Source organism: Mustela lutreola, chromosome 12, assembly GCF_030435805.1.
Source record: "Mustela lutreola isolate mMusLut2 chromosome 12, mMusLut2.pri, whole genome shotgun sequence".
Lineage (NCBI taxonomy): Eukaryota > Metazoa > Chordata > Mammalia > Carnivora > Mustelidae > Mustela > Mustela lutreola.
Genome location: NC_081301.1, coordinates 41051305 through 41118386, shown reverse-complemented (window position 1 = coordinate 41118386; position 67082 = coordinate 41051305). Strand labels below are relative to the sequence as shown.

At 36.3% G+C, this 67082-nt stretch overlaps 1 pseudogene; it reads right to left on the bottom strand.

Annotated features, from left to right (window-relative positions):
* Positions 1-8054: 8054 nt before the first annotated feature.
* LOC131812126 (14-3-3 protein zeta/delta-like) lies at positions 8055-34217 on the bottom strand (annotated as a pseudogene).
* Between the last annotated feature and the right edge of the window lie 32865 nt (positions 34218-67082).

The window sequence follows — 67082 nt, the reverse complement described above, 5'->3', positions numbered from 1 at the left end:
TTCTTCCATCATGGGAGTAGGAGATATTGTTTTTGTGTGTCTCTGTCTATGGAGGGTCATGTACAATGAGACAGGATACTTCTTCAGGCTCAGAAGTTTGAGAGCAGGATGGCAAATATCACCTTCCCATCTGGGGCACCTAGTTAGATGGCAGAGTCTCAAATTTTCCTGGCTAAGGCCCTGAGTCTGGCATAAGAGACTGGCTTTGAGCTGGCATTTAATTCTCTTTGCAGTTAAGTCACTCAGACAATTAAATCATGGGCCTGCTCCTCAACTTCCTCTGCCCTTCTGCTATAGAAGATGAGAGCTTTTGAAGAAAATTTTATTTTATTTATATATTTGAGAGAGAGAGAACGAGCATGAGAAGAGGGAGGGTCAGAGGGAGAAGCAGACTCCCCGCCAAGCAGGGAGCTCGATGCAGGACTCGATCCCAGGACTCCAGGATCATGATCCAAGCCAAAGGCAGTCACTAGACCAACTGAGCCACCCAGATGCCCAAGATGAGAACTTTTGAATGAAACCAGGTAAATCATCTGGCTTATACACTTATTTTTCAATTGCCTGTTACTCATCTTCAGCTCTTCTTTATACTTCTGTAATGCATCAGTGACCTTTAGAAATAATCATCCAATACTCAAACTCATTATTGTGTCCCCTTCAACCAGTGTACCATCCTACTTCATTTTTTTTAAAGATTTGATTTATTTACTTGACAGAGAGAGAGATCACAAGTAGGCAGAGAGACAGACAGAGAGAGAGGGGGGAAGCAGGCTCCCTGCTGAGCAGAGAGCTCGATATGGGACTCGATCTTCAGACGCTGGGATCATGACCTGAGCCAAAGGCAGAGGCTTAACCCACTGAGCCACCCAGGTGCCCCATCCTACTTCATACTAACAACTGGACTTCCACCTGGTGTCAAGGGCAATTTGTGTCCTCCTGCCCTCCCCGCCACCCTGACCCCCCAACAGTGATGGAGTCCTCACATAAAAGGGTAGTAAATAACCCACGAGTCCATTTTATTGCCACAGTCTTGATTTGTACTGCCCAAGTTTAAATTCCTCTGAGGTGGATTCTAAGATAATGCAAGGTGTAAGTTTATTGCTGATTAATGTTTATGAAAGGAAGGAGGTAAGAAGTGTGTTGGACAGAGGGAGGAATCGTGATGAGTGTGCCCACCAAGGCTTGGCTAACCCAGTGGGGAGCTTTGGAGTGGGTAGAGCCTACCTTATTCCACATCAAGCTGAAGTAGATCCTGAAGGAGCTGAGAGTTGGAAGCCATCTGCTAACTGTGCTTTGTGTCTAGGTAACATGACCTTGAAAGGGGATCTAGGTGGTGCAATTTCATGTCTACCATAGTGGTAGAAAAAACTTTTAAGGAAATACTACCTTTATTCTTTGATATTTATGTAAAGCCAGACAGATGAGAAACTATCTTAATTCCAAGGGACCTTAATAAAGGAAATTCTAAAACCTCCTTTTTATTTCAAAAATGTGCTGGCTAAAACTATGCTAGGCAGAAGAGACCAACTTTTTAAAAGAAGCCATTCTGAAAACACTTATTTTTCCTCCCTGATGATGCAGAGTTATATGGCTGAATACACTATGAGTATAATTCACAAAACTTTATTAGGTCAACCATCTTGGCAAGCCAAGCCCTGGGAATGCTTACAGATAATCTTTCTTTTAAAAACACCATGAAGGGACGCCTGGGTGGCTCAGTTGGTTAAGCAGCTGCCTTCGGCTCAGGTCATGATCCCAGCGTCCCGGGATCGAGTCCCACATCGGGCTCCTTGCTCGGCAGGGAGCCTGCTTCTCCTTCTGCCTCTAGCCTGCCACTCTCTCTGCCTGTGCTCACTCTCTCTCTCTCTAACAAATAAATAAAATCTTAAAAAAAAAAAAAAACAAAAAACAAAAAATAAAAACACCATGAAGTTTCTGACCTAAAGATAGTTAACAGTCCTACCAAATGGAACATAGTTTTTGCAGAGAAAATGTCAAAGAACCAAAAATAAATTGATTTAAAATGGTGGACCTTATGAATTTCCATGTGGTTTCCTATCTTTCTATTTTAGACTTTAGTCTCAGATACTGTGTATTAGTATCTTAACAGTCCCAACCCATTCTGTCCTTATGGAGGATATAGGAGTTAAGAAATTTTTACATTGAGTTTTATAAATACAATTTCATTGACTGGATGGCATTTTGTAAAACAAAAGTATTTGTGATTTTTAACTCTACAAAATTCAATAGCATATGAGACAACCTTTGTTTTGTTCAGTTCAGCCTGTATTTTAATGTCATTTCTGTGTGGCAAGCATTATATTGGCAGCTGGGGTTACACAGATAGGTAAGACATGAGGATAACACGTTGTTAATTGCTCATGGGAATGTGATGTTTGAAGTTAAACTGGGCTTTTAGCATCAAGAGGGTATAAATGAGACTCTCATTAGGACACTTATATGGAAGCAACAAAACCTCATTATCTAAACTCTTTATATCCTATACTGATCTGGGTGCATAATCTTGGTGTACTTAATCAAACATGATTTCCTATTGTCTTTGTAAAGACTGGTTCTCCTAAGGCTCAAGCTATGACATATTAAAGGATGTGATCAGAAGAGGACATGGGAGTGTTTGTAGTCAAATCCCCCCGATCTCCTTGAAAGAGCAGGTACACACAGTATCCTTTGAACCAGAACCTCTCTCAAAACCAAACATAAATGTTAATAGTATCACACAAATCCATTATATCTTTTATTTTTTTATGTATTATGACTTAGCACATCGATTCGTAGGAGGTTTTGAGTCATTGATGTTACTGAGTTTTCTATTTGGAGCTACCCACAGATATGAAGATATGGGAAGGAAGTCATTCATGCACTCTTTTTCTGGGATCAATAATCTGAGTCTGACTGATTAGTGTCTTCAAATGCTGTCACAGTTGATTACAGGAACCTGAGAATAAAGATGTAGGTGGTGCAGGAAAGATTATTGTTCTCACTGTGAACTCTGATTTTTTTCTTTCAGGTTACAGAAGGAAGAGCCTAAAGGAAAATGTAGGTCAAATGCTTTTATCCCCTGCAACTTTCAGAAGAGCAATCACAAAATTATGGTAACTGGTCTTGATTTCTAATGATGGAAAGAGAAGGGCAAAAGGTGAAAAAGAACTGGGCAGGTGTTTTTAACTGATGTTTTTAAATATGAGACAGCATAAATCAGGTTTTTTTTTTAAAAAACAAATTATGGATATATTTGATTGATTTAGCCTGATTTGACTTTGGTTATCAGACTGTGCTTTTTTATGTGACTGCTCCTGGTGATTATCATATTAACGTGGCAAAGTGAAAAAAAGAGAAATTAAAATGTATGCTTATAAGGCACCATGTTTAATGTGCTCTTTAATCTTTCATTACTACACAGCCCTTCACAAAACAATTATTTCCTAAACATGTGGATGTTTAAGAGGGTAGAGATGCTTTGTTCATTAGTGTAATTGTTGTAAAATCAGATCCACTTAATTTCTTGTTTATAGATATATTAATTAAAAAAACAATTTATAAGCATTTGGAGTACTTTCTGTGATCTCAAAATCAGATATATTTGTTTTCTAAATGAAATTTCTCATATTTCAAGAACAATATTATTTTAATCGGGGCAGTATCAATTTAATTAATATGATTAAATATATAATGAAACTTCCTATTTTATTTGAATTGGCTATGCTGAATCTGTTGTGGTAATGTATCATGTTAGAAAAGTGAGTACAATTAGAAAACAAATGCAAAAATCTCTGCTTCAGTAAATACTTTTGCACTGCTTTTAATTTTGAGCAGGGCCTGGATATTAATGTGAAATTTTAGAATACAGCGTGTGACAAAAGTATTCTAGTTTAAGGAAATGATATTACAAGACAAAATTAACAATATGTGAAGCCCTTGAAGGCAATCTGATGGGAAATGTTGTCAGAGGTTGAGGGACAAAGGTCACTTGTAGAGAGGGAAAAGCAAAAGAGACAGGAGCTTATGGAGAGGGGAGACGGTTTGTATTTATATTTTCTTTTATCTGTGTCTTATTGTTTTGTCTCTGTCCCAGGGACATATCTGGATACTCCTCTTAGTAATTTGGAATTCAATAAAGGGGTGGATAGACAATACAGAATCAATGAAGCAATCTTAGGAAAATCACTCCCTCTGAGGCTCCTAATTAACTCATAAGAAAATGAAGGTGTTGGATTTTCATGATTTTAATGAGTTTTATGTGCAGAGCATATCATAAGCTGCTATGAAATGTATCATAAGAAATGTACTTCCTTGATAGTGGGATAAATTTTTGAAATAGTATAAGATTTTCCCCTCAACAATATTTTTTCTCTGCCACAATGACTGGTCTTTGAATCTTAGGACTTGCCTCAGCATTGGGAAGACCAAATACTACTAAGATAGGAAAGGATTAGACTTAAGGGTAATTTCTGCTGGATAAAAAGGGGAAATAGAATGCTCTTTTTGTGTTGGGAGAAGAAATTGGAGGAGAGAATGAGAGAGAGAGAGTCAAGTGGTTAGACTAAATATTTTAGCTAATTGATCTCTTACCCTTCTTTGAAGTTAAATTTTGAGGAAGAAGGGTAGAAATAACCTTATAAGTTTGGGAGTAATATCTTGCTTCTCAGGTATAGCCTGGTAACACTGTACCAAGACTCAACACTCAACCTGTCCCTGTTCCTACATCTTGAAAGTCTGAATTTATTTCAGGAGGAAAAAAAAAGATGAGAAAAAGGGAGATAGAAATCCAGAGTTAATTTACACTAAAACAAGTTGCTATAGATCAGGGTTTTTATATCCGTGTCTTTTAAACGCTGGTCATAATGTATCAGTGTATCTTGAAATCAGTTTGTGGTTAAAATAGTGTAAAATAGAAAAATGGAAGTCTATCCCCCATAGTGGTAGGTGTTTTTTGGTGAAATCTAGGTTCAATTTTATTATCAATAGCTAAATGTCTCTATCTCTGAATACATCTATATCTATATATATCTATATTATATCTGCATCTATATCTATCTATACACGCACCCACACACATAGTCACACTTCTGTTGTACTGTAGCATAATAAGAAAAAAAAAGTATTTCTCACTGTGAGTGGATTAAAGTGAAAACATGTTTAAATACAACTGTGATGTGTTTCAAACTGGAAGAAGTTAAGTTACCTTGAATGGAAATTTAAGTTTTCTTCTTCACTACCAAATGCGAATGGGAGCTCCAGACTAAAGATGAAACAGGTAGTGAAGATAAACAATTTTTTTGATGTCCGAATTTTTGTGTGTAAACTATGACCTGATCACACTAAAAATAATTAAACAACTGAGTTTGCGTGTGACTTACTTTTTAGGAATACAGTTGGGTCAAGATTATCTCTTTAAAAACTTTATTTTTGGGGTGCCTGGGTGGCTCAGTTGGTTGGGCAACTGCCTTCAGCTCGGGTCATGATCCCAGCGTCCTGGGATCGAACCCTATGTCTGTTTCCCAGCTCAGTGCGGAGTCTGCTTCTCCCTCTCCCTCTGCCCTACCTTCTCCCACTTGTACTCTCTCTCTCACTCTCTCAAATAAATAAAATCTTAGAAAAAATCCATCCCTCCCAAACTTTCTTTTTCTTGTATTCTGATAAGCCTTGATTGAGGAGAAATAGGCAAGTTGCAAACAATTTATTGGGAATTGTTCCTACTCCAGAAAGTCCCCACAGTTTTCTGTATTACACTCTGTGTCATTTGCCATTAGAGACATAGTGAAAAATCTTTAATTCCTCCTGCATTAGGAATCTCTTAAATGTCCTTCAGCTGTAGCCCATTTGTCTTTCAAATTCTGGGGAGGGAAGGAAACATGGGTAAGATAAAATAAGGAAAGGGTCCTTAGAATTCTGCTGGTGCTTCTCCCATTAGTTGTCTTGAGACAATCAATGCCCACTCCCTCACCTGGTGACACATTGGCTGGTTTAGACATCTGGAGGAGTAAACAAAGAGCTGAGAAAAATAGGTAGAGATTAATTAGCATCAGAAAGTTCCTTTCCCATTTCCCCCCAACTAAATCCCCATGGCTGGTGAATTACAACCTAAGAATAATTCTTCCTAAGGCTGCTTCTCCTGGGTAGTGAGGGTAAAGCCTCGAACTGAAATTTTTTTTTGTGGGGACTCTGTTGTTTCAGCATCTTCAGCCTAGGGTGCATCCATCTCTGAACTTATTCATAAGGCTTTATACACACTAGGATCTGGCCCTGCTAGCCAGATCATTTTTTCCTTACAAAGTGGTACCTCTCCCTGGGGAACATGAGTGCTCAGGTTATGCTTGGCACATTGCTTTTCCAAACTAAATGTTGGAATAAATATTATCAAGTTCTCTGAAAAAAAAAAAAAAACAAAAAACAACCAAACAACCAAACAAATTTTTATTGAAGTTGCACTGAATCTTACAGATTTGTCTTTCTATAGTGAATATGGTATAACTTTTGATTTTTGTAAACTCTTCTTTGATATTTCTTAACAAATCTGTATATTTTTCACAGTAAAATGGCTGCCTGGCTTTTCTAAAAATATCTCTAAGGTATTAGATATTTTTTAATACTATTGTAAAAAGCCTTAATTATATATCCCACTTATTTGGTAAAGGTATATGGAAATGCAATTGGCTTGTACATCATCAACTTATCTTGACAAAACTTTCCTGCCTTCTAATAATTGTAGATTATTTTGAGTTTTCTGTGTAACAGTAACACCATCTGTAAAGAAACAGAATGGTATTCTCCTTTCTTCTCCCCATCTCTAATTATTCATTTATATTACACAGACTCCTATATAAAGTAAAAGTGAATATAGGGATGACAGTACGCCATCCTTTCCCGTTTTAAGAGTCCAGTCATAAAACTTTTATTCCACTTGCATCATCTTAATCTACATGTTCCTCACAATTATGCTTGAGTTGTCATTGAAAGTTTCATGAAAAATTAAACAAAACTGTCCATCATAAATTATTTCTCTGTTAACTATCTTTACAGTCATGCATGTACAGCTCAAAAATGAAAAACCCTAAAATAAGTTAAACACATTTTTTTTGTTTTACTAGTGATTGATGTATATGAAATAATAGATATTAGGAAATTTGATTTTACAGCACCTTTTCTTGTAGATTTGTTCTCAGGTTGCCCAAGACATTTAGATACAAAAAACCATAGCAAAAATAATCGAAGTACACAACAGGTAACTTTACAAAGTGTAAAATATGAACCATTTCTGCCCTTTCCTAGAGCCAAATAGGTCACAATTTTCTGTAAAGAAAACATTTCTGTAGCTGTAGTCAAAAGTGTGGCCATTGAAAAAAGGTACAGCAGGGGGAATATAGTCAGTGGTATTGTGATAGAGTTGTATGGTGACAGATAGAAGATCCAGTTGTGGTGAACACAAAATAACGTCTAGAGTTGTCCAATCAGTATGTCGTCTACCTGACACAGATGTAATATTGCGCATCAGCTATACTCAAAGTGTGCACACTGAGATTGTGTATTCCACAAATACACTTCACTTAACATGTGATAGCCACTGAGATATAGTCACAGTGTACCTGTAGCCACAGTACTGTGTCAAACATAAGTTGTATAAAAGTTCCATATTCCTATATGGAGCTCCTCAAAAGCAGACAGATCCCAAGGAGTGCTCTTGTTCTGTTGAGCACAGGATGATGTATGGAAGTGTTGAATCGGTAGATGGTACACCTGAAACTAATATAACACTCTGTTAACTATAATGGAACTAAAATAAAAACTTAATTAACAACAAATAAATAAATAAATAAATGTAGGTACGTCAAAAAAGAAAGACAACTCTCTACATGTTAATTAGCTTTACTCCTCTAATATTAAACATAAAAGTCACAAAAGGAAGATAAAAATTCAAACAGAAGTAACAAAAACCTATCACAATCACAAACAAAAACCTATTTGGGTTAGTTTGGTCAGACCAAACGGTCTACTCTCTGTAAATTTTTAGAATAAGGCAGACAAAATTTGAAAGGCTAGTGAATTTTCCCTCCTTCAGCTTTGTTTCTTTGCTCCAAGGTCAAGTTGCCTCTCAGTTGCTGCATTATTAGCCTGCTGTCCTTGTATGTCTCTTCACTCAGTGTATCAAGTTCAGCAATGGTCCCCTCAAAAGCTGTCTATGCAAGACGGCAGGCTTGCTCAGAGGAGTTCAGACCTCATAGTAGAGTACAGAAAAGTTGAGGATGAGACCCAATCTGATAGGATGTGTCCATTGGCTCTTCGTTTCTGCTGACTTCAAACTTGTTGGTATGGGGACGCCTGGGTGGTTCAGTTGGTTAAGCCACTGCCTTCAGCTCAGGTCATGATCCCAGAGTCCTGGGATCGAGTCCCGCATCGGGCTCCTTGCTCAGTGGGGAGCCTGCTTCTCTCTCTGCCTCTGCCTGCCGCTCTGCCTCCTTGTGCGCTCTCTCTCTCTCTCTGACAAATAAATAAATAAAATCTAAAAAAAAAAACAGAAAAAAAAAAAAAACCCACAACTTGATGGTATGCTTGTGGTGACTGATCCACAATCCCTTTCCTCTCAGCACCAGAAGCAACCCAGACACGTAACAGTAAGACTCATCTTTCACTTACAAATAGAAGATTTTGCTCTCTGCTTGTGGAGCAGCGTGATCAAGAACTTCTCCAGAAGTGATAGTATATCATTGTAGATGTACTCTAAGCTTTGTCACAGTTTTCTCTCTGTAATCATGAATAATCCTCCCCCCCCCCACTTTAGCATCTCCTATCTTTAGCTTGGTACTTGAGATAACTCTTTAAAATGACCTATGGCTTTTTTTTTTTTAGACTTTAATTTTTTATTTTTTATAAACATATATTTTTATCCCCAGGGGTACAGGTCTGTGAATCACCAGGTTTACACACTTCACAGCACTCACCAAATCACATACCCTCCCCAATGTCCATAATCCCACCCCCTTCTCCCAAACCCCCTCCCCCCGGCAACCCTCAGTTTGTTTTGTGAGATTAAGAGTCACTTATGGTTTGTCTCCCTCCCAATCCCATCTTGTTTCATTTATTCTTCTTCTACCCACTTAAGCCTCCATGTTGTACCACCACTTCCTCATATCAGGGAGATCATATGATAGTTGTCTTTCTCTGCTTGACTTATTTCGCTAAGCATGATACGCTCTAGTTCCATCCAGACCTATGGCTTTTTACAACATTTTTCACAAGTAACTGAGAAAAAGATGCTTTCCTCATTGGAGATAATTCAGCTCCTTATTTGGTTACGGACAGGATGCAGACTGCCATGTCTTCATATTGTTTAGCCTGCTTGATCAGTTTTGCTTCTGTTCCAGCTTAACTTTCCCTTTTTGTGTCTGAAGTCGTTGGTAGAAGACGATAGGTCTCAGGAATTTCTGCCTTTTCGTTTTCAAAAGATATTTTATCAGATTAATGGTGTCCTCATCTATTTCTGAATTACTAAGAGTTATTTTTTATTTTAAAAGATTATTTATTTATTTATTTGACAGAGAGAGAAAGAAATCACAAGTAGGCAGAGAGGCAGGCGGAGAGAGAGGAGGAAGCAGGCTCTCTGCTGAGCATAGAGCCCGATGAGGAACTTGATCCCAGGACCCCGGGATCATGACCCTAGCAGAAGGCAGAGGCCCAACCCACTGAGCCACCCAGGAGTCCAAGAGTTGTTTTTTTAAATTAGGAATTTAGTTTGAATTTTATCTAATGTTTTTCCTAAACCTATTTGAAAGAGTCATGTTGTTTTTCTCTTTTAATACCATAATGTGGTGAATTGTATTTGCAGATTTTCTAATATAAGCCTGAAGAAGAGCAGTCTTACACATTTTCTTTTTGTAAATTTCTTTTAATTGTCTTATTTTCCAATAAAAAGGCATATTTTTCAGTTTTTAACTTTATTAAAAAGTATATGATGCTACATGTAATAATTTAGGGCTCTTCCTCCTATAGTATAATATATTGTTAATGTTCTTACTTATTATTATATTTAGCTAAAATTCATTCATTTTGACTGTTGCTTCATATTTGATTTTGAAAATAAATAATTTATCATATGCTTGGGCATATTAATTATGGGACTTTTTATAAGTCATAATAATAAAGACAGTATGTAACTGGCACAGGGGTAGAAAATTGGCCGATGGGATGGAACAGAGAGCTAAGAACTAGACTCAGGCATCCACTGGAATTTAGGTACATCAGAGGTGGCCTCTCTCAACAGTAAGGAAAGGTGAGAGAATTCAGTAAATGAAACTGGATGATTGGTTACCCAGAAAAATAAAATCATCATCAGATAGATTAAGGATTTTAATATTTAAAAAACCTGTGAATGTCTCAGTAGAACATATTGGTGAACATATTTTCAGGCACAAAAACGTTAACAATATTTGACAATATAAAAATTTAAAAACTTAGTTCGTCAAAAAATAATCCTAAGTGAAAACACGAGTTACAACTGGGAAAACGTCATCAGCAACAAACAGAGTCAAAAGGAAATTTTATCAAGACGAGTTAACAAACTCTTGTAAAATTAGTGTGTAAAGCATCAGCAACTAAGAGAAAACAAGGGGCAAAGCACATGAAAAAGCATTTCACAACAGAACACGTACAAATGGCTAGCAAATACATTAGAAGATGACTGACCTCATTGTCAGGGCAATGTAAAGCAAAACTGACAGAACTTTTAGAACGTCTGATTGCACCCAGTGTGGGAACCTTCTATACCTTATACATTGCAACGAGGGTGGGAGTGGGTGTGTGAAATCTGAAACCACTGATCTCCGCATCAGTGTGATTGTCTCTTTAAAAAATTGGGGTGAAAAAAGTACATACTGTATGATTCCATTTACATGACAGTCCTAAGCTACAATGAGAGAAGCAGAGAAGTAGGATCCCGGGCTGGAGGTGAGGGCAATATACTAACTTGCGGAGGAGCTCTAAGAACTTCTCAGGATTGTGTTTGTGTTCCATTTCTAGATTGTGGAGGTAGTTACCCAAGACCAGATATTTGTCAAAATTCATTGAATTGTATGTTTGGAATGGATATGCTTTATTTCCTATAAATTATACCTCAATACAATTGACAAAAATTTAAAAAAATAGGGTTTTCCTTTTGGTGGTGTATCCACAAATCTATTACATTGAACATACAATCCAGTCACATAAATTTAGATAATACACAATAGAAGGCCACAGGTGGAACAGTTGGATGATGCACTATTTAAGTCTGAGCCCTTTAAAATCATTTAAAATTTCAAAAGTAACATGTCTGCCCATGCTATTTATCTAGGCCACTTAGAAAAATCTAAATAAAGATTAATTGGCATGTCTTAATACCGGTATATGTTTGCAATATTTTCAATAAAGACACATATTTATTATTTCCCTGATATTTGAAAGTTGATCAGAAATAGAGATTTACATGATTCTTCATCTGCTATTTATTGTTAATACATACTGAGAAAATAACAGATAATCTGAAATTTTCAGGATGTCCGTGGGATGTTTGCAGATATGGGTAATGTCTGATTCTAGTACCCTGGGGATCTTTACTTTGTTTTTTTAAGATTTTATTTATTTATTTGACAGACAGAGATCACAAGTAGGCAGAGAGGCAGGCAGGGAGAGAGGAGGAGACAGGCTGCCTGCTGAGCAGAGAGCCCAATGTAGGACTCGATCCCAGGACCCTGGGATCATGACCTGAGCCAAAGGCAGAGACTTTAACCCACTGAGCCACCCAGGTGCTCCTTCCATAACGGTCTAAGGCAGACTCAGGGATGGAGGAAGAGACATGCAGGGAAGGAACAGATATTTCTGTAGAGATTGCTTAAAAATAGAATCTTAAAAAAAAAAATCACTTGCTTCTCTGAAAATGACTGAACTTTATACAATTATATAGACATCATTTCCTAAGAATGACACATAGTAATCACTATAATTTCTTTGATAGAACTGATTAATAAAGATACCTGTACTACGGCTCTAATACATGAACTAACTGTCAGATATTGTCCAGACTATTTTCTTGTACTGAAATCCATTGCTTGAGCAGTAGTAGAAAGGGTGTAATTGTAGGAATCAGGTAGGCTGGGGTTCACGTTCTATCTCTCTGTTCTCTTCATTCCCTCAACAGATTAGATGATGCCCATCTACATTGGTGAGGACAATCTATTTCACTGTGTTCACAAATTCAAGTGCTAATCACTTCCAGAAATACCATCACAGACATCTAGAAATGTTTATCCAAATATCTGAGCACCTCAAAATCCAGCCAAATTGACACATAAAATAAACCATCACAAGAAACACATACTCATTTTAACAGTGATATTACTACCAAAAGGGCCAAGAACTAAAATTAGTCTAATGCTGGTCTTCTCATTGAGAATCAAGAGCATGTTTACAATTATTTACACAAAAAGCAAAATGTTTCTTCTCTTATTGTCTGAAACCCACGTTTTCCAAACTGAAAGTGACCTAGAAATTATCTAATCCAATCCTTCGTTTGTAAATATGAAAGTATTGATGCCTCAAATGTTCATGTTTTCAGTTAATGAATTCCAGAGCTGGAATTGGAATCTAATCTCCTAACATACAATTTATGTTCATCTCAGAATATGACACTGAAGATCTTAACAAAAGATAAAAAAAAAGTTACACTTAGTAGCTATTTCGTGTTGAACAAGTAACCTAAATTTTCTATATATTGGCTTCCTCTTCTATAATTCGAAGATAATGATAATAACAGTACATATTTTAAATGTTTTAGTATGTTTACAATATTAAATGAAATAATAAAAACAAGGCACTTACCACAGAGTAAGGACTTAACAATAGGAGAATTATAAAGAGTCTATTGAGAGATAATTTTTTTCCAATTAAGTGTTTCTATCATGACATTTTGTGATATAGTTTTGTCCTGTGCTTTGGAAGACGAATTTTCTACCTGAGAGGGATGGATTCAAAATTCTTCTCACCCTAGAAAATAACCTGTAGAAACAGGTTCTCAGTGGACTTGTGTTGGGAAACCTATACATCAAACTGAAAATGATTAACTGAGGAAAGAAAGAACAAGTTGATTTTTATCTCTTGAAGAGGTATCAACAACCCTGAGTGTAACTGATCCTTTTCACTAATACTCTGTCTATTCCTGTCAAAGCCCAAGAAAATCTGCTAGGCTGTGTCTGTGGCTGGTGATCTCATCTCATCCCTCCACTGACATCTCATCCCTCCACTGACAGGCTCTTCTTACCATCTCTCTGGGTTTTTTTCCCTTCCTGTGCTTTTTTTGAACAACATCTATATATTTTCCTTCTCTTCAGTTGGAAACAAACAAAAGTAAACTAAACTAACTAAAAATAACAATGCAAACATTCCTCTGTGAAACAAAACCACCTTGGAATATATATATTTTGTATCATGATAGAACAAGAAGCTTTTCCTCCATACCAGTATTTATAATTCTAAAGAAGAATAGCATTGACCAAAAGTTAGGAAACATTATAAAAATGTTACGAAGATGTAGGAACTTTCCAGGAAATGTTAATTATTATCATCACTAAACTGGAATAATTTATTAGCCAGATTTGGATTGTCCTACCCTTCTAAATGACCCACTAAGTCATTTATCAACTTAGTTAACATTTTTTTTTTTTGGTATGAGAACCAATTTATGGAAAAAAAATATAGTTAGTGACGTTTAACTTTTTGACCTTTAGTAACAAGTTTAAAAAATATGTATCTTTAAAAAGATGATAAATGGTTATTTTAAAACATCAAATAGTAAAATAAAATAAAATAAAATATGACTAACATCAAGCAAAGTGTGTTATTTAACAGGTAACAAAACACATTCATCCTATTTTACTTTACTGAATCCCAAGGGAACAGGGTATATTTATACAAATTAGACTGCCTATTTATCGTAAAAAATCATTCCAATGAGAAGATAATTTTGCTTTATATCTCAGAGAAGTAGCAAGATAAAGGTAGCTTTCTAGAAAGCTCTTATCCTGGGGTGACTTAGTGGTTCAGTGTGTTAAGTGTCTAACTCTTGATTTTGGCTCAGGTCATGATCTCAGGGTGGTAAGGTCAAGCCCCTCCTTGGGCTCTGTGCTAAGCCTGCTTAAGATTCTCTCTCACAGTCTCCCTCTGCCCCTAGTGCTCCTGCTTGCATTTCTCTCAATACATACATACATACATACATACATAAAGCTCTCATCCTGAAATTAAATTGGAGGCTACATTCTGAATCTGTATGATCTCTATTTGATCACGAGTTGGTCACTGCTGGTACATAAGTGTAGATTACACCAATTACCTTCTGAGGTCTTGTTTTCACTTCTACTTCTTTGTTTAATTAGTTGAATCTCATTGCCAGTCAGGAGTAGAAGCCTCAAGGTTTATCCTTCTTCTTAGATCTTTTTAGATCTTCTCTTTCTAGATCTTTAAGTGTTCTTACCACACACACACACACACACACACACACATAGAGGTAACTAAGCAGGGTGATGAATATGTTAATAAGCTTGATTGTGGTAATTATTTCTCAATGTACACATATATTAACATGTCACATTGTTCACCTTCAATATGTATGATTTTTATTTGTCAATCTTATCTCAATAAAGTTGGAAACTCACAATTATGGAAGGATATAGGAAAAAGGAAAAAGCTATAGCCATTTCTCTACGGAAGTTTCTGTTTAAAGGAGAATGCACAAAGTCTTTAAATATTTAAGACATCTCTAAAAGGCGGAAGTGGAGAGACACAAATCACAACTATAAAACCCTTCAGCTGATTAGGTCAGAGCTGAGGAACCATTTTATTTTCTTTCTCAAGTCCTAATCTTTTTCTCTTAATTTTATTCTCTTACAGCAATGTGCGTCAGAAGCCAGATCACCTAAATTCTGGTTCACTAATCTTGTCTACCATTTTTCAATCACTCTTCTCTCATATCTCCTCTGTGATATCCTGGCTCCATACCAAACCCCCTCTGCCCCCGTCTTAGAAGTGTGATAGAAACCCAGATTTCTATTACAGAAGGACATGCATACAGGTTAAACTAACCAACCAAACATATATACGATGCAGTTTGTTCTGCTCTAAATGTAGAGATTAACAGGGTTTAATGGTGTGTCATATATTGAAAACAAATAAAAAAACTATGAACAAGGCTGCAGTTTTATTATAATCTGCCACCTACTGAATTCATGATTTTGAACAATTCTTTCACGTTTCTGAACTTGAGTTGTTATGTCAGTAAAATGAGAAAAAATAGAAGATATCTACTCAGCAGGTTATATGTAGTCATTTTGCATATAATATATGCAAAAACATCTCTATATGGTAGGTATTCAAAAAGCCTCCATTTCCAGTATTTTCTATGATGAAACTAATTTATATTTTCATAAATTGCCATTTTAGCTTTTGACTAAAAATGATTGAATCCTAATTTCAGGGAAAGTGTCTTGAATCCAATTCCAGTACCTTGATTGCCAAAGCGAAAAGCGAGTGCTAAAACTGTCAAGTGACGGCAAGTGATTCAACCTTCTTTTTTGCTGGATTGTTTTCTGGTTAAGTTAACACACATTTCAAAACTCACCCAGAATCGTTGCCTTTTGGCTTCGACTCTGAACTTAAAGTGATGATATTTCAAGGAAAACCGAAATGCAAAGGGATGTTATGTTGCATTTACTTTAGGGTTCATTCACTATGACTTTTACATGACTTGTTAGACATTAGCCTCCCTGTTTTGAAAAGGCCAGGAACATCAGGGTCTGTGCAGAGGGTGAAAACCATTAGTCTGCACTTTATCACTGTCATCCAGCTGCAGAATGGCTGTATTTTACATTCCACAGGTAATGGAGGATGTCAGAGCTGTTTCAACTCTTACACAGGTCAAAACTTCACAAAGACTCAGGTTTTCTGATTTTAGGCGAGGAGCACTTCTCTGCCCCAGTTCCTCAAATAGCCTTCACCCACTCTGCAAGGAGACTGTAGTGATTATTGTCTGTGAGTGTGCTTTGTAACCTATTAATGAACTTTGGGGTAGAATTGATTCCTAACTTATAGTTCAAATATCTAAGTCATTAGAAGGCAGAGCCAAACTTTGCTTCAACTTTCTTCCTTGAAGTGGATTTTAACCAAGATTAGGTATCACAATAACATCGTGTTGTCATATCAGTCTTCACATCAACTCGTAGATGTGTGGGATTTCAGAGACTGACATGACAGCATGTTCACTCGATACAGCCCTGATCTCACGTGTGCCCACCTGAGCACAGCCCAGCTGGCTGAGGCCCCCAAACAGTGACTTTATGTTTCTTTGGGCACCGAGCAGAGATTCTATTGCATTCCATTACATCTTATCGCACTTTTCATTTTTTTTTTTTTTTTTTTTTTTTTAAAGATTTTATTTATTTATTTGACAGAGAGAAATCACAAGTAGGCAGAGAGGCAGGCAGAGAGAGAGAGAGGAGGAAGCAGACTCCCTGCTGAGCAGTGAGCCCGATGCGGGACTCGATCCCAGGACCCTGAGATCATGACCTGAGCCGAAGGCAGCGGCTTAACCACTGAGCCACCCAGGCGCCCCGCACTTTTCATTTTTAATTCCATTATGGCAAGTTCATCTTCCCCGCATTCGGGTAGAGGCTACTGATAGGTAATAAATATCAGCATCACATCTACTCAAAAGGGGAGAAATCTAACGAGTAGAGAAGGAAGTAGACCATAGCTGCTGCTTCTTTTCATACTCACAGATTTTCTGCAACTTTAGGGGATTTGTTAAGATCCTCAGTGTAATATTCTGGGATGAACATAAATTGTATGTTAGGAGATTGGATTCTAATTCCAGCTCTGGAATTCATCAACTGAAAACACAAGCATTTGGGGCATCAATATTTTCATATTTACAAACGAAGGATTGGACTAGATAATTTCTAGGTCACTTTCAGCTTGGAAAACATGTTTTTCCAACAATAAGAGAAGAAACATTTTACTTTTTGTGTAAGTAATTGTAAACATGCTCTTTATTCTCCAGGAGAAGACCAGCATTATACTTTTTAGTTTTTGGCCTTTTTGGTAGTGATATCACTGTTAAAATGAGTATGTGTTTCTTATGATGGTTAATTTTATGAGGTGCTCAGATATTTGGATAAATATTTCTAGATGTGTCTGCGATGGTATTTTTGAAAGTGATTAGCACTTGAATTTGTGAACAGAGTGAAGTAGATTGTCCTCACCAATGTAAATGGGCATCATCTAATCTGTTGAGGCAATGAAGAGAACAGAGAGGTGGAGGAAGGGAGAATTCTTTTTGCCTGACTGTTGAGGGGACACATTGATCTTTTCCTGCCCTTGAACTGGGACTTAACACCATTGGTTCTACTGGTTCTCAGGCCTTCAGACTTGGACTAGAATTACCCCACTGGCTTTCATGGGTATCTAGCTTGAAGAAGACTGTGGGAATCCCCAGTCTCCATAATCATGTGAGTCAATCACTTATTTTACATATATATCTCATGGGTTCTGTTTTTCTAGAGAACGCTGAGTAATATACTTTTCTTTGCAAAAACTGGAGTTTTCAAAATTATTGACGAATTAATAATTCTTACTTCTGACTATACATGTTCACATGACCTTCAAAACACTTTCGTACATATTACCTTGTTTTTTCCCTTTTCCTTTTGTTAGAAAATATGAATTGCTTCATACCACTGGACAGGTATTACCACCCCCATTCTAAGGACAATGAAGTCAAGATGAGGAATACTTAGGTAGCTTAACAAAGAATTTGTGGTTAGTTAACAGCAGGAGATGTAATACAATTTAAGTCAGCTAAATGTTAATCATATATATGCTTATTTTATTTTTAAAATCAACATCTTATTATGAAATATAACATACAGAAACATACATAATACTTAGTTTAACAATAGCTGTAATGAGAACACCTGTGTAATGATCACAGCCGTGAAGTATTAGAACATTACGGGCATCACAGAAGGCCCTCTCTCTCCTCTGTGCCAGTTATCAGCTGATTGCTTCTCGCCTTGAAACCCCCCACCCCCAAATCTCTTCCGCAACAACAGAGCTTTAAGCATCCCCTCCACCCCACCCCCGACCCCCGCCGCCTTTGGTGCCCGTGTGATATTAAGCGTCATCGGTAGAGGGAGCTAGAGGGACTTTGAAAGAGGAAGGGGTTTCCCTTCCGGGGCGTGCAGTCTTTGGCCCGTGTGGCCTCTAGGCCTGGGCCACGTGGCCGACACAGGATTCCCAACCGGGTGACGTCGCAGCTCCCTCTGTGTCTACCACAGCACCTTGACCCGTCTGGACCCCAGAGGGATGGTTCCGGCGTCCCCGTGACTGTGAATCACTTCCGCCTCGATAAAGCCGTGACCTTCGCCGTGCTGTGGGCTACCGCTGCCACCCTTGCTTAACAAGGCGTGAACCCCAGTCTGGAGGAAGGACACCCCTCCCACGTTGGTGCTTCCGTGTGTACCTCCCTCAGCCGTAAGGGGTTTTTCAGAATTGTACTTACAGGTTTATAATCCCCCCCCTTTTTTTTTTTTTAAAGATTTTATTTATTTATCTGACAGAGACACGGCGAGGCAGGGAACACAAGCAGGGGGAGTTGAGAGGGAGAAGCAGGCTTCCCTCCAAGCAAGGAGCCCAGTGCGGGGCTCGATCCCAGCATCCTTGGTTCATGAGCCGAAGACAGACGCTTAACGCCTGAGCCCACCCCGGGGGCCCCTCATTTCTCCTCTGTTACAGTTGTTTGGGATCCTGACGGGTAAGTCTCACAAATCACAGATTCCCTCATTTCCACCCAGAAGCAGCTACTCTCCTAACTCATTTGAAATGATTTGCTGGAGCTCCTTTATAAGTTTCCTACTCATGTATACTTTTTTTTTTTTTTTTTTTTTTTTTTTTTAATGGTGAACAAGTTTGAAAAATTCCCTGCCAGTGCAGGTTGGTGGTGGTGGTGGGGGGGGTGTATGTGCAATGCTGGCAGTGGCCGACCATATTACATATGAGTATTACACGTATTACATACGAGTGGACGCCTGCAGGACCAGAGGGCAGCTGAGCATGCCTGTTCTTCACACTTAGGGGTGCGCGTGTATCATGACTGTGGAGGTAAGAGTACTATGAGTGTGTTTTAACTGTGCACACATGTGTGCGAATGTGTGTGTGTGCACGCAGGTGTGGGACTGGATGGAAGCAAGGAGGCTGTCTGCCCAGGGAGCTCCAGCTCCTAACCTGTAAAGACCCCCACTTGTGAGTTCAGCTGAAGTCTGGTGAAGTGAGGAGTTTCTCTTGGTGTGAAGGGCTGGGTGTTGGGTTTCATCACATTTTTTAAACATAGTTTCATTTTTTCTTTTTTTTAGAATTTAATGGTAACACAGTGTCTATAAACTTTTGTTACTTGCTCTCTTTTGTTCAAAATGATGTTTTTTAAAGACACTAATGTGGCTGTGCTCATGGTCTGCTTTATTTATGTATCCACAGTTTGTTTTCCATTCTAAAGTTGTGTGCATTTGGATTGCTTCCAATGTTTGACAATTAGGAACAACTGTGCTTTCAACATTCTTGTACCTGTTGCAAATAAGCACGTTTATCTCTGTAGACTATACACAGGGGTGAAATTTCTGAATTAAAGGGACTACCTCTTCCACCTTTCTAGATTATGATATATTGTTTACCAAAGAGGTAAACAAAGAGCTTTATCAAAGAGGTACCAATTTATAGTCCTTCCAGCCGTGTAGAAATCTAGTAGCTCTATATGCTTGTTAATATGTATTAGTATGAAGTAAAATATTATTTTGCATTTTCCTGACTTCAGAAGTTTAGTGCCTTTAGTGTATGTCTATTAGTAATTTGATTTCCTCTTTTATGAAGTGTTCTTTTAAGTCTTTTACCTGTTTTACTCTCTGGTTGTCTGATTTTTTAGAGTTTTCTTTTTTATCATAAATAATCTGGATAAAAATCCCTTTGTCAGCTATGTGTTGCAGATACCTTTTTCCATTCCATGGTTCTTTGCTTTTTAAAAATGGTATCTTTTGAAGAAGACAAAATTATGATCATAAGTTTAATGTAGTTGACCTTATTAATCTTTTTCTTCATGGCTACTGCTTTTTGTGTTTTAAGATACCAAAGATAATATATTCTTCCATATTCTAAAAGCTTTATGGTTTTGCCTTTCACATTTAGGTTTTTAATTTACCTGGAATTGATTTTTTAATATGGCATGAATGCTTTTGCTATTATGCTATAATTTCTAAGAATCAAATGTGCACAAGGTCACTGTTACTGTTTAGTTTATGCATGCACAATTTTGGGAGAGCTAGCCTCATAGAGAAGGGTGCTTAACTGGGTGGGTGGGGGTGGAGACTTTTTAAGAAACCCATAATTAAGCTCTTATTGATGGGAAGTACTTTACTTCCATAACTTCAGAAGTGCTAATTTTATAGCACTTCAGGGTTGGAGAGTTCAGGGTTGGAGAGTTGAAGGAGGTTGGCCAAGGTCACACAGTAATAATCAAGTTGAGCAAGGATTCAAATTTTTACCATTGGACTCAAAAGCTTCTGCTATTTTGTCTCTCTAGTGAAGGTGTGTGTGTGTGTGTGTGTGTGTGTGTGTGTGTGTTCCCTTCTTATTTTCTTTGCTTTTCCATACTTTTAATTTGACATTTGGATTTTCCAGGGATAACAGACTATCTCTGATTCCCATTCTGAGTTTTGCTTATGCCCAAAGTTACCTCACTTTGCTTATAAGCGTTTTCTTACATTTTTAAAATAGTCCCATATGCAATTATGCTTCTCTTTCTGTTTGTTACATTGTCTTTCAGTAAAAAGTTTTCACTCAATATAGAAATTTGACTATTTCCTAGAGTTTGAATTCTTATTCTATATGCAAGGGCCCCAGAACCTGCTCTGGTTGCCTAGCTATGTTCCCTGGAGCTCTGGGGGCTCTGACAAATTCCCACATTGGAAGTTGCTGGGCTAAGCACTCCAGGTTTTCCTTCCCTCCTCTCACACAAACTTCAGCCAGAGAAACTCTGATTTATTTGTTGTATTTGTTTGGACTCCCAGTTAAAATTTCATTTGAATAAAGGTTTTTGCCACTAAAAATGTCTGAAAACAACTGGACAATCATTGTGAGTAATTTTAGGATGCGACAGGGTGCTTTCAGTTATCTGGTTATAAGAGTATTAAAAAAATTTGCTGGAGAAAATTAAATTTACAAGGTTTTTAATTCTATAGTTAATAAGTAAATTTAGTAAGATCAACCCAAAAAGTCAATATTATTTACATGTTAATAACAAACAATTGGAAGATGAAATAAAAAATATAAGACCAGAATAAAGCCCAAAATACTTAGGAAGATATTTTTAAAAAGACATGAAAGACTTCTCTCTGAAAACAACAAATAATTGCTACCAGATTTCAAAACGTGTTAATAATTTGGAGTTGTATTATGTTCATGGGGTGAAAAATTCAGTATTGTTAAGGTATATGTTCTCACCAAATTTACATCAACACTATCATAATAAAAACCTTACTCTCTTTGGTCTTCCATCTGCCCCTGGATCTTGCTCTAATAATTCCTTATTACTTTGTTATTTCTTCAATGCCATCAAGCTATGTATATGTATAAGTATATGCATACTTAACATCCTCTGGCTGAGCTAAAATAGAGTACCCAGTCTATGTTTTCTCCACTTTGGTACCATTGACTCAGGGGGCTGGATAATTCTTTGTTATTGGAGGCTGTTTTGTGTGTTGAATATGCAGCAGCCTCCTTGTACTCTACCCATATGGTACTGTCCTCCCATTTGTGACAAACAAGAATGTCTAGTTACTGCTAAATGTCCCTTGTGAGGTGAAATTGCTCCTAGTTTAGAACCACTGACTTGACATATCATTTGTTGAAGCAAAAATCCCAACTTGTCAAATACTTTTTTCTTCCTGTCATTCCATTTATTGTTTTCCAACATTGTTTTTTATCCCAATTCTTGCCAACTGCTTTATTACAGATGGAAACATTTGTGATGTTTATATCCCTTTAAATCATCAATTTCTTTCCCATTAGTTATAGAATTAATTCCAAATCTTGTACCATGGCATGAAAGCCCCATCTACTTCTCTGTTTCTTGTCTGACCATACTGGGTTTTAGATGACTATTCTTCCTGCATTGCTTTAAAAAAAAAAAAAAATTATTGGCTTATAGCACTGTATGGTTTTTTATTATGTCTGTGCTACCTTTCTTCCCTTGATCTGTGAATCATATTTCTGATGTGTCTCTTCAAACCCTCTAGCACCCATTTATGACTTGAGACACTGTGTGTCAGTAGTTTTGTGGTGGCTTCAAGGAATTTGACACAAGTGTGGGCCTGTATGTGTATGTTTCATATCCTGCCATGGATTTCTCTGATGTTGTCATGTGAGATGCTAGTGGAAATTTGCCTCATAGTCATGAATGGGATGAATGGGTACAGGAGAAGTCAGTGCATGTGGGAGCCTTTTTTTTTTTTTCCACTTTAAAAATTTTTATTTCAATTCCAGTTAGTTAACATATAGTGTTAGTTTGAGTTGTAAAATAGAGTGATTCAACAGTTCCATATATCATCCAGTTCTCATCAAGACAAGTGCACTCATTAATCCCCATCACCTGTTTAATACATGTTCTCACATCCTCCCCTCTGGTAGTCATCAGTTCTCTATATTTAAGAGTCTGTTTCTTGGTTTTGTCTCTCTTTCTTTTTTTTTCTCATTTGTCTTGTATCTCAAATCCCACATATGATTGAAACATATTTGTTTTTCTGACTGATACACTGTGCTTAGCATTAGGCTCTCTAGCTCCGTCCATGTCATTGCAAATGGCAAGATTTCATTCTTCTTTAGGGCTGAATAATATTCCATTATTTATATAATCACACACACACACACACACTACATCTTTTGTATCCACTCGTGAATTATTGGATGCTTGGGTTGCTTCCATATCTTGGCTATTGTAAATAATGCAGCTGTACACATAGGGATATATGTATTCTTTTAAATTAGCATTTTTTTGTTCTTTGGGTAAATACCATTCTTGACCAATAGGAAATATAAATAAATGTTTCCTCCTTCACCCTCTAGGTGGTTGGTTTTGAAAATATTGTAAAAAGTTCCTGAGAAATTTCCACATAATCAAGCACCAGTCACTCGTCTTGGTATCCAACCCAATAACATATGCTTATATTGGTTTTTCCCACCTTCTTTGTTTTACTCCTGTTCTTATATGTGCTTCTTAGGATAAATTCTCAAACAGACTACCTGCATTTAAGCCTTAGTCTCAGGTTCTGCTTTTGGTTGGTCTAAAACTAAGGCAAGGGGTGCCTGGGTGGCTCAGTGGGTTAAAGCCTCTGCCTTCAACTCAGGTCATGATCCTGGGGTTTTGGGATCAAGCCCCGCATGAGGCTCTCTGCTCAGCGGGGAGCCTGCTTCCTCCTCTCTCTCTGCCTGCCTGACTACTTGTGATCTCTGTTTGTCAAATAAATAAATAAATAAATCTTTAAAAAGAATAAAATAAAACTAAGGCAACCTGGCTAACTTTTGCTCATCCTTTAAAATAGCTTCTTCATCTTCATCCTGTTAATTCTCTATTTGTTTTCTCAATCATCTTTTTTGTTCAGTCTAAGGCTGAGAACTAATTCATGTGAGGACATAAATTGAAAGAAAACATGTTTCCTCTGAGGCTAAAGAAAGTCCTGAAAAATACATGGAATCACATGTCAGAATTTGTGCAAATTAAATTACACTATCATATTAAATAGTCTTATTCTCCATCAGTCAGTAAGCAAGAGAGGACTTGAGGATACTGAAGACTTGTAAAGGAAGGAGAAACTGAACTAGATCTTCCATGAGGAATGATATGGAATCCACTAGAACTGAAGAAAGTAATCACCAGATAGTGTAAAGCATCCACAGAGGAATGGATGTATATATGACAGGGAATAATATATATATTGTGTATATATATATTTTTAATTAGTATACATATATAGTCCCCTCAATGCCCATCCCAGATTCTTGGGGTAAAAAGTTTTGTTTCCTGGATCAGCTGTCTACAGTCTCTTTTGTTACATAGAGTCAAGGTTATTTGCTGAGATAGAGAAAACTAAATGTACAACCAAGGAGAATGTGTTGATACTTGTCAGAAACATCTGGTAAGAAAGGCAGAGAGAACCTGGGATGATATTATCTCGTAACTGAGGGAACTGCTGCCATTCATGAAAATCTTGCAGAGATCCTTGGGAAGAAAATTTCTTTTCAATAAAAGAAGAGAGAGAAAAAAAAAAAAAACCCGAACAACTATGCAATGAAACTCAGCAGATAGAGAGGAAATCGAAGAGGAAATGCTACCAGCCTGGGAACTGGAACAGCAGACAAGACAAAGAGGTAGTATAATGCTGTGGGAGTCTACGAGAGTCCTTGAGAATGCTGAGTATGCCATAGAATCGGCAAAAACACTGACTCCTATGGTTAGCACTTTAGATGGCATTGCTAAGGTGGGTTGTTAAGGGAAGTCCATGAGTAGAGCAACTTTTAAGTATACAATACAATGCAACACTCTGCTGTATAATAGTTCTCCTGATTACTGAAACCCTGTACCTTCTGATCATTATCTCCCTCACCTTCACACCTTGCCCAAGCCCTGGGGAGCCACAATTGTACTGTTTCTTTTGGTTTGACTATTTTAGATTCCACAAAGAAGTGTGATCATAGAGGAGGTGTCTTTCTATGATTGACTCATTTCACTTAATATAATGTCTTTCAGGTCTGGCACAAATGGCAGGATTTCCTGAGCTTTTAGTATCATAGCCCCCCAATTAGAGGTATGCATTATACCTTTTATTTATTTATTTATTTATTATTGACATATAATGTATTATTTGTTTCAAGGGTACAGGTCTGTGATTCATCAGTCTTATACAATTCACTGAACTCACAATAGGACCACCATCCGTGGTGTTCATCACCTTGCATTACACTTTTTAAATTAAATTTCAGTGATATTAAGAGTTAAAGTGAGTACTTAGAATGTGGCAAGACTTGTGCTAAATGACTTATCAACATTATCTAAACAAATACTTAGAATAACCATTTGAAGGCTATTTATATGGTCAGAGAATGTAAATCTAGACAGGATAAGTGATTTACCTATGGGCACATATGTATGCTAACCCTAGAAATAGATACCCCTGGTCTACCTGACACAAAGTCCATGGTTGTAACTTGTAGAAAATATACAAAATATCACCAGATGGCCAGCTATGATCTAAAATAAGAAAGTCTAGGAAAAGTGAAGGAATACTCTGAGGATGGATAATTTTATATAATTTGGCATTATTGATGACAGCATTTAGAAAGCTAACATGCATCTGCATAAAAGGGCAGTGGGAGAGTATTAGGTGCAGGTCTGTAAATAGTATATGTGCCTACTAATTAAGATGGATAGCTGGTTATACTTCTGTTTTTGTTTATAAGGGATCATTTTCTAAATAAGGTTTGTTGAATGGCAGTTGTCATGATCAATGCTAATAGCAAATGAAATAAGTTAGTATCATTTCTTTTTGAAAAATAACATTCATTTGGATTGAAATGAACATTTAAAGCCATGAAAAGTGTAGAAAGAAACTGAGTATCATTGTAGCACTTTTGAGTAAGATCTGCATCTGTGTCTAAGGGCCATGATTATACTATTGAGAAGAGTATAAAGTGCAAAAGTTAATTACTTCCTTAATTCATTCAAAAAATTTTCATGGAAGAAATTCTGAATAAAAAATACTTTATTATTTTAATTAATATTCACAGAAAATACTATATGGTAGATATTAGTATCCTCCTCTTACAAACAAAGAAACAGACTTCACCCAACATACCTGTGGTCAATGGCTGCTGGGTGGCAGGTGTGGCTTTAATGGCAGGCTTGTCTGGTTCCAAAGTCTGTGCCGTATTTCCTAAAAAGGCAGATTGCACACAGTCTTGCAAACACAGACAAAACAATCCCTGGGTGCCATCACCACATTATCCTTCCTCCTCCTTCTAACAGCAACCTATGGGGGAAACCTCATGGATCACAGGCTTGGGCAGAATGTCACACTGTCTGGCAGAACGTCAGCTTAAAAGGTCAATAAACTTTGCAGTAGAGCATTCTAATCATCCACGGAAAATAAATTGCTCATATTTCTGCGGATTAAACAAAGTGAAGGCTAACTCGTTATGTTCATATTTTGGGTACATTTTCTCAGGGCCAAAAAGTTACTAGTGTGTAAATCATAGTCTGACTAGCTATTAACTTTTTTTTTTTTTTTAAGATTTTTTAAATTATCTTCCCCATGAATGGGAGCTTTAAGCATGATGGAAAACCACATACACTTGAACCCAATTGGAGGACATACAGAGAAGTCACACTAAGCTGATGAGGGTATGAAAGAGTTCTATGACAGAGGAAATACCTGAGACTACAGGTTGCTGCCGTAAATACCTACCGGATGAGTCAGGCTGCAGAAGTTAGAAAAAATCAATAATTACTAAGATGCAAGGAAGACAGAGCAGGAAGAAATTGAAGGAGAACCTTTAGAATGGATTCTTAGAAAAGAGTCCTCTGGCTATAAAAACCATGAGTTTTTAGAATAATCTATCTACCACAGGAAGCTGTGTGAGTGCCATCATTTAGGACATCCAGGGATTAGACAGACTCCCAGAACCATTAAAAGTATGTATTAGCAGAAACATTAGTGGGAAATGAAGACAGTAGCTTTTGCATTGTTTACTCCTGTCAGTACAACTCAGAGGAAGTCTTCTTTGTCCTTGAGTAACATTCCAGATGTTTGTTAAAATGTGCAGATTTTCATCCCGTTGACTGAGTTATGCTTTTTTTGACCTTCATGTTTCATTGGATTTGTTCAGTTCTCATGTATCATGAAGAGTCACCTGTGTGGAGCTTGTGACTGTGACAAAGAGATAGTTTGTTTTAACATAGTCACTGTGGAAAAATTAGAACATCCAGACATGCAGTTAAATTTCACCAATATCTTAAGTACTCAGTGATGAACATGTTAACATTTCTATGAAGAAACCCCCAATATTTTAAGTGTGTGTGTGTGTGTTTGTGTTTATATAGGCTTGTGTTCATAGAGATTATAATTATGCTATATAGACTATTCTGCAATTTCCTTACTAATTAAGCATAATATAATCATCCCCCATGAAATTAAATAATCCTCTAAGTATTATAATGCAGATTGCATCCACAGTATTGATTTATAGCTATTAAATATTCTCAATTGCTGGACCCTGGCTTGTTTCTGATTTCATACTATTATATAAAATGGGATGCTGTCTACTCTCATACATCAATTTTCATCAAAGCTTTAATCATTTCTTTGAGAGAAATTCTTGAATTGCTGAGGTAAGGGGTTTGCACATTTCACTAATTATGTCGGTACCCTTCAGTTAGAATGGAGTTTTCGGGAAAGTAGAATGCAGGCTCTGGATTCAGTCTGATTATGTGACCATAGGCTGATTCCATGTGGATGAGTTTCCTTATTTGTACAATGGGATTCCTAGAACTACTCCATGTGATGACTATGAAAATTTAATAGATAAAATAGGCAAAATAATCACTAGAGTACCTGCCAGAGAGGAAACTCATAGAAATGTTTAGTATTATTATTGTTGTGATTATTTCTAATTAATATTTCCATCAAAAGCTATTTTCCCTTACCCTAGATGACAATATTATCACAAATAATATTTGCAAATTTAATAAATAATGCTATATTATTGTTTTAATTTTCCTTTCTTTGATTTCGATAGGTAGGGTGTTTACTGTATGTGTATTGGTCATTTGTATTCTTTCTTTCGTGCCTTGCTTGGTCATGGAACTTTTTTGGCCTATTTACTGCTGTAATTTTTAATTTACTTACTGATTGGTATAAGAGCTGCTTCTTTCCTGTCTAATAGGACAACAACCTCTTGCATGCTTTTAGGCAAAATGTGTATGACATTAAACAATTTCCAAAACAAAAACAGCCATACATTTCCTCTTACATTTTCCGGAGTACTATTCTTAGAATGTGAATCTAGCAGGACATATTTTATACACTTTTATACACCATTCCGTAAAGATGTGTTTTCAACCTTTTAAATTCTCATTTCAATTTTAATGTCTTATATTTCTTTGACTTAATGAGTTCTTTTTTTTTTAATAAAGATTTTATTTATTTATTTGACAGAGATTACAAGTAGGCAGAGAGACAGGCAGAGAGAGAGGAGAAAGCAGTCTCCCTGCTGAGCAGAGAGCCCGATGGAGGGCTCGATCCCAGGACTCTGAGATCATGACCTGAGCCGAAGGCAGAGGCTTTAACCCACTGAGCCACCCAGGCACCCCTAATGAGTTCTTTTTAATAACTTATCTGTTTTGACTTCAGTCTGGCTCCAAAATATTGATTTTTTTGGCCTTCTATAACAAAAGCAATTTTCCAATTTTCATATAAAAAAGCTTCATGCTTAATATGCGTTTACTTCTCTGGGCTAAATAATGCCAAATATTTTGCTTTTTCCTCATTAAACTCTTTTTCCAAATCTTAAATGACACATAATATAGCATATCATTTATAGATATTCTCTTTAGAATCAGACATGTACTCAAATTCTCACTCAGTTCAGTAAATTTGTACAATCCGTATGTCTGAGCCTCATTTTTCTTACATGTAAAATGGAAAAAAATAATATCCATCTCAAAGAAGTAGTCTGAAGGTTAAATAAGATCAAGCAGGTGACAGTTTAGGTACTTAATAAATGGTAGTTACATTTTATCAATGAATTATTATCATTGTTATCCAATAAACCTTCCTCTAGTTATATGGTCATATAAATAGTGAATATCAACAGCAGTCATTCACCTAGTTTTAAAATTAGAAACATTGGAGTTATCCTCATATCCTTCTGCTCTTGCATTCCTTACATCTAATCTCTTGTCAAGTCCTACCAAGATAGCCCCTAGATTGGCTTCTCCTCCATCTACTCTATTCCATTCCCAATGCCAGTGCCTCCATCCAGAACCCTCATCATGTCTTGTCTTGGACCTCTATGAGGCTAGGCACCCTCAAAGTCTAACTTTAAACTCTTGCTCATGGACTGTTTCTAAATCATAAATATAAGTTTTGCACTGGTCCACTATAATACTTTCCCATTTCTTAGAAGGAAAGGTTAAAATTATTGAGTATGGCATTTGAAGTCTTTAACAGGATGACTTCATTTATTCATGTAGTATCATCCTCAGACTATTTTCCTATATCAAGACCCTTTTAAATTATTTTGAATCATAACCACAAACATTTTTGCTATTTCCAGGATGTTCTATGCATACTAATGGATTAGGGTCTTTACTCAAAAAAAAAAAAAAAATCCTACCTAAAATAACAAATATTCTTTACATCATTCAGGATTGATGGAAGGGAAATTAACATTTACTGAGCATTAAACAAATGCCATGCATATTTAAGACTTAAAATAATCCTGTGAAGTAACTATCATTAGTACCATGTTACAACAGATACAGTTAAGTATTTTGCCCAATTTCATCCATGTAAACAGCAGAACTGGGATTCCATATTCTTTCTACTTTTCCAAAATATATTAATTATATACCCACTCTGTGTCCTGTAATGGAATACTGTAGACATAAAGATGAATTAAATTAAATGAAAGTATGCTTACTCAAGGAAATTATGGTCTAATGGAAAACCGCTCAGAAATGTCTTATTTATGAGGACATCCATGTTTCCACCAGATGTGCTGGCGGCATAATCACATTCTGCAGTTTGAAAATCCATGGCTGCTCTGTTTCCAGCCATGACTTTTCTCTCCATTTCCTTATCTGGTTGCGCACTTTCAAAAAACGTAAGAACCTTAATTTACATAATAAATTAGCAACTTCACTGCTTTAAGCAGCTTAAGAAAAGACTTGAAAAAAAGTAGAGGATTGAAATGAGTGGCCAAATAGGACTTTGGGTTTGCTCTAATTTTCTTTATATATGTATGTATCATCATGGAGAATTCATGGAATGGCTGCTATTTTTGTGTTCCACACATGGAAAATTTGATGTAGATAAAAGGCAGACTATGTAAACAGGAGGAAGAGCAGAGATGGGAATTTGAATTTCCTGGATGCTTGGTCTGTTTTCTTTCAAACTACTTTGTGTCACCTATCATAAAATTATAAAGCAAATGTCAGGGGTAGATACATAGGTGAATAGGTAGATTTTTTTTAAATGATTTTTTTAAAAAAGTGTTAAAAAATTCCCATACTCACAACTGCAAAGATTGCTCCTACTAAGGATTATAAAATGTAAAAGTTAGAGTCCTGAGACCTCCACAGGGTCCTAAGCACATTGGTCGGAAACTACTAGCATAGCAGAAAGAAAACAGACAGAAGCTAGTTAAAACTATCTAATATGCCTGCATCATTTGGGTATTATCATTGGTTTTCTCATCTTAAAAGATAATAGTAACAATGTACTCATCTCACAAAGTCATTAGAGTAAAATAGATAAAGCATATAAAAATTTTAAAATCAATGAAGCACTATCAGAGTTTCTGGTATCGTTATTATGGTACTACTTATATAACCAGAGTCCTATAAATTATAGAATTAAATATCAGAATGAGAATTTAGAACAGGAAAGAACTCTACTTTCTCATTCTATAAATTAGGACACTGAAGTTCAGAATAGCTAAATGACCTGCCTAATGTCTTATAGGTATTGCTTAAAATGCCACACAAGCATACGTTCTATTTAGTTATAAACACTGCTGGTTATTTAACCCAACTAATCTTATTAATGTCTGCACCTTAATGAAGAAAAATGGACACTGTTGAGGACAGGGACATGGGTATAATCATATATGGGTACTGGTATGTATTTTATAAGATACCTTGAATCACCTCTCTCTATATTCTCTACATATCAGAATCTTTGCCCTTAAATAAAATACATTGATCAAAGATATATGACAGCAGTAAATGGGTTTGCAGAGATAGAGACATAAATTTAGGTATCTAGATTAAGATATATAACTAGACCCATTAAAACTTTTTCATATACCGAGAAAGAGGAACACAGACAGTTTAAGTAATTTTCCTAGAATAAATCACACAGATAATAGATGACAGAGTCAGGACTTGAGAGTGAATTTTACTAACTCCAAAGACCTTCCTTTTGTCCCTATAGTACATAGTTACTATATGCCAATGCAATATTACGTATTAGTTTCAGTATAATATTAAATAATTAACAGGCAGTTTGGAGAACATTCTACTACAACTTAAGTAGGAGAAATTACTTAAAATTTGAAGAAAGAGGCTGCAATTTCAGTTACTCCAAGAATGAGTGGAACACCATAAGATGGCCAGAGAATGCAAGGGCAATCAAGTAAGGGAAAATTTCAGAGGCAAAGGCACGATGCCTGAAAGATCAAGACATTGTTCGAGGTAGAATGGTCCATGTGGGTACAGTGGAAGTGGGTAACTTTAAAAGATCTATGGGGGAAAGTACTGTGTTTATTATTTCTAATCTTATAATCTTGGTGCCTAATAGTTTGACATAGATAAACAAATTGGTGAATCGGTGAATAAATGAGTGAATGGATACAATCGAGAGAAGGAAAAGGAGAGCTTCATTATTAAAAGTCTGGAATTCCATACTAAAGATTTCAGAAATTGTCTTTATATTTTGATGGAAAATTGAAATATTTTAAGCAGATCTGTGACAAAGTTAGATTTGTATTCTAGAAAAATCCCTCAGGTTGCAAGTCTCAGAGGATTAGAGATACAACATAAAATTATTTTGGTAATGAACTAGAAAAAGAGAAAAGGAAATCTACTAGATGCTTGATAATGTCTTTAAACAATTCTCAGAAAGAAGGGCTGTTGAGAAGGATGAATAATGTGGCAAGTTTGGGTTCTATTGAATTACAAGTGCCTATAATATATTCAGGTAGTATAGTCTAAAAAATGTGTACCGGTAACTTAAAGTTGTCAGCATTTATTACTGAAGGCCTAAAGCAGAAAAATAGATAAAATATAATTCAATAGGGTTATTGAGAAAAAGATAGCAATAGAGGAAAGTGAGAAAGACTGTTCAAAGAAGAGAAAGGACCAGAAGAGAGTAACATCCTGGAAGCCAAGAGAGTTTACAGAAAGAAGGGGTAATCAGCAGTCCCAGAGCCTTCACAGAGGCTAAGAAAGTAACTCCAAGAAGAAGTAACTAGATTTAGCCACCAAAATATTGTTCCCAATTTTGAGAAGGCAGTTACTTTTAAAACATTAATTAATTTTTATTTTAATTTCAGTTAGTTAACATCCATTGTTATATTAGTTCAAGTGTATAATACAGTAATTCGACATTTCCATACATCACCTAATGCCCATCCTGACAAGTGCACTTCCTAATCCCCATCCCCTATTTCACCCATCCCTCCACCATCAGTTTGTTCTCTATAGTTAAAAGTCTGTTTCTTGGTTTTCCTCTCTCTCTTTTTCCTTTGCTTATTTGTTTTGTTACTAAAATTCCACATATGAGTGAAATCATACAGTGTTTGTCTTTCTCTGACTGAATTATTTTACTTAGCATAATACTCTCTATCTCTAACCATGTTGCTCCAAATGGTAGGATTTCATTCTTTTTGATGGTTGAGTAATATTCTATTGTATCTATACACATTTTAAAAATTAATTTGTTTATTTTAGAGAGAGAGAAAGAGAGCACAACCCAGGGGGAGCAGCACATGGAGAGGGAGAGAGAGAATCTCCAGCAGACTCACTGCTGAGCATGGAGCCCAACAGGGAGGCTCAATCCCACGCCCCTGAGATCATGACCTGAGCTGAAATTAGTAGTCAGCTGCTTAATCAACTGAGCCACCCAAGTGCCTCTACACCACATATTCTGTATCCATTCATGTGAAAGTGGACAATTTGGCTGTTCCATAATTTGGCCATTGTAAATAATGCTGCTACAAAGCAGCCTTTTTTTTTTTTTAAGACTTTATTTATTTATTTATTTGACAGAGATCACAAGTAGACAGAAAGGCAGGCAGAGAGAGAGGGGGAAGCAGGCTCCTCGCTGAGCAGAGAGTCCGATGCAGGGCATGATCCCGGGACCCTGGGACCATGATCTGAGCCAAAGGCAGAGGCTTTAACCTACTGAGCCACCCAGGTGCCCCTACAAAGCAGTCTTGAAAGAACAGAACAAAAAGAGCAATTCCAGAGTTCAAGTTATATTACAAAGCTGTAGTAATGAAAACAGTATGGTACTGGTACAAAAACAGACACGTAGATCAATGGAACAGAACAGAAAATTCAGAGAAGGCAGTTATATTTGAGCGATGACATTCATTTTTTAAAACATGGACAAAACTTAAGAAACTCCTCTGTTCTCAGTACCAGGGGTTATGGTTGTGCATGTATCTGGTGTTAAGTGCCCTAAATATTTCTCTATGGGGATTGAATTCCAAGATTATATTATAAATTATACAGCCTACATGCTCACTTTAATTTATAATTACTGGTGATATTCTATATTTACAGGATCAAAGTTGGCTGGTTCAGATGCCTGCATCATCAAGAATGGAAGTTTAACCTATTTATGGCTAAAATTTCCTTGACTTTGAAAAAGACTTACTTTACCACTCAGCAATCTTCTAGTCCTCAAGCAGCATTGCTCCCTCAATTGTACTTCAAAATACTGTGGTCAGAAGAGACAAAAATCAATTTGACTAAATGGAAGGACAATTTTTGTATCGTTTGGAACTAGATGGAGAATGTATCTAAAAGTTTGAGAAAAATATAATGATCCAAGGGCAAGATCAATTTTATATTAAGACTATAGAAGAACATTTAAAAACTCAGCATTTAAATGCCTATTCTCCTTGGTAGAAGATACTCTGCTTCTTACTTTCCATATCCTTATTAGGGCTGGTCCTAACCTCACCTGGTATGAACCTTTGCTGTTGTGGATCTGAAGTTTAGAAAGCTCTAACAATTTAAATGCTAAAGAATTTGGGATTTGCTTATAAGATAATTTTTCATAGATATACTTATTCATATCCACGTACTTACCCCTATATTTATAATATGTTGAAATATTCCATTTAAAAGGGAAACTTAAGTAAAAAGAACTAGTATGTTCTATACTATTCAGAACTATTGAGTTAGTAGACTTATAGTTCATCTCCCTGGGAAATGGAACATATAATAGTGAGTATAGTGCATGAACTGGGTAATTATATATTTAGTTGAATTAATGAAGTTATGAATAAACTTTATTCATTTTCCGCTAAAAACTACTGCTTATACTTTATTATGTTTACTTATCCATTAGAAAAATTAGAGCATTCACAGGCTTTTTCATAACAGAATTTAAGATTTCCAGTTGAATGTTTTGGAGAATAGACTATAATAATTAAAACACATATTACTTCTACAATGCTTAATATTTTAATATGTTTAAAGTATTTTATTACTACAAGCTAACAAGCAATGTCTTTTGAGCCCACAATTATATAGAAGGTAAAATTTTTTTTTCTTTTGTAGCTTTTTAGAAAAATGAAATTTGAAATGGAGTACATTATGAGGGCTTACAGCTTACTATAGGTTTTTAACTATGTGCCCAGATATGGCCTATCATATCTTATTACTGTACCTAATAATAATGGCTGAGTTTATCCTTTTAAAAATTTCTTTGTACCACAAATTTGTGCTCCTTTTAAAAATTTGAGTGTTTGTATTTTAGTCATGGCACAGTTTGTGGAAAATCTTTGACAGGAACTGTGAAAGCTTGGTGAGAGTCACAGTTTAAGATTAACATAAGCACCTACAAAAAATACAGACAATTCATAGTGGTTCCTATATTTGTTCTTATAAAATAAAAATGATATCAAGCACACTATACTCTAAATACCTTTTTTTGGCAAGTGAGGTTTACTTTTAATTATCTCTGATATCATTTATATAAGTACATGTTACAAATAACTTGGTAAAAATAATGAGGTCTTGGTTGCATGAGACCTCATTCTAGCTATGTGTAAATGAAATCTTCCTACAGGGATTATTATATTACTACACTACTATAACTTTTCTGAAAAATTTAACATCAAATATGAATGCTAATGTTAATATCTAAGTTTATTGTAGGAAGTATCTATTTATAGACTTATTAAAACAAAACCCAGTCAAACATTATAGTTCAGTTGTTTCTTTTTTTAAAGATTTTATTTATTTATTTGACAGAGAGAGAGTGATCACAAGTAGGCAGAGAGAGAGGGGGAAAGCAGGCTCCCCACTGAGCAGAGAGCCCGATGAGGGGCTTGATCCCACAACACTGAGATCATGACCTGGGCTAAAGGCAGAGACCCAACCCACTGAGCCACCCACGTGCCCCCAGTTTTCTTCTTCTTCTTCTTCCTTTTTTTGCTTTTGTTGATAACATGACAACTATCAGTTACTATAAAAACAAGTTTATGCATGTTTGGGCTTTTTATTCTCCTAGATAATGCCAGAGAATAAGTTCCATAAATATATCTATACTTGACAGAGTCATTGCCATATGACAGTAAACATGCAAAAAGTGAAATCTGGCTTTCATCCAATTCCCAAGACTTCTTACTCATAGAATAATCAGTTTTTGGAAACCTGAAAAATGTATGTACATATTTCAGGTTTTTTTTTTCTGGAATATTTTATATTGGTACACTCTGCTTTTCTTAAAGCCTCAAGTAATTTTCAGCACACTTGATGAAGGATATTTAAGAATATATCCAGCATAATAGCTGCTATAAAGCTGACGAGAAAGAGTGGTGTAATCTGTTGGTTGTCCAAACCCTTGGGACTCACACAAAACTTTATGTGGCATCTTTAATGATAGGTAACCATTTTATACAAGGGCAGTTTATTTCTATTCTTAAACCATAACAAAAACGCAGTGGCCCGTTCCACATGGACTTCAATCTTTTTTTCCAAGCATATAAACCCAGAATTTTATTTGTTATTTATTTATTTAAGATTTTATTTATTTATTTGAGAGAGAGAGAGAGAGAGCACACAAGGCATGAGCAGGGTGAGGGTTAGAGTGAGAAGCTGACTCTCTGCTGCTTGAGCAGGGAGTCAATGTGGGACACGATTCTGGGACTCTGGGATCACGACCTGAGCTGAAGGCAGACAGCTAACAACTAAGCCACCCACATGCCCCTAAACCCCAAATTTTAGAGACTAAAATGGATCCTAGATTTTATGTGGACTAGTGATTCTCAGACATTTGTGTTACAAAGATTAAAAATTTAAAAAACATTGAGGTGGAAGAGAACAAAGACTGCTTCATTTTTTATGGAACCTAACACTTTAAACAGAGATTAATGAATAAAGAAAATGTGGCATATACATGTAATGGAATACTATTTATCCTGCAGTTGTGCCAATTTGTGCCAAGAGGGATTAACTTTGAGGCTGCTATGCTAAGTGAAATAAGTCAGTAACAGGAATGCAAATACTGTATGATTCCACTTGTGTGAGGTATCTAAAATGGTCAAGTTAGTAGAATCAAAGAGTGCAGTAGTGCTTGCCAGGGGCTAAGGAAGTGGGAAATGAGGAGTTACTCATCAGTGAGCATTGGGTTTCAGTTAAGGAAGATGGATAGGCTCTAGAGATCTGCTGTACAACTTTATATTTACAGTTGACAATAATGTACTGGGCACATGTACATTGGTTTAGAGGTGGATCTCGTGTTCAGACTACAATAAAATAAAGTTTAAAAGAAGCTACAGTTATTATAATGTTTTCAAAAAACTTAACCCCCAATATTAATATTAATAATAATACAGACAGAATAAAGGACAACCTGATAGATATATTTTCATTTTCTAAAAATTTTATGAAGCGCAGTAGTCAGTTGTCACTCCTATTGTTCGTAAGGTAATCATTAACATGTCCTACCAGGACACACTCTCTCCTTGCCTTCTCAGCCAGCCACATTTCTCAGTCCCCTTACCTTTTGCCCTCCAACTTCCTAGACTTTCTTTTGGTTCCTCCAGAGCAGTGGTGTACAAAATGAGATAAAGAAAGACACTGGAGGTCACAAGATGATAGTACATTGAGGTGATGGTGAAAATATTAGGATTTATTTTGATATTTGTCTACAAAACTGTTAAAGTAGACTTCACTGACATTTTTGGTAAGGATTACTGCCTTGATATCTTGGTCAGAGGGTGCCCTGTCACAGAGTGGAGGAGTTCTCTGGGGAGGAGAGGGTGCTTGTAAACCTGCACTGATAGATGGCTTCACTCTTACTCTTCTGTCCATTTCCAGAATATTTTAAAACACTGCAGTTCATGCAAAACAAGCTTTCTTTAAAAAAAAAAAATAGGTTTACCCTTTGGTAAGGTTTTACTGAGGTTGATATTTATTTATTTAGATTTTATTTATTTATTTGACACAGAGATTACAAGTAGGCAGAGAGGCAGGCAGAGACAGAGGGAAGCAGGCTCCCTGCTGAGTAGAAAGCCAAATGTGGGGCTTGATCCCAGGACCCTGAGATCACCATCTGACCCAAAGGCAGAGAGTTAACCCACTGAGCCACCCAGGTGCCCCATGAGGTTGGTTTTTCAAAACATTGCTTTTTATAATGGAGTGTTTATAGATCTTTGGAAATAAGATGGGCAGTGACTATCAAAATCTTCTGTGATGTCCAAAGATTGCCAGTTAACACAGGGTGAAATTCTTTGAAGGGTTGTTCTACATAAAGACAAATTTCTAAGTTTTCCTTTTTGAAAATATGTGCTCATTTCTGTCAAATTGTTCTCTTCAGTTTCAAATCTACTAATCAGCTTTTACAACCAAAGTTGCCTAGCCTATTTGAAGGAACTTTGATGTTTCAGTGAGTGAAACGGCTAATAATACTCTCTTTTAAGGAAACTCTTGTTATGGATAGAGCTCTTTTGAAGACAGATGTTTGGAAATGTTTCCATCATTATTACATAGATGCCAGAAGTTATGTGATTGCACCACCTATAAATGTCCTCTTTGCAGGCAAAGTTTTCTAATCTCTGAGAATTTTTTAAATGCAGAATTTCTGTGGATTTTAGATTCATTTGTTAAAAATTGAATATTCAACACGCTCTGATCAGTTTTCTAGACAACTGACTGATGCCAGGAAATCACAAATTGCTAGGCAATTCTTAATAAAAACTTGTGCTTACTGGGCAAGTAGATGTAAAATTGAAGTCATAATTTTGTAAGTCTAGCTAATCATGTAATTTTCCTTTTTAGATATGCTCCTTTGTGGACTATTGTGTTTTGAAGCTATAATGGCCATTAAAATTAGTAGCCAAAATAAACAGACCATAGAAAGGCTTTTAATCACTGTATCACAAAGTACTAAACCAAGATTTTCAAAAACAAAAATGTAGAATCTATTTGCCACAGTGTTCTTTTTTTGTTGTTGTTGCTGTTAGAATGGAAAGGTTTCTGTCCCCTTCATATAATATTGAAACATTTGTATTTTTTGTTATTTTTATATTATACATATCATACAAATACAGTGGTATGTGTACCCTGCTCATGGATAAAGAAACAAACATTAGTAGTGTGGTCAAATTTTTTAGCTGCTTATTGTACATAATCAAACTAAATTGGGAGACCATAAGCTATGCTCCCTGCCATTTCCCGATGTTACTCATGCTTTGCCACTTGCCTAAAAGGCTTTCAGCCTCCTTTTGTCTCTCATTATCATTACCTCCTGTTCATCCATATCTCAGCTTAAAGACACTTTTTTACAGAAGCTTTATCTGATGGCCTTCAGAAAAGTTAATTATTGTACTCTCTTGTGGCTCTTTCTGCTTTATCTTCATAGTACTTACACACAGTATGTAATTTTGTATGCGTTTCTATGATGATTCATTTAGTGTTTCTGCCTCCATCACAGTCCCCAAAACACTAAGCTCTCAGAGGCAGGAAATCAGAGTCCTTGTATCCCTAATACCTCGTGGCCTCAGACATGTGGTAGATATTCAGTGAACATTCCAAGCATGTGTGAATGAATGAATTGTCCTTAAAAACTTTATGAAGATCAGTTCAAAGACCAGTGTTTGGCAATTTTAAGTTGGATTAACTTTTTCATTTGTACAGATAACGTAACTGAAGCCTGAAGAGATAAAGTTATGTCTATTATATTAAATTATTATGCCTAAACTTCTGAGACAAAAAGTTAGGTCTCCTCATTCCCAGCCCAGAGATATTAATACTCTCATATTGTATTGGTTTTTATACCACATTGATTTCTTGGGATCAGTTCTTTCCTTCTGGGTGGGTTACCAACTTCTCCATTTTGGAACTTATGTTTCATCCAGGGTTTTGTGGGTCATGAAGTTTATACAATTCTGAGGATCCTCATTAAGCAAAATTGGACACAAAACTGAGTTGGTACAATAGGTGGTTGAATATACTGGCTGTAATTGGATTTTTTTAAATTGCTGCACCATGATGACTATAAATAAATTAACTAATTACAAAGAAGTGACTGAGAATCATGGATACTATCCTAAAATAAAACATCTGCAGCTCAACCTCCCTCTAGCTAGGTCCCAATAATGAGGGCTACTCCAAAGCTGATTACTTGACAGAAAGGAACTCTGTGACAGTGAAAGTTGGAGAGGAAAGAGGCAGTGATATTAACTAACTTCGGTTAAAATGACTTAATTTTGCAATTTTTTCAAGATACAAACTTCTATGGACATAGTGTTAAAGCCCATTCGAGAGCCCTGGAATGGGACAGTAGAAATGAAGCACCTTTAAAATTAAGCTCCATTAATTTTAGGGGTGCCTGGGTGGCTCAGTCAGTTAAGCATCTGCCTTCCGCTCAGTTCATGGAGGATCCTGGGATCGTGTCCTACACTGCGGGGGGTGGGAGGGGTCCTTGCTCGGTGGGGAGCCTGTTTTCCCCTCTTGCTCTGCTTGCTGCTCCCTCTGCTTATGCTCTCTCTCTCTTATATAAAGTAAAATCTTTAAAAAATAAGTAAATAAAACAAAATTAAGCTCCTTTAGCTTTATAATAAACACTTCTCTGCTGATACCTTTTGTGTATGAGCTGTTGCAGTTTGGTCTCCTTGACCTGCTCATTTGTTCCTACTCTGTATTGTGTGTGCTCAGCAAACTGAATTTATCAAATTGCCAACTTCCTAACACCTTCCTAGTAGCTGGTCCACTATTTTTCACCACCCTCCTATTGATTTATTTATTTTGGTTTCCCTTCCTTGGGATTTTATTCACTTCTGGAGATAGAAAAACCATGTCCTGAATTTGAACATTTAAAAGCTTCTCTGGAGAGCCTTTTTACCTCTGAGTCTCGTTCAAAACATTTATTGCTCTAACAGCATAAAATGGCACACTAGGGTATTATTCCTAGTGCTCAAATGTTACATATATGTATACGCAAGGTGTAACATTTAATCTTCTAAATTGTGTACATTCTCTTTCATGGGGAAGGAAGTTATAAGTTAGCAACAGCCAAAAGATTAACCTGATTGCCCTAACCTGTTTACTAACAGGTGTCCCTCCTTTCTGTAATGTTCTTCAGATACCTACCTTGATTTATCCCCACTCAATCTATTTCTCTACCCACCTCTGTATCTTGCATCTCTGCCCATTGCATTTGGATCATTTTCCATGAATCGTTGACTTCTTCTATATTTGCTTCAATAAAGTAGACAGAGAACCTTAGCTTTGGAAATAAATATACTTTTAATATATATTAATTCCTCTTTTTAAAAAATATACTTATTTGTATATTCAGTTCTCTGACTCTGACTGTAAACTCATACACACAAAAGCTATTTCCTTCTTTCTTTCTGTTCTTCATATTGTCTAACACAATGCCTTGGACATATATAGCATTAAATAGGTTTATGTAAATTCAAACTAATTGGGACTGTTATTATTTGATTATTTACCAGAATTTGAAAGGTTAGCATTTTAGTACTTAAAGAAAAAGTTGTTGAAGAACTGTTCTTCGCTTGGTAAATCCTCCTTGGTGTCCATGTGCATCATTCAACTAAGTTATCACATATCCATATTTTATCTTTTGGAAATTTAACTGCAAAAGTATATCCTTATGCATACATTCTGTTTTTGAAAAAAAAAATCCCACAGGTTATCTCTGGCAGGATGGGTAAATTTCATAAAACTTAGAAATCTACCACAAAGGGTCTTTTCTGTGAAGCATTGTCATTTTGTTTGCCAACTCTGAAAGACTTCTCTTCTAAGGGCTGAGAAAAATTGAAATGACAATGATAATCCCCAACCAAGAAACCGACAGATACATATAATCTAAATTAGAATATACTGGGTGCCATATGCAAGTGATGTATCACTAAATTCTATTCCAAAATCAATATTACACTATATGTCAACTAACTAGAATTTATTTAAAAGACTGTATTAATTTATTTAGAGAGAAAGAAAGAGAAAGAAAGAGTGCATGAGAATAGAGAGGAGCAGAGGGAGAGGGACCAGAAGACTCCATGTTGAGCACAGAGTCCAATGTGGGGCTTAAACCTGTGACCCTGAGATCATGACCTGAGCCAAAATCAAGTGTCAGAGACCCAACCAACTGAGCCACCCAGGGACCCTGAACTAACTAGAATTTAATAAGATTTGAAAAAATAAAAAATAATAAAAAAGGAATATACATTGAGACTTTTAGGTCACCCAATTATCTCCCTCTTTCACTCTAAATTTCCACAAAAATTAAGGAAGATAAAGGCAAAGGAATAAATCTATAGAAATGGTAAGGACTAGCAAGAATGCCAAGTGTGGATTAGGAATTCTAAGGAAATTATTTAAAATGTAATGGAAATGAAACTCTTTTAATGAAAAATCATTCAAAGTTCTAATACGACAAAGAGATATGGAAATTCAAGCACCAGCTTCTCAAGTTCAGTCACTAAATTTCTTTCCCTTCATAGACTCATGTAGAGAGCATTTATTATTTACAATGTTTTTTTTTTTTAAGATTTTATTTATTTATTAGAGAGAGAGAGTAAGCACAGGCAGACAGAGGCAGAGGGAGAAGCAGGCTCCCTGCCAAGCAAGGAGCCCAATGCGGGACTCAATCCCAGGATGCTGGGATCATGACCTGAGCCGAAGGCAGCTGCTTAACCAACTGAGCCACCCAGGCATCCCTGTTTACAATGTTTTGAGCTAAGTGTTAGGAATGATGAAAGCAGCTGACCTTGCGAGTGTTATCCGAGTAGTTAATTGCAAGACTTTATTTTATCTTTACACCATCCTTAAGAATTTTATGTTGCATTCCCATTTTAGAACTGAAAAAAATAAAGTTTAGCATTTACCCAACATTATACTTTAAGTTAATGGTAGAGCTTTCCTCTCAATTCAGGTTTACTTGACTCCAAAGTACTTAGAGTACTTGAAGTAACAACATGTGACTGATTCTTCAGCAGACAGAGCTAGCTGTGTCTTATCCTCTGAGACTGTTCCAGTGCTCGTTCATGATAGATTGATTATGCATTATGAATTCCTGTTGAGAGTTTTAAAAATCTTGTTGAAAGAATGAGACTCCAAAACAAACAAAAAACACTTCTTTAACTCAAGAATGGTGATAGTTTGCTTCTGCAATGTGAAAGTTAATTATACGCTCCCCAAACAAAAAATGTTATAACCTTTGTCAAGTAGGGTTTTTTCCCTTCTCCATTCAGAGAGTGTCAGTGGACTATATGTGAAGTCATCAGAGCATTAATCCAACAATTTCACGAGGAGATGATGGACTAGTAATGGGCAAAAAATGATTCTAAGGTAAAGTAAGAACAAAAGTATAGAATTTGATGTGCCATTTGGAGCTGGCCAAACAGAATCATTGAAAATATTCTCAACTAGAAGATGAGAGGTTTATCCACTATCTCAATCCTCAGATGCTTCACTAGGTTTTGGTTTAGATGCTGGAGGAAGACTTTCCTGAGGAATACACAGTGTGACTTCCATCACATATTTAGGGTTGAAAATAAAGGCTATGCAAAGTCGTAGGCCAGTGGATTTAGGAGAGAATGGATATGCATAATTCATGTGAACCGAATTAACAACAGTTGATGGCATCCTGTCCCTCTTCACACACACACACAGACACACAGACACACACACACACACACACACACACATGCACGTATGCATGCACATGTGCATGCACCACGTATTGGTCCTAAGTCCCAGCAAGAGCGAAGTTGAGCTGCTTTTGTAGGGACAGAAAGAGAAAGAATAAATTCTGTTTCCAATCATAAGTAATCTTTTAATGTGAGCATTCTTAATGTATCTGTCACACATGGATTCTAGAAAAATACATTATCCTATTTTATTATTCAGTATTCATTGACTATTCACTATTTCAGTTTGAAATTGCTTTGTGCAGTTTAAGAGGAGTCCAGTTTGGGTAGAAAATATGGAAAATCTGTGTTACTTCTCAAATCAGTTGTTCCTTACTGGACCTGACAGATTTACATTCACCATGGTTGGGGCCACCCCTCAAATTACCCACTTGCCAATTCCTTCTTTCTTCCCAGACTGCCCTAGCTAACTTGGTATGGTATCTGCCCCCTACCTTTTAAGGATTTTGAGACTGTCAATTATTTGTGTAATATTAGGTGCTTGTTTTGTTTAATTTCTTATTTTTGAATGTTTCTCAGTAGAGTTTAGAATCTCCATGAACAGAGGGAGTTGATAAAAGACCAGTTTAATTATAGGGTCAAATATCCCCCAACCAGTGAGAGTTTCATGTTGTTTGATGGCATTTGTTGGCATTGTTTATGCATTCTTATGCTAAAAAATATCACTATTTATTACCTATTTTTAATTTATTACAAAAACTTGCACCTATTATTATAACATGGGTGGACCTAGATTATGGAAAAAGTCGTCTTCATTTTCAAGCGTCATAGACAGGTACTCCTATCCCATGCGTATCCCCCACAAATGCAGGAAAAGGAGAGAGCAAATGAGGGAGTGTTTTTTTTCTTCCATGTATATGATCATTTCATTTTTTACTTTCTGTCTTATGAGGACATCTTCAGGAACAGTTACTATTCAAGAAGAGTACTATAAAATGTTAAGGAGAAATTGATTCCACATGTGTTGGAGGACTCATATTGTTACATGTGGAGGGTTGCTTTATTATTTAACATTAACCAAGAGGGATATATTTTCTTCTGATGTTCTGAAATATCACTAGAGTACTTCACATTTTGTGTAGAGTTTTATGCTAATACAAGTCTTCTTGTAGAGTAATCCTTTATTATACAATTGAGTATAAGTCCAACTCATGTATAATGATTTCTTTTTGCCAGCTCAATTTTCTAGTTATTATTGATTGCCCACATTTTGTACATATTGTTCATAACAAAGAATGCTTGGTCAGATAATTATTGTGCTAGATGCTGGTAAATGTGGCAACACAATTAGCTTCAGAGAAAGTTAGTGTAATATCCCACCTCAATTCATCACGAACCCTATTGGATTCCCTATGGAAACATAAAGGGTCAGACTCAGCAGGTATAAGAATAATTCTAACACTGTAATTGCTTTTCTATTAGTTGTCATCACTATAGAAAGGTAGTTAAGAATTAAGAGTGTTCTTTGTCAAAATTATTAGGCTATTAACTGTACAATCTCCTTTTGGAGCTTGTTTTTATGATTATCTGATAATTCAACTCTTTTTTTCTATTTCTGGGGACATTTAATTCTACACACTGGGCAAGTGAAGTAATTCCAAACTTCGATTTAATTAATTAAAAATAAAAAGCTGTGTTGCTTTTTTTATTTGCTTTTCAGATGCATTGGGGAATAATGAATTTCTCCATAAAAAGAAATCATGTTGGGTGGAAGGTTGGGGGAACCAGGTGGTGGGTATTAGAGAGGGCACGGATTGCATGGGGCACTGTGTGCGGTGCAAAAACAGTACTGTTACGCTGAAAAAAAAATTAAATTAAATTAAAAAAAAGAAATCATGTTTTCCAGCAACCACTGTATTTTTAATTTTCTTAAACATTGTAGTATTAATCATATTGTTTTTCTTGTCATAAGTCAGTGATCTTAAAAAATAATTGAATATTGAAATCTCTGAATGCAATATTCCCAGGAGACACATACTATTTTTAAAAGCAGCTAGTATATAAAAAGCACATCTGGTTTAAAAAATAAATTTCTATTTTAATTTCAGTTTCTTATTAGTAATAATTTGTTAAATTGCCTTTAGTTCCTCTATTCAGACAAAATACTGCTTTATATATTTTGGTCTGTTTTCTTTCTTTTCTTTTTTCTTTTTCTTTCTTTCGTTCTTTTTTTTTTTTTTTTTTTTACATTATTTCAACATTGGAATGAGTCCCACTTAAAAGAAAGTCTATTTTATGTGTAGAAATGGAAAACAATTTAGAATTGGTTTTACCTGTGCATATAATCAAAATGGAATTATATATAATCTGTGAGTTTCAGTGCCTCTAGTACTGAGTGGATAAGCTCAAATTCAGTTGCTGTATTTGATAAGAGTATGCATTTGCTTTCAATGTCTTCTATCTGACGTGGATTTAAAACAAAGCTTATCAAATCATGGTTCCCACCTTTTCAATGGCTCTCATTAAAGATAAAAGCCATGGGTATCTGTTCAATGTACTAAATCTGTAGGAGTGCTTTTTCTCCTTTCTTTTCGTGTGTGTGTGTGTGTGTGTGTGTGTGCGTGTGTGTGTAGAATTATTTCTGCTTTGTGTGGTATTAAATATAGGCTCTTGATTTATTTCCTGTGATGAAAAAGTCTTCAGGCTTTTAGAATCTCACTGAGTATAGGCTTAAATATTAAAATAAGAATGTAATTCTATATTCTTCAGAAATCCCTATTTTTAGATAAAAGGAACTCACGCATGCTCTATGTTGCCATCATAGAGCGTTGTTAACCTTTCATAAGCTGGGAGTCCTGAATCTCAGGAGGTAGGATAATAGAAACAGTTACATATTTAGTACCCAATTCCTTTTAGTCCTTCTCTCTCCTCTATCCATATTTTTTCTCTGCCAGTAGAAAAGTGGGCATAATAGAAAAAAAGAATATTAAGCTGTCGGCTTGGCTGCTATACTATTAAGTGAGCAACAGAACGAATCGGAAAAAAAGGGTTGCTAATTCCACTTTTATGTCTTTAAGTTCTGTTGTTTCAGCATTTAGCCTGGAGTTCTTACTGTAATTCATGTAGTTAAATGATACTTAGTGTAACATGAATGTCTGCATTTTTATAAAACGATTTATTTATTTAAGAGAGGGAGAGACAGAGACAGACAGACAGACGAGGAGGAACAGAAGGAGACGGGCAGGCAGAGTCCATACTAGTGCAGAGCCTGATATAGGGCTCAATCTCATGACCCTGAGATCATCACCTGAGCTGAAATCAAGACCCAGATGTTTAAACCACTGACTCACCCAGGCAGCCTGAACATCTGCATTCTGAAGCCTATTACAACCAGTTTAGGCACTATCACTACTTCAAACAAAATTCAGAGTAGACTGAAGAGTCACTGAGGAAAATTTCTATGGAGGAAACTCCTAAGAGTAAGAAGTTGTGGGATTTTTCCCTTCCTTCCGGGTAGGGGAGGGAAAAACTCCTCTCTCTTCCCCCATCTAAAGCTGAGTGGAGGCAACCCAAGAGAATTACTTCACAAACTCAGGCTGCCTGCAAGAAGAGGGTAGGCATTCTATTTCTGGACTGAAGGCCTGTTGGCAGCAAATCTCAGTCCTTACCATGCTGCTATTGCAGACTAATGCAAGGGAGTTCTTAACCCCCAACAATTCGAGTTTTAAGCCATCCAAGAAGTTGGTGGCTATCTCTTGCATGCCATAATTTTGAAGGCAGGGTTGTCTGATTTTGGCAGAATAAGGAAAGACAAGTTAGCAAGGACTAAGTATTATCTGGAGCCCCAGAAATCTTAACAGTAACTCATCCAAGATGACTGGCCAATGAGGTGAGAGCTTTAGCAGAAAGATGCTAGAGGTGTTCTACTAAAGACAAGAAATGAAGAAGGGTTCCATCAAAAGAGGACAGTGTGATGGTCCCTGCAGAAGAGCAGAGAAGGAGGACATTCTAAAGAATATACAAATGGGCTTTGAAATAGAAAGTCAACTTTTAGATGGTGTCCATGATGGAGGGTGCCAAGAATTGCCTTACAAAGAAGCTAACAATCTGTATACAGTTTTTCAGAGTAGCTGCACCATTCTGTATTCCCATGAACAGTGAACAAGCTTTCCTTTTTCTCCACATCCTTGCCAACACTTGTTTCTTGTGTTTTTAAGTTTAGGCATTCCAGCAGGTGTGAGGTGATATCACATGGTTGTTTTGATTTGCACTTCTCAGAACTCAAGAAACAAATGAATAAGGGAATAAAGAGACTACCCTGCCAGACTCTTAAATATAGAGAACAATCTGGTGGTTACCAGAGAGGAGGTGGGTTGGAGATGGGTGAAATAGGTGATGGGGACTGAATAATATATAGAATTGTTAAATCACTACACTGTACACCTGAAACTAATATAACTGAAATTACTAATATACTGAAATTAAAAAATTAAAAAAGTCTCACAAACAAACAAATGAAACCACTCGACGCACAGAGCACTTTACCCTTCTTCCTGCAAGTCCTTCCTCCCATGCCCCTAACACTGAACCTGTCAGAGGCAGAAGAGGAGCGGAGGATGGAGTAGAGAAGTTAGTTGAATAAAAAAGAAAATCAAATTTATGCCTCTCTTTCCCCCAGGCAAGTCTGTAAACTCTCAGGGAGGCCTGAGCAAAGTGGCTAGGGAAGAGTACAGTCCAATTCTAGGTGGAATTTTAGATAGTGTCCTGGATTTGGTAACACAGTAGCAGGAGATCCAATGGAGATGCCTCCCAGAAGTCAGTAAACTAGGTAGTACAGGGTGTGTTTGCAGGCAATGGTGGTAGAAAAATAAAACTGTTTCTGATTATACCCCACATGGTTAAGCCCAGTCATAAACCAGTTGCCCAGAGCACCTGAGAACACCGTCAGCTTAATTTGATAGAGCTAGCTTATTAAACTGTCAAGAATTGCTCGGGTTGTTTATTTTGTTTTTAAATATAGCCTTATTTATTTGAGAGAGAAAGAGAGAACACATGCTTGGGGAGGGGCAGGTAGGTGGGGAGAGAGGCAGAGAGAGAGAAAGACTCTCAAGCAGACACACCAAAGAGTGCAGAGCCCAGCCTGGGGCTCGATCTCATGACCCTGAGACCATGACCTGAGTTGAAATCAAGAGTCCGAATTTAACCAATGGATCCAACGAGGCGCCCCAGGAATTTCTTGCTTTTAAAGATGAAGATGTGGAGATAGAAACATTGTACATGTTTTTTGTAGTCAAGGTGATAAGGATCTAGAAGAGACACAAGAAAATCACCCTAGCTCAGAGTGTGATTCAATACAAGGAGAGCTTCAGGAAGACCCTTGCAACAAGTCAGAATGTTCAGTACTTTTTGGATATTTGTTGGATTTCATTCAGAGTATTACTCGATTAGCCTCTTTATTGTCTGATAGCAAAAGCAAAATAATTCCAGCTCTTCAAAATAGAGAGGTTTTAATACAAATTGCTGGATAGATGAAATTATTGAAGTGATTTTAAAACTATTACCTTACCTCTCCTGAAATAGAATTTGAGCCAAATGTAAGATCACCAGAATGCCCAATACAAAAGGTTTATGTATTCTCCATCTGTCACAGGGGGTCTGAACTTTTCAAGAATGCATGAAAGTCCATACGGACACAGATAGTTTACCCTTCCTTTCAAGTTCATGTCATGACACCCATGAGCGATTGTGGAAATGGTGTTCCTCCAAGGAAAATTGAATCTACAACTACAGGTATTTAACCACACCCTGGCCTCCAGTGGTGATATCTGGAAAAGCACTCTGGCTGATTTGGTTTATAGATTGCCTATATAATATCTTGTACACTATTTCAAGGAGAACCAAAGCTGTATCTTCTAGAATGTTATGGGACAGCTTTATTCACCTATATAAGACTTACTAGTGTATAACCCAGCTTCCTGAAGCATGGGAACACTAACCTTGAGGCTCTTGATAAGGGTGGGCCAAGAAAGCAGCCAAAACACATCAAAAATATACTGTAGTGAATACAGATATCTAGGACACTAAAAAAAAAAAAAAAACAAAAAACAAACAAACAAACAAACAAAAAAAAACAAAACCAAAAAACAAAAAAACAAATGTGGTTTTTGTATTAAGTTTGGAAGGTGTTCATTCTTGGCAACAAACATTTTATATCTCATTTAATAGTTACTGTGAGTAAGGATAGACTATAAAATCTATCTGTGCTTCAGACATCCTTAAAAGACAGTGATAACTTCTACTCTTACATTTTTACACCTAATTTTAATTTTTTACACTTAGTTTTCAACAGTAGTGCTTTTCAGTTTTTTTTATTCTATTAATATAAACTCCAGAGGCAAAGAAATCTTTGAATTTCTGCGGGAAACAGTAGCTTATTTTATGCTTTTCGTTGAGGTCTATTAGAAACATTTTCTCAATAATGCTGATTAAGTACTCAGGCACTTTTTTGTTACTTGAAGATCTTCCATATTTTATTTAGTGATGACAGCTGTTATCAGCTAGTCTCTGTTTACCCTGAGACCAGTGAATGAGACCATTACCAGTTTACCAATGAATGACTACAAATACCATGAAAACAATTGCTTCATGAGGGTACAACCACTCACTTTTCAGCATCAACTTGCATTGTCTTAGTTCTTCAGTTTATATAGTGTTTTAAAATTTTCTTGCAAAAGATTGCTACATCTGGTTCTCTGTAGATACAAATTTTCTCAGAATGTACTTGTGATTCATATCAGAAGAAAATTTCATATTTGTTATAAAATATAAGAGGCAGCTGCTAAAATTGAGGGCAAAGTAATAGTTCCCAAACTAGATGATCTCAGATTACCTGGGGGAATTTTGAGAAACAGCTTTCCTGTATCCTGCCCCAGATGTACTGAACCAGGATCCCTAGGGCTGGAACTTAGGGATCTCAAGCAAAACATAAAACAAAGCAAAACAAAACAAAACACCAAAACCCCCCAAAAGTGGTTTAGGGAACCACTGTTTTTAAAGTGAATGGTGGGGTGCCTGGGTGGCTCAGTGGGTTAAAGCCTCTGCCTTCAGCTCGGGTTGTGATCTTGGGGTTCTGGAATCGAGCCTGACATTGAGCTCTCTGTTCAGCAGGGAGCCTGTTCCCCCCCCCCCTCTCTGCTAGCCTCTCTGCCTACTTGTGATCTCTCTCTATCAAATAGATAAATAAATTTAAAAAAAGATCTTTAAAGTGAATGGTGATAGCAGATTTGCTGAAGTAACAGAGATAGCTGTAGGTTTTCATTTTCATGTGTTGAAAGGTCAAAATTTGGAAACTCTGGGAGAAACAAGGTGAATATTAGGCCCTATACAACCAGACGATAAAGCAGCAAATTAAAAATGAAACAAAATGGCTGCAGAATTGTCAGTTAATTGAAGGATTTGAACCATAAAACTACAAGTCCTTTAAACTAAGAGATAGTTTATGTGATATCCAAGTATTTTCATTAGAAAAAATGTAAGAATTGTTTCTCAAAAAATAATGCTTTGCATTAGATACATTTTATAGATGGTATATGTATCTATATGTATATGCATATACAAAATATCTGTACATACTTTGTTACATTATATTCCTTTTCATGTTCAAAACATTGAGAGAGAGAAAAGGAAGGTTCAGGTACCCTCATTCTGAGACTCCCATCTTCTTCCCATGGTTGCCGGGAATGGGAGTCAGGGCCCACAAGGCTGTGCTGATGTAGTCCAACAGCTGACAATTTGAGAGGCAGGACTAAAAAGTTGGGAGATTTCGTTAACAGTCATAGCTCATATTTTTTTAAGGTGACAGTGAAACATAATGCATTTATTGTAAATGCTCAAAGTAAAGCTTTGCCGCTTAAAGGAGAGCTTTATATATCTAGAAGACACTTTGAGGTTAAACCCTCATTCCTTCAAGTATTACTTAAGATAACAACACTATATAAATTTGTATTTTGGGAGAGATGTTTGAGCGTGTTTCGTTTCTTCTCTCATTTTGTAGATGAAGACCCTAAGGCTCAGAGAGTTGTGTGGTTTGGCTTGTGATTCAAAGCTAATGTGACCAATTTGACGGAAAAGGACATTTTTCCTAACTTATTTTTCTCTAATTATGGATTTTTAAAAAGAGTAAAGTACATTGATGAGTGATTTATGTTAGCTCAATCTGCTAATATTTTTAATGTAATTTTATTTTTTGTGTGATAATGAAGTATTTTATAATACTTTTTTAAAAAAGATTTTATTTATTTACTTGAGAGAGACAGAGAGCATGAGCAGGGTGAAGGAGAGAGAAAAAAGGAGAAGCAGATTCCCTGCTGAATAGGGAGCCTGCTGTGGGACTTGGTCACAGAACCCTAGGATTATGACTTGAGCTGAAGGCAGATGCTTAAGCTACTGAGCCACCTGGGTGCCCCTTTAATATTTTGAATCAAAGTAATGTCTTTATTTCATCAATAATTTATTGTAAACTGAGATAAAGTTGATTTTTGCTTAAAAAGGATTCTACCCATCCCTCCAAATTAAAATTTTGCCCTCTTTAACTGATCACTAATAATGGTGTTTTCAAGGGAATAGCAAAAGTGAAACATTCTCTTTAGTTTCTTTATAGAGTTGAACTATTTTTACTTTGCTCTTATGGTAATGGGCAGAAAATTACAGAAAACAATATTTTGAGGGAGCCTTTTCCTGGTTGATTTTAAATCATTGTGCTACCTGAAAAGTTTTACTCTTTAAATTCTCTACAAATTATTACATTCATCAGTATCTGATTACTGCATTGTGGGTAAAAAAGGTATTGAAAGATAAGAAATGGATTCTGTGTGCTTTTTATAACCTATGAAGCTAATGAATGTGGCAACATTTTAAAGGTGAGCAAAAATGTTCTGTTCTGTAATCAAAATACTGTCTTCATACTTAAAGGTCATCATTTTCTGGCACAATGAAATTCTTGCATGAAGTTGTTAAAATGGAAACACATGATAATAGTTTATAAAATATTTTCAGTATGACAATAATCTCAAAGTATATATATATATAAAGAACTTGTCATCCCTGACTCAATTAGTTCTAAGAAGACTAGGTAAAAGGTTTCTTATGGTCAGATGGGAAATAAGTTTCTTCTGTCTCATCATGAATTTTTCCGAGGCTCTCTCCTTCTACTGATGAAAAAGAAGTGTATATAGCTTTTGACATTGTCACCGAAAGGAGTGGCAATTTTGGGATAAAGTTAACAAGGCTGAAGGTAAAGGAGAAGAATGGAGAAAAGCTGTCTTGTTAACATGTGTTGCCTGAATCAAATCAAGTCTAAAGGTTGGTCTCTTTTTGTTTCTACTTAATACAGCCAATTAGTGCCCTTTATTTTTAAAGCCATTTTGTGGTGATATTCTGTTACTTTTAAATAACCTCTTAGTTGATAGATTATTTCAAAATCTCAAATTGTTCTGTGTGCTGCTATCAGTGGTGCCATATTTTTCTGTGGATTTTTGTCCAATACTATAATGTAGTGAAGCCTGAGCTAGGTAAATGTATCCATTTAGGAGTCAAACAAAAGAATAAACTCTAGGTATGAAAACAACCTCAACAGGATTATTACTAAATTTCCTTAGGAGTATCATGAGGAATAAATCTTAAAGCCTTTTAACTGTTTTATGGTTTATACCATTGACATGCAGCATCATGACCAATTTAAAGATGAGAGCTGATAAACAGGACCCAACAGAATAAATTCACATCTATATATACTCCAAAGTAATTTTCTAAAAATTATGTTTGTGTATAAATTCTAGTTGCTTTCTCCAGAAAATGGATCTTTTATTTGGAAACATAGTAGTATGGGAAGATTTGTCAAACTTTACTTCTTTGTGGAAGACTTGTCTACCCATATACCTTCAAGAGATAGTTTGAAAAGTGAGTAGAGATGGACAGTTTAGGTCATTGGCACAAAGCCATCTTTTTAGGGGTCATTTACATTTGTCTTTTAGAAATGGACACATGTGGGAGCACCTGGATGGCTCAGTGGGTTAAGCCTCTGCCTTCAGCTCGGGTCATGATCTTAGGGTCCTGGGATCCAGCCCCACATCAGGCTCTCTGCTGGGCAGGGAGCCTGCTTCCCATCTCTCTGCCTGCCTCTCTGCCTACTTGTGATCTCTCTCTCTTTGTCAAATAAATGAATAAAATAAAATAAAAAAATGAACACATGTGTCTGGTTAACAGTTGTTGTAGGGAATTTATGGGTCAAGATGCAGCTTAGAACACATAGTATTCCCGAAACTTCAATGTCTCCTCACCACTTGGGTGATAAGCACTCTGTTCTCTGAAATGCTAGTGATCTGTGTGTTATGAACGTTGGGTCTATTCTCAGGAAAGAATAGTAAGTAGTACCAGATGTCCATGGAAAACAAATCCTTCTTATTATTTTCTTGATTCTCTTGATGTTACAGGCTCTAATATGACTCCTCAAAGGTTCTAATAAGCACTTGGGAGGTCTTCCAGGCTTCTTCCTCCTTTCTTCACCTTCTCTTCAGTTCCCGGCCCCCTTCAGCTTCTCTATGGCAGTGACGTAACCTGGTTTGATCCATTATTGAGACTAATCTGAGCCTATGCCAGAGTTTTGGTACATTTTACTCCACCTGGAGAACTGAAGATGGTTGTGGGGTCTTCAAAGTGGTTGTTTATGTGAGTTACTGAGCAGAGCTCTGGGAGATGTGGGGATAGGGGATGATATCCTAAAGGAAGAAAGGATTGAAACATAAATTTGATTTAAGATCAGTGGATGAAATCCCATCAATGGGATAACTATTAGCATAGAATGATATTTCTTTCTCAAAAATCCTCCGATCCTGAATCATGCATTTGCATTTAAACTCTAAGATGAAGGACTAGAAAGGAGAACAAGAACAGCAAATGTCCCGTATTTGTGTTTTCTTTGGAGAAAATAAATGTAATGTAATAACAGCATTGATGCTTATGGCTTCTGGGAAGGGAACTATGCTAGAACTTCGTCCAGTGAGCAGGAGAATGTTTAGGCTTCATAAATAAAGATCATTAACACCCCTAATCTTGGCATAAGCAGACAACAGTCATTGGCAATCTTGGTGCATACATTCGCAGGCGTGGGGTATTTTAAGTAGCCCACCAAGGGCATTTGGGGAGTAATGAAAACCTAAACAGTAATTTAATCCAGGTTTGCAAAAGGAGTGGAGGAGAGAATAGAGTTCATTTTGTGCTTGTGACAATTGTGTTTTTGAAAACATGCGAAACAACATGTAGGGATTTTGTAGAGAGTACAGGGAAATAATACTTACAGATAATATATGTGGAATATCTAATGTATATTGGGAACTGGGCTAAGTTCTTGACATTTCATTTTGCAATAATCCTGTGAAACAGGCACTAAAATTATTAATTAAGCAGATGCTTAATGGACTGAACCACCCAGGCACCCGAGATTTTTGTTATTTATTTTTATTGGACACAAGTCCTTGTCATGTATATGAATTATCAATACTCCGCCCCATTCTATGGTTGCTTAATTATTTTCTAATTATATCTTTTAAACCACAGAAGATGAATATGTTGATGTAGTCCAAGTTACCAGATTTTTTTTTCTTCTAGTGATATTTATGAACTCTGTATGCCTAAAAAATCTTTGCGTGTTCAAATTTGTGAATCTATTCTCTCATGTTTTCTTGTAGGGGCTTTTAGATTTCACATTTAGTTGTACATCGCAGCTTGAATTATATTTATTTATTTTATCCTGAAAACTAGGCATCAGGATTCATTCCTGCCCATATATTTATCTAGCAATGCCAGGAACATCTGTGACAAACTGTCCTTTTTACCTTGGCACCTTTGTAAAAAACTCAATTTTACATATTTGGCTCAACTCTTGGGCTTCCATTTTGTTCCATGGCTATAAGCATCTGTCTACAAAAACAAACATGTTAGCTATGAATTAAGACAGTTTTACTTCTATGTTCCAAACTTTAGGCATATTATTCTTTTTCTTGCTTTATTCAAAGTTCAGGCTCTCTGGTCTGGCATTAACTAGAATTGCTGAAAGCAAACATCGTTGCTTTTTTTGGCAGTCTTTGGGAATAATGCCCATATTTTACCACAAAGAATCAATGCTATTAGTTGTAGGCTTTATATAGATGCCCTGTAAAATTATTTTCTTCTGAGTTTTCTGGAAATTATTATCATGAAATGGGTATTGTCATGAATTTTTTTCATGTTTTTTTCTCCTTTACTTTCTCATTTAATATGTTTAAAGCGGGATTGCTTTGGTTGATTTTCAAATCTTAAATCATCCTTTTACTCCTTGGGTAACTCTACTTTATTATGACACATTACTTGATTTATAAATTGTGAGATTCTATTGCTAATATTTATTAAAAATATCTTTTTGTTCATGGGGGATCTATTTGTAAATTTTTATGTGGTTTCTTTTTATGTTTTGTTTTTGATGCTCTTTTGGCCCCATAAAATGAGTTGTATGATCCTTCTTTTTATATTTTCCAAAAGAATTTATATACAGTTGGGATTATTTCTTCTGTGAAACAATTCTATACTGAGATTTTCTTTGTTAGAAATTTGTTGATTATGTATTTAATTTCTTTAGAGATATTTTATTTCTTTGGATATCCTTTTGGTAAATTGTGATTTCCAAAGAATTTGTCCATCTTATCTAATTTGTTGGATTACTTGGCTATAAATTATTTAAATTTTACCTCCTTATTCTTAAATTGCATAGGATCTGCAATGTATGTTTTATTTCTGATAGTCTTTTTTTCTGAAGATTTTATTTATTTATTTGATATACAGAGATCCCAAGTAGGCAGAGAGGCAGGCAGACAAAGAGGGGGAGGCAGGCTCCCCACTGAACAGAGAGCCCGATGCAGGACTCGATCCCAGGACCCTGAGATCATGACCTGAGCCAAAGGCAGAGACTTTAACCCACTGAGCCAGCCAGGCACCCCTATTTCTGGTAGTCTTAATTTGTATCTTCCCCAGACTTGTTAAGGATTTATCAATTTTCACTCTTTTTAAAGAATCAAATTTTTCCTTTTTAATTTTTTCTGTTTTTTTTCCCTTTGCTGTTTGATTTCTTTTTTATTTTCTTCCTTAAACTTTGAGTTTATTTTGCTCTTCTTTTATTATCTTCTTGAGTTGGAAATGTAGATAATTAGCATTTTCATTTTACCTAAACATTTAATGCTAAATATTTCTCATTAACCAGTGTTTAAGCAGCATCCTACAAATTTTGACATGCTGTATTTTCATGATCATTCCAACCACTTTATGTATTCTCTCATGGATTTTTCTTTGACCTTTGTGTAGAATTTTATGGATTTCTCTTTTAATTCTGCTACGTTCAGAAAATATACACTGTTGGATTTAAGAATTTCAAAGGTTTTTGAGAATGATTGCCCCTCATAATGGTGCATGTTGTTAGAATTCAACTTGCCTTTGGAAACAATGTGTTTGTTGCCACTGTTGAGTATAGTGTCTATAAAGAGCAATTAGGTCAATGTAATTGGTAGTGTTTAAATTGTCAAATAGTCACTGATTTTTAAAAATCTGATCTTAAATAATAGGTTAACCAAATTTCACTTTCAATTTCAAGCATCTGGGGACACCTGGGTGGCTCAGTGGGTTAGGTGTCTGCCTTTGGCTCAGGTCATGATCCTGGGGTCCTGGGATCCAGTCTGGCATTGGGCTCCCCACTCGGCAGGGAGTCTGCTTCTCCCTCTTACCCTCCCCCCTCCTGTGCTGGCGCTCTCTCTCTCTCTCCCTCAAATAAATAAATCAAATATTTAAAATAATAATAATAAAAAACAATTTCAAGAGCTTGCTCTTATGAAAACACACACCTAAATGGTGATTAGGAGCTGATGGGCCACCTGTGGTGCCAACTATTCCACTGTTGTACAAATGAGTTGCTGGCTGCCTGCTCTCCTATGAACCTGGTTGCTAAGAGGGAAGTTCTGAGTCTGTCAAGGTTGTTTTTCCCAGGAAGGCAGGTGGTTCATCTGTGGTACTTGATAATGTGTGCCTGTTCATCATTTAATGGACTCTGGATCAGTTGATTTTCATAATAGCCTCAGAAGGTAGTTTCAGGAGGGTCCCCTGCTGAGAAAATCAGTCACCGGATGCAGAACAAGTTGACTCATTTGCTCTCAGCCAGCGGCAAAGTAGAACAGTGGAGCAGTTATGGGAAAGTGAGGATCCAGTCGGCAAACTTCTATGACTGCTGTGTTGCCTGTATCATCAGTTGTGCTGAAAACAGATTTGTTTACTCTTTAACCCCTGAATAATGAGAGAAACTGTACCATATTTTGCCTAATGGTCTGTCATTTTATTAATTTGATTTAGAAGTTTTCTTTATTTCTGTGAGTACATATGGGGAGGACAGCTGGGGGTAGAGAAAGGCAGACAAATGCTCAGTCTTCCATTGAAAACCAGATGCTGCCTGACTGGAAGAAAAAAATATATAAATTGTTTGGCTAATCCTTGCCAACAACCCACTGTCCACTAGTGAAGAGCAAATTGTTACTTTGTGTCAGTACTGACACTTTTGTTTCCAGTCTTAACATTTTGTATATCCATCTCAGGTATTTTCAGTGTGTTTTTCAACAAGAAAATAATTGTCTCTGGTAAACCCAAACAGTTTCACAAAATTCCCCATTAGAAAATATGGTAATTTATAACCAGGCAAGCCTGTGTGCTTAAGGGTCTTCTGAGACATCTCTAGGTGTTAGAAGATGCTAATGGACCATGATTCTTCTGTTAACACTTAGTCACTTTAAACAAAAGTCATTCTAAATATACGGTGCAAAGTGTGTAAACCTGGTGATTCACAGACCTGTACCCCTGGGGATAAAAATATATGTTTATAAATATACGGTGCAATTCCCTGTGATCTTAATTAAGATATTTTGAATATAATGAAATATAATAAGGGACAGAAGGAGATAATTAATAGTTACTAACAAATTAATCCATTTCTTAATGTCAAGGCAGAGAGCAGGGTCTGTGCCAAGCACTGTGTCCCAAGCCCAGAATAGTTCTGTAGGATGAGCAGTGTTAACCCAATTTAGAGAAAATAAAACTGAATTTCAGATAAAGTCAATACCTGCTCTAGGACTCTCAGCTCATAAATGCAAAATCAAAGATTTCAGTCAAACCTTACAGTTCCAAAGACTCTAAGAAACTCTTCCTCTGTAACATTTTACTTCCTAACTTTTCCTTCATAGGTCCAGTGACATTATGGGGCATTGTACTGTGTTAGTCAGTGTTACATTTAATTTATTTAGTTGTAATGCAACAAAAACCTAGGTTGAGACTGCTGAAAATCAAACAATTACTCTGGAAGAAACATTGTTCCTAAGAGTTCTATAATGTTAAAATATAATAACAACTATTAATGTAATACTGACATACTTTGTTTTAAATTGAATAAAGCTGACACACAAGGTTACGTTGGTGTCGGTGTACAACATAGTGATTTGGCAGCTCTGTATGTTATGCTACGCTCAGCACAAGTGTAGCTACCATCTGCTAATGACATACTTTTAATGTGCATGATGGAATTTTAATCAGGGACAATTTATAACTTATCTTCCTCCTGTGAAAGACAGTGGCCTTAACTTTTTAAAACCCCTCTTCAACCGACTGAGCCACTAAGGCACGCGGCTGCAGTTTTAAGATAGAGCAGATTGATCCCATGTACGCTTTATCCAATTTTCCCAATGGTAACATCTTAAAGGACTATAGAATGTTATCACAACCAAGGTACTGACGTTGATACAGTCAAGACATAGAAAATTTCCATCACCACAAGAATGTCTCGTGCTGCCCTTGTAGAGCCATGACTCCCTCCTGCCTGACCCCTCCTCTCTTAAACTTCTGGTGACATAATCTACTGTCTCTTTCAATCCTAATGTCATTTAAAGATTATAAGAACCATCAAATACTCCTCTTCCCAATTTTCTCATAGGCTCTTTAGATTACAAAATAATGACAGAGGAGAGCACAACTAAATTGAGAATGGATTGCAAAAACCATTTTTAGTTACAATTTCTTTTGAGATATTTGCAGACTCACATGCAGTTATAAAGATAATACAGAGAAATGTCTTGCATGCTTTTCCTAGTTCCCCTCAGCAGTGACATTTTATAGAACTATAGTATAATATAATAACCAGGATATTCACACAAAGAAAAATACACCAATATTCTGGAGATTTCCTGAATTTATTCACTTGTATTCACTTGTGTGTGTGTGTGTGTGTGTGTGTATCTGTTTGAATGTGTCAAATTCTGAACAATTTTATGCCAGTGTGTGGGGCTTGTTCAGCTTTTTGAATAAGAAGGTGTATGTTTTTTGCAAATTTGAGAATTTTTGAGCAATTATTTCTTTGAATACTTTCTAAGTTTTATTCTCTTACTCCTTCCTATGAGCCTCTGATAACATGAATTTTCAATCTTTTGTTATTGTTGCACAGGTCCCCGAGGCTCTGTTATTTCTTGTTAATCAGTATATTTTGACTCTTGTTCAAATTGGATATTTTTTGTTGTTCTTTGTTCTAGTTAATTGATTTGTTCTTTGTCCCCTCCATTCTGGTGTTGAGTACATCAGTTGAGGGCTTTTACCAAATGCCCTCCCAGCTTCTGTGTTTAAAGGCCTACAATTTCCATTTGTTTCTTCTTTATGCTTGTATTTCCTTCCTGAAACTTTCTATTTCTTTACTGAGACTGTGTAGTTTTTCATTTTTTCCAAGCATGTTCATAACTGCTTGTTGAAGCATTTTATATTCCCTGCTTTAAAGTATTTGTCAGATAATTTTAATATCTCTGCCCTCTTGGTGGTGGTGTCTATTGATTTCTTATTCATTCTGTTTAAGATTTTTTCAGTTCTTGGTATGGTAACTAATTTTTTATCAAAGCATGAACATTTGGGATATTATAATATGAAACTCTGGCTCTTAACTTCAAATCTTGTGCTTTAGCTGGCTTCCTCCAAAGTGGCTCTTGGGGCCTGGGGGCGGGAAGTGGGAAGGGTGGGCAGGGCGGGCTTTTGCTGCTGGAGGTAGGTAGAAATTTAGATTTCCTGCTTGGCCTCCATTGTCCTAGGGGGAGGGTGACTCTGGTTGCTGTTCAGTGTGGAAGAACTTCTGGCTTCCATTAGGCCTCCACCAATATCTCTGTTGCTGGGAGGGCTAGGGGCTAGGGGTTCCTAGTTACTGCTTCCCCCATGTTCTCTCCTGACCTGGGGGCCATGGCGTCTACCGGTGAGTGGTGATGAGAGTCTCAAATTTCACCCAGGCCTCCTCTGACCACCCTTCTCCTCCCCCCTCCACCCCCCAACACCATTACTACAGTCTAATTGTTTCAAGTGTAAAGTTTTAATACCTTGAAAAGCTTCTTTTCATCTAAAAATTTTACTAGAACAAATCTCTGGGTCACTCATTCTGAGACATTTTTCCCCAGGCACATAATTTGAAATTTCAATATGCAGTCTCAAGGGTATTTTGGGTGAGAGTAGATTGCTATGTTCATTATTATTATTATTATTATTATTATTATTATTATTTGTTCCATTGCTCATTTCCCCCCCACTAGTACTTGGTGCCGCTATCATCTGTCTACTTTCTGTCTCCCACTTTGATGAGGTTTGAATCAGTTTCTTCATTTTTTTCTTTCTTTTTTTGAAAGTCATTTTTTAAGAACAGATTTAGCTTAAGAGCACAATGGAGAGGAAGATATGGAGATTTCACCCACTCATTTATAGCCTCCCTCGTGATCACCATCCTCCACTGAGTTGTGATTTGTGACAACTGAGGAACCTACAATGACACATCATAACCACCCAAACTCTACAACAGGGTTCATGCTGTTGCTGTGCCTTCTTTTTTTTTTTTCTTTCTTTCTTTCTTTCTCCCTCCCTCTCTTTGTTTCTTTCTTTCTTTTCTTAAGATTTATTTATTTATTCCAGAGATCAGGGGGTGGAGAGGTGGTCAGAGGGTGTGGGAGAGGAGAAGCAGACTCCCTGCTGAATGGAGAGCTGCCACAGGGCTCAGTCCCAGTACTCTGAGATCGTGACCTGAGCAGAAACCAAGAGTTGGCAGCTCAACCAACTGAACCACCCAGGAGCCTCAGGTGCCATGCATTCTGTGTGTTTGGACATGTATCATGACTTGAGTCCATCATACAGTTTCATACAGAGTAGTTTCACTTCCTGAAAAATCCCCTGTGCTCTACCTAGTCATCCTTCCCCAGACGCCCTCAGCAATTACTTACCTTTTTACTGTTTCCATAGTTGTGCCTTCTTCAGAATGCCATGTACTGGGAATCATAGCACATGTAGCATATTCAGATCAGCTTCTTTTGTTTACTAATATGCATTTAAGGCTTCTCTATGTCTTTTCATGCCTGGATTTTTTTTTTTTTTTTAGCACTGAATAATAGTCCATTGTTAGAAAGTACCACATTATATTTGTACTTCATGTACCTAAGGAAATCTTGTTTCCCCCACATTTTGGCAGTTAATGAGTAAAGTTGCCATAAACATCCATGTTCAGGTTTTGTGTGGACATAAGTTTCCAGCTCCTGTGAGCACATACCAAGGGGGACTATTGCTAAAATTATTTCCTTTTGTAAGAAATCTCCAAACTGTCTTCTAATTTTGCGTTCCCCATTGTCAATGAATGAAAGTTCTTGTTGTTCCACATCTTCACCAGCATTTGGTGTTGCCAGTGTTCTGGATTTTGGCCATTTTGTTTCTCTTCATTGCTTCATTCTGTTTCTCTTCATTGCTTTTTGGCTTTTAACGTTTTCTTCCCTACATCTCCTACTTCCTTTATGGTCTATTCATTTAATTCATTCTTATGTTCTGTTTTGTTTACTTCCCATGCTGAAATGATTTTTATGTTTTTAAATATACCTATTATTCTGAAACAGTTGGAGATTTAAAGAAAAATTGAGAAGAGAGTGCTGAGAGTTTCCTTATGTTCTAAACTTAGTTTTCCCTATTATTAGCATCTTGTATTACTATGGTGCATTTGTTACAGTTAATGGATCAATATTGATACATTATTATTATTATTATTATTATTATTATTGTTATTTCTATTAACTAAAGTCCATGCTTTATTCTAATGTCCTTTTTCTGTTTTGGGATCTCTTCTGGGACTACATTTAGTCATCATATTTCTCTTTTTTCTTTTTTGTTTTTTCTGGAGCTGACCTTGATGGTTTTCAGGGGTACTGATCGGGTCTTTCGTAGAATATCTCTTCTTTACGGTTTGTCTTATATTTTTCTTCTTATTAGACAGGATTACAAATTTTAAGGGAGGGGAAGACTACAAAGGTTTAGTGACATGTTCTTCATAACAAATCAAGAGTACATACACTAAACATGACATTATTATAGATGTCAACCTTGATCACATAGCCAAGATAGTGTTTGCCCTTTTTCTCAGGTAATGTTATTTACTCTTTCCTTGTCCTTCTATCCTTTGCTTATTATACTCTCTGGAAGGAAATCACTATGCAAAGCTCACACTTAAAGAGTGGGGAGTTACGCTTACCCTCTTTGAGAGCCAATTAGCTACACAAATCATTTGGAATTCTGCTTGGGAGACTTGTTTATTTGCTTCATTTGTTTATTAAATCATTCATTTTTAGCAGTATGAATTCATGGATATTTAGTTTATATTTCGGGTTCTAAAAGAATTATACTTTCAAGTATTATTCTTTACCAATCATTCCCATTTTTAAAAGTTCTTTTTCTCTTTCTGATTTGATATTTTTTTAAAATTTCCATCACTTAAATTTTTTCTTTGACTTTGCTGATTCATTTTATTAGTATTATTTTATTTTGTTAAACTTCTGTTTTTTATTTTTTAACTTATTCTGAGCTGGCATTACAATTCTTATCTGCTCTATGGTTAAATGTTAATGACATGTTTTCATTATGTATCTAGGGATGTTCTTTTCCCTATTTTCTTTTTTATCATAATGACATTGCATGAGAGTATGCTGCAGACCTTTTCTGTTACACATTTGTAGGTAAAATAACCAATCGTACTTTTAGGGATGAGGGATGAGCAAGGGTATTTATTATAGTTTCACCACCCTAGGCCCCCCTCCTCCATTGCTTCACTGACAAATCACAAGTATGGTCTCTACTGTCTGAGAACTTCCTTCACAGTTCCCCACCCACCTCAGCTCTCTCTAGTTTTTATTTGAATCTTCACTTTCCCTTGCTCCAATTCACCCTCATCTGCTCAAGTTGGATTCTATCCAAGCAATAGCTCCTCAGTGCTGACCACTGACCTGAAAATGTGTTGTATTTGTTGGTTTCTAGATTTCATAGAGCCCAGACTCCCAAATAACTTTACTGCTTGCAGATATTTCCAGAGTTCCTCCAAATCTCACCCAAGCTGGTGGTTACCACGTGCCCTTCTAGCTTTTGCTGCTGTTTCAGAGGATGGACTGAGAAGCTTTGCAGTAAATACATGATAATGATTTGGAATTTGTGTCTAAGCTCATTCACAAGGACCTTTGCTTTCTCTCTACTTTCTCTAGTGTGGTTTCTGATATTGAGCAGGTAGTTTAGTTACTGCTAGTTTGTCTTTACCTGTTTTTATTTTGCTTTTTTTTAAGTTGAAATATAATGGACATATAATATTGTGTATTCTTAAGCTGTATAACATGTTGATCTGATATGTTTATAATTTCCAATATGATTACCACCATAACAATAACTAAAACGTTTACTACATTACATAATTATTTCTTTTTTCGTTATGGGAACAGTTAGATCTAGTCTCTTAGCAACTTTGAAGTTTATAACACAATATTGTTGATGGAAATCTCTATGCTGTGTATTAGCTCCCCAGGACATATATATCTACTTAAGTCCAAGTTCGTATCTTTATTTATTTTATTTATTTATTTTTTTTAAAGATTTTATTTATTAATCGGGGGGGGGGGAGAGCGAGCACAGGCAGACAGAATGGCAGGCAGAGGCAGAGAGAGAAGCAGGCTCCCTGCTGAGCAAGGAGCCCTATGTGGGACTCCATCCCAGGACGCTGGGATCATGACCTGAGCCGAAGGCAGCTGCTTAACCAACTGAGCCACCCAGGCATCCCCCAAGTTCGTATCTTTAAAAAATACATTTTGGGGGTTCTTGAAGATGTCTTCTCACTTCAATTATATTTCTTTTTTTTTTTTTTTAAGATTTTATTTATTTATTTAACAGCGAGAGAGAGAAAGAGAGAGCAAGACCACAAGTAGGCAGAGAGGCAGGCAGAGAGAGAGAGAGAGAGGCAGAGAGAGAGGGAAGCAGGCTCCCTGCTGAGCAGAGAGCCCAATGTGGGGCTCGATCCCAGGACCCTGAGATCATGAGCTGAGCCAAAGGCAGAGGCTTAACCCACTGAGCCACTCAGGCATCCCACTTCAATTATATTTCTGAAAGAATTTCAAAAGGTTCAGGTACCATTGTGTCAGTAACCCTACTTGTTCAAATTTGACTCCAGTCTTTCTCACTCTCTTCTGCATACATCTAGGTAGTCCTATGGTGAGCAGAGTTTTATATAGTATTTTAGTTACTTATAATTTTAACCCGTCATTTTCTCATCTATCTCATTATTGTCATCTTTAATAAAACAGAATTCCATGATCTAGCCTAATATGATTTAAAAAAAAAAGCAATAGTACCTGGGAGCCTCAGTCAGTTAAGTGTCCACTCTTGATTTCAGCCCAGGTCATGATCTCAGGGGTGTGAGATCAAGCCCTGTGTCAGGCTCCACACTGGGCGTGGAGTCTGCTTAAGATAGTCTCCACCACCTTGTGCCCGTCCTCCACTTATATGTGCTTTCTCTAAATAATAATAATAATAATAATAATGAAGAGAATATTTAAACTACCAAAGCTTTAGATTGAAATGAGGAAAACTCTTTGTGACCTAGGGCTAGGTGAAAAGTTCTTAGAATTGAAACTAGAAGCACAGTCCCTAAAAGAAAAATGTGACAAATTGAGCCACATCAAAATTTAAAACTTTGGGGTTGCCTGGGTGGTTCAGTTGGTTAACCAACCTAATTTTGATATCAACTCAGGTCTTGATCTCAGGGTCATGAGTTCAGGCCCCACACTGTGCTTCATGCTAGGTGTGTAACTTACTTAAAAAAAAAAAAAAAAAAAAAAAAGAAAAGAAGAAAAAAAAAAAGGAAAAAATTATAGAAATTGTTTCTTTCTTTAAGTATGCATGGTGTGTGAGGATAATTAATAAGATGTGTGATACACACCTTTAGCAATTTGAGGGAATAAGCAAAGCAAATACAGAGGCAACAGTATACTTATGTATTTGTTTATTTATACTTTATAGCTCCCTCTAAAATGAATGTGAGGAGGCAGGATTATAATTGTTCTAATTAGGTTACACCTTTCTCTGTTTTGAGTTTGCTATATCTTGTAAATTTGGGTTACATAAAAAAAGGATGAAGTATATAGTCCCCTTATGCTTAACATGCTAGCTATTTTGGTTTCTTTTCCTTTCTTTTTCCTTTACACTTACTTGCCTTTGCTCTTTCTATGTTTTTCTCTTTTTCCTCCTTCTTTATATCTCCTTTTGTTATAAGGGACTTGACTGATATAAGATTAAAGATGTTTCAGATAAAGTATAACATAAAGCTTGGGGACATGAAAAATGGACTAGATGACAAAATAGGGTTTCAAATCTATCCTGGTGGATTGTATCTGCTAAAAATGAAATTCAACGGTATTGAATGTGAGAAAGCAAACCAGAACTTGCAGCCAACAGCGTAAAATTTAAGGAGAGTAAAAGGTTCTTGGCAGCAGTGTTTTAGTAAGCAGTGACTATAATTTTCATCAATATCTGAAATGACCATTAATGTATTAAACACCCTGGGCCTGCAATGATTAAGGAAAAATTAAGGACAGAGTTTTACACTTTCATCAAGAGTGTGACTGTGATATTTTTTTTTAGCTGAAGGGATGTTCAAGTATTGTATTTATATTTAAGGCTCTTCTTAACTGTGTTTATTTCTGCCAGATATGGTTCTATTTGGTAACATTCGAATGAGGATGGTATCCAAACACTTTTGATATAAATTAATGCCCTGTTTGAGGAAGACAAGTGTGTTTCCCTCAAATATTCATAGTGTTGTCATGAAGAACAATCAGATAAAGTCTCTAGTGGAGGAACTAGGAAGCTTGGGTCAGTATGAGAAAGAGGTCAGATGAATATATACGCTTGCACAGAAACCAGACAAAAAACAGAATGGTCTGCCCCAGGTGGTGGTGAGGTATCTAACCCACATTCAGGTGGACATTTGGTAAAAATTTTGGAATATTCTATATCCTTCAAGATGACTGTATTCCTTTTAAAATCTCTTCAAATTATGATTATGGTGATTTTATGAAGATCCATCTCACTCTAAAGAAATAATAAGCATCATTCCCACACAACTTAAATCCAAATAAAACCTTTAAAAAGGTATTGACTTATACTAAATTATCATTTGGATTATCATTTCAAAACTGTTGAAAATATAATTTAGTCCCTATTAGTAGTGTGTTGTAGTGAGATCATTAATACTAAAGTAGAATTCCTGAAAATAGGAAAAAATATAATTTGGGGGTTGAAATGTGTGTTACTGACCTCTTACTAGCTCAAAACTTTTACTCATTGGTAAGTAAATCCTGATTCTTTTTTTCTATTCACATTTAAAGGGG